At 44.0% G+C, this 60,948-nt stretch overlaps 1 protein-coding gene across 1 annotated transcript; it reads right to left on the bottom strand.

Moving 5' to 3' along the window:
- Positions 1-7,809: 7,809 nt before the first annotated feature.
- Positions 7,810-42,374, bottom strand: LOC125451157 (fructose-1,6-bisphosphatase 1-like). Its single transcript, XM_048527948.2, has 7 exons — positions 42,091-42,374; positions 23,079-23,244; positions 15,495-15,587; positions 11,708-11,848; positions 10,105-10,242; positions 9,898-10,017; positions 7,810-8,254 (listed from the first exon to the last, which is right to left on the bottom strand). Exons 1-7 carry the CDS (start codon positions 42,258-42,260, stop codon positions 8,063-8,065), a joined length of 1,020 nt encoding a protein of 339 aa, XP_048383905.1. The 5' UTR covers positions 42,261-42,374; the 3' UTR covers positions 7,810-8,062.
- Positions 42,375-60,948: the final 18,574 nt, after the last annotated feature.

Raw genomic sequence — 60,948 nt, 5'->3', positions numbered from 1 at the left:
GTTGGTTTATATGCAGAAACAGGGGTGGGAGCAGGGGTAAGGTGGAAACAATAGGCGGGGATAGAGCCCAAAGAGAGGGAAGAGCAGTTGGATAGACAAAGGAGTTGAAAATGATCTGGTAAAAGAGTGAATAGCTGTTAATAGAGACTGTTAGTGATAACAATAGGTAATGTGTAACAGCAGACAATGTGATAACAAGGCCTGGCGTGGGGCAGGGGACCAGGACATGGGAGAATTCAGGCTTCAAAATTATTCTACTCAATACTGAGCCCAGAGGGCTGTAGGGTCCCCAAACAGTATATGAGCTGTTGTTCTTCCAGCTGGCACTGAGTTTTGCTGGAGCACAGCAACAAGCCTGAGACAGAGATGTTGGCCAGGGAACAGGGTTTTGTGTTAAAGTGGCAGGCAACTAGATGCTCAGGGTGTTTTTTTCAGGCAGAATGTAGATATTCTGTGAAGTGGTCACCCAGTATATGCTTTGTTTCCCCAATGTAGAGGAGACCACATTGTGAGCAGCGACTGCAGTAGTCTAGATTCTGAGAAGAGCAGGTGAAGTGCTGTTTCACCTGGAAGATAGGTTTGGGCCCTTGGGTACTGAGGAGGGGGGAGATGAATGGGCAGGTGTTACACCTTCAGCGGTTGCAGGAGAAGGTGCCGTAGGGCTGTGGGGGTGAAGGAAGAGTGGATTAGGGTGTCCCAGCAGAAATAGTCCCTGCAGAAGGCAGAGAAGGGAGGAGAGGGGAATATGTGTCTGGTGGTAGCATCTCGCTGGGGGTGGCAGAAATGGCGTCTGATAATCTTCTGGATGTAGTTGCTGGTGTGATGTTAGGTGAGGATAAGGGGAATCCTATTGCTGTTGTGGGAGGAAAGAGAAGGGGTGAGGCCAGAAGTGGAGGAGATGGGCCAGACCCGGCTGAGGGCCCTGTCAACAACAGCGCTGGGGAATCCTTGGTTGAGGAAGAAAATGGGCATTTCGGAGGTTCCCTTGTTTAAGATGGCCTCATCTGAGATGAAGGAACCGAGAAAAAGGACTGGAGTTGTTACAGGGGGCAGGATGCGAGGATGTATAGCCTCAGTAGCTATTAGCAGGCAAAGCAGCATTTTTACCAAGGTTTTTGAATTTAGACAATTAATTTAAAGCAGGACCTAGATACCAAAGCCCAATTAAATTTGAATCTGATGGCTTTGGCAATCTGGGACTAATTCTATTGTAAGAAATTAATAGGTCATCAAGGGTATAAAAAGGAGGCCGTCTGAAAATTGTTGGGAGAGCAAACTCCCACCTATTAAGAGAACAGGTCTCAACAGCCATCAGCTCTAAAGAAAGAGAAAATCTCTGGCTCCCACAGATATCTCTAAAATCTCAGAGTAAGCACTACCTAAGTAAAGGTACTACGGCACTCTACGTTAATATTCCTATACAAGAACTTGACAGTGGAAGATGTTCCTGACTGGTGGACAATGGAGAAGTCATAGAACATTCCGGAAGATTTATATTGGCTTTAATTTTGAGAGATTAAGCTTTAATTTTTAAAATTAGTTTTGCTTATATTGGTGCGCCTTTTATTTCTTGGAACAGTATACATTAGAATTTTCGGGAATAGTAGTAGTTAAGGGGGAATTGTTTGGTTTGTTAGTAGTTCTGTTAATTTGTTAACTGTTAGAGTTAGATAAATAAATTGTTACTTGATTATTGTAAAGTGAGCATCAGGGATTTCTTTCACTTAAACACCCCTTTATAACAGATTGGGAAGTGAGATGCAGGTATATTACTTTTCACATTTCCTTTAACAGATTACGAGGTGAAGTGAGCTTCTCTGGATGGTTTGGTTTTACTTATCAGTGGGTGGGAAGGTGGTTGGATCGACCTTCCTTTGTAGCATTCACGGATGCTGGTCGGCCTACTGAGTTTTTCCAGTAATTTCTGTTTTATTTTCTAATTTACAACATCCACAGTGCTTTCAGTTTTTAATAAAGTGATCCAGACACTTTGTTTCAGAGGGCAATCACACCCATCAGACTAAAATCAGATATCAAAATGGGCAGGAGATTGTGACTTCAAGTGAAGCAGGGATAGGGACCTGAGAAGCTTTGAGAAGTATTAGACCTTGTACTTGACCAACATTTATGAGGCTCTTGCAGGTTGTACGCATGAGACTGAAAACCATACCATGATGAGTGAACTAACCATGGCGCCTTGGTAGAGGGAACCATTCATGTGGGAGAATGAAATGAGAATGTGGGTGTGGTAGGGGACTGTACAATTAGGGGTTAGATACTGTTCTTTGCAGCTGTGAGCAGGTGTTCCAAAGGCTGGGCTGCCTGCCTGGCTCCAGAGTTAAGGGTATCTCCTTGGAGCTAGATAAGAACTTGGAGTGGAAGGGGAGGGATCCAGTAGACATCCATAATGGTACCACAACATTGATAGGACTAAAATGGAGGTTCTGCCGAAAGAATTGGAATGGTTAAGAATTAAATTAAAAAGCACAACCTCAAAGCTAAAATCTCTGGATTAATAGCTGAGCCGTGGGCAAACTGACATCAGGTAAATAAAATCAAGGAGTTAAAAGTTCAAAGATTGGTGTCAGAATGGATTTCAGTTCATGAAGCACTGGCACCAGTACTTGGAGAGAAGCCAACTGTTCTGTTGGGATAGAATGAGCTAAAGACCGTAAAGTCCTCTGGACCTGATGTGATTTGTATATTAGTACGTTAATAGAGCAAGCTACTGAGATAGTGTATGCACAAGTAATACTCTTTCAAATATTGCTGGATTCTGGAAAGGTGCTAGAGGATTAGAAAACTGATGATATAACACATTTATTCAAAAAAGGAGACCAAAAGCAAGTAACTACAGGCCAGTTAATTTAAGATCTGCTTCTGGAAAATGTCAAAATTTATTATCGAGGATATAATAGCAGAGCATTTAGGGATATATAACATAATAAAATTGACTTGAATTAGCCTTGAATGAGTGCAATGAAAAATTTGTAATGTCGCCACTTATGGCGCCATCTTAGGTACAGGCGATATAGAACATAGAACATAGAAAATAGAACATAGAACAATACAGTGCAGAACAGGCCCTTCGGCCCTCGATGTTGCGCCGACCTGTGAACTAATCTAAGCCCATCCCCCTACACAATCCCATCATCATCCATATGCTTCCAAGGACTGTTTAAATGCCCCTAATGTGCCTGAATGAACTACATTGGCAGGCAGGGTGTTCCACGCCCTTACCACTCTCTGAGTAAAGAACCTGCCTCTGACATTTGTCTTAAACCTATCACCTCTCAATTTGTAGCTATGCCCCCTCGTACAAGCTGCTGTCATCCTGCTTTCCCAGAAACCTCTGCTGTCCGAGGTGCTGCTGAAAACAGAAATGGAGGGCTCTAACGCTCGAGGTAAGCTTTTAAAGATTTAAAATCACTGACTCACCCGCTGAAAACAGAAAGGTATTTCTGCTGCTGTAAACAGAATACTGAAGTATATGTTACAAATTTAAAAGTATCATAAAAGTTGAGTGTAAGAATTTTGAAAAAAGATTTGTAGGTGGGGCACCAAGTGGGAGTAGAATGTTCCACGGATGCCACAAAGAGACAGGCAAAACTGAGGCCCATTCAGGTGCCCATGGGGAGTTTTCTTTTTAAAAAGTATGCAAATTTTAGTCTTTTCATGAAGTCTGTGCCAGCACCAAGACTTCAGACCACCCCCACTAAGTGTCTAGACAGCACTGGCCTTCAAACTTCAAGGCCTTACTTCCAGATCCCAAGGGCCTCGCCTCCATTCCGGGACTTGTCCACTCAGGGTCTCCCGTCCACTCCAGTCCTCATCTCCACTCAGGGTCTCCCCTCCACTCTGAGCCGAGACTTCACTCTGGGACTCGCCGCCCTAGTGCTGGCCTCTGTTTTGGGACTCGCTAACCTCCTCTCCAGGACTCCCCTCCAGGTCTTGCTGCCCCTGTGCTGTTCTGGCCTGACCTGGGACTCATTCCTGCCATGCTGGCCTGGCCTGGGAATTGCCTTCCTGACTTCTGCTCCAACACTCACCTTTCGGACTCACTGCCCCTGTGCCAGCCTGGTCTGGGGCTCACCTCAAGGGGCTCAAAGGCCTAGCCTGGGACTCGTTTCTGGGCTCACTGCCCCCATGCCAGCCTGGGACCCACCTCCAGGACTTGCCAGTGACAACCTTCAATCTCCTCCATTCGCGTCTGGGTAAGATTAATTTTGAAAAATGAAGCAGAGTCAGCATGGCTTCATGAAGGGAAAATCATGCCTAACACACTTAGAGTTCTTTGAAGACATAATAAATAGTTTGGATAGGAGGAAAGCAATTGGTATAATACATCTGAATTTCCAAAAGCTATTTGATGAAGTACCTCATGTTATGCTATTTTAATAAGAGCCCATGATATTGGGGATAGTATATTGGCGTGGATAGAGGATTGGCCAACGAAGACAAGATGGAGAGTGGATATGAAGGGGACTTTTTCAGGATGGCAACCTGTAGCTGTGAAGTGAAACAGGGATTGGTCTGGGGACAAAATTCTGCACCATATACATTGACTCCAAGGTCAGTGAATGCACTACTGCAAATTTTGCAGGTTATGCAAAATATAGGGTTGAGCTGTACAAAAGTTCTGATGGGCAACAACAGGGTAGATCAAAAGCAAGATTTCCCCTTAGTAGAGAGGTCAATAACCAGGGGATACTGTTTTAAGGTATGGTGTAAGATGTTCAGAGGGGATTTGAGAATGACATTTTTCATCCAGAGTTTCTGGAATTCACTGCGTAAAAGGATGGTAATGTCAGGAATCATCAAGGCATTTAAGAACTATTTAGATGAATATTTAAAATGCCATCATATACAAGATTACAGGTCAATGCTGAAAAATGGAGATTAGCTTAGATGGATTTTTGATGATTAGCACAGGCATCTGGGACCCTGATCCCACAAGGAAGGATATATTTCCCTCCCCACCTTTATCTGCCTTCCAGAGGGACTGCTGTCTCCATAGCTCCCTCTTCCCTCCACACTCCCCACTAGCCCCACCACCCTTGGCATCTTTCCCTGCAACCGCAGGAGGTCCTTCACCTGCCCCTACTCCTCCCCCCTCACCTCCATCCAAAGCCCCAAAAAAACCTTCCACATCCAACAGATGTTCACCTGCATGTACACTAATGTGGTCTATTGCATCCATTGTTCTTGATGTGGCTTCCTCTACATGGGTGAGACCAAGCAGAGGCTTGGAGACCGCTTTGTAGAGCACCTATGCTTGGTTCGCAACAAACGACAACACCTCCCAGTCGCGAACCACTTTAATTCTCCCTCCCACTCCCTGGATGACATGTCCATCCTGGGCCTCCTCCAGTGTCACAACGATGCCACCCCGAAACTAGAGGAAGCGCACCTCATATTCCGCCTTCGAAGCCTACAACCTAATGGTCTCAATGTGGACTTTACTAGCTTCAAAATCTCCCCACCCCCAACCTCACCAAGACCAGCACCCCCTCTCATCCCCGCCTCATTGGCCTGTTCATCTTCTCTCCCACCTATCCAGTCCTCCGACCTCACTGATCAATTCCCACCACCACCTAGCTACACTCACCTTTACTGGCTTCAACCCTGCCTCCTTGACTGGTCTGTCTTCTCTTCCACCTATCCGCTCCACTATCTACCAGCTGTCACCTGACTCCCCCACCCATCTATTTCAGAGCCCTCTTCCCTCCCCCATTTCTGAAGAAGGGTCCCAACCCGAAACATCAGCTTTCCTGTTCATCTGAAGTTGTGTGGCCTGCTGTGTTCCTCCAGGTCCACAATGTGTTATCTTGAGCTGAATGCCCTCTTTCCTTGCTGCAAAAACTGACTCTAATATTCACTAGGTTGATTCCAGGAATGGAAGCATTATCATATGAGGAGAGCTTCAGTAGTTTGCTTCTGAGAAGCAACGTACTGAATCACGCATTATTGTTCAGGGACTTGACAGAGCGGATGCGGAACAGTTGTTTCCCTTTGCATGAGTCCAGCTGAGTGGGCATAATTTCAGAATAAGGGGTCTTAATATAAGTCAGAGATGAGGTGGAATTTCTTCTTTGAGGGGACTGAATCTGTGGACTTCATTACCACAAAGGACTGTTGAGGCTGGGTTGTGAAGTACAGTCAAGGTTGAGAAAGACATTATTATTCAATAAGGGAATCAAGGATTTTCCGGATAAAGCAGGAAGGTGGAGTTGAGGAATATCAGATCAGCCAAGACCTCATTGAATGGTGGAGCAGTTTCAATGGGCTGAATAGCCAACTTTTGTTCCTATGTCTTATGGTCTTTTGATGCAACCATTCTACCAACTGAAGGTCCAATATTAATACCGCAACTCCACATAGTGGTGCAAGTTCCTTGATAGTCTATCAAACTTGTACTGCTGCTGAAGGGTATTCTTCAAATTCGTTCTCCTAGTAAGAGAAGTGGTGAGAAATACTTAGTATACATAAGAGTGGGATCCTGAAGCCAAATTCCAGATCATCAGGTTACATGCAAATTCCCACCAAATATAAGAAGTGGTTCATCCGCCAGGTGTGGCACTAATTAAATAATTAAATCTAATAATTAAAAATCTAATTTTGTTCTGCAACATCCTCGAATTCATTTTTTTCCCACTTCTCCCTCCTCTTAAGTAATTCATTCCTGCTGGGACAGAACTGCAGGAGCTCTTTTTGTTATCTTTTCCCAAAACATCTGTTCATCATGAGAAGGAGTAATTCATGCAATAGTAGGTCACAGTGCCATCCCTATCTTCCATCTGGGTGGCTATACTTTCTAATACTCTCCCAAATGGTGTCATTGCATATTTGAATGTTAAACCACAATCCATGGGAACAGCCTGCTTTCATGTATCTTAGCCAAGTTGATATTATTTATTTATTTATAGGCCTGAAGTATGTGGCTAGTTATTCAAGCATACAAACATCATAGCCAAGCTTATTTCTGTCCACCCTAAGCAGCACAAACTTAGTAGGAGTTGTGATCTTTACTAAGGAAACAGCCGCAACTGCATCAGTCCCAGCAGTACAAAAGTGATCTAGACAGTTTCTTTTTCTTTTTGTTTCTTTTTCTTCAATTTCAGCTCTTGGTTTAAATTCTAACTATTGTACTCTAAGATGGTGCCAGAGAGTGGTGACTTTGTACACTTTTCACTGTACTCCTGTACCTCGGCACACATGATAATAAATCCAACCTAAACATTGGCTTTGGGAAATGCTACTGCCATGGCAGACCTCTAACCCTGGAAGACAGTACCTTTGCCATTTCCTTCTTTGCTGATGAATATTCAGATTTCTTCAAAAACGACTGAGGCTCCTGCGTCCTGTTGTGCAGCTGCCTTCTGCAAATCGCCAGGATGTCGACCCAGCCAGGGCCCCAAGTAACACACAGAAGATTGCATTGAGTCACTAAATACCTTAACTGGATTACTACTGCTGCTGGGTAGGTTGTCATTACTACTGCAAAACCATTTTTAGGAAAAGTGTGAGATGATGGGAAATTGTTTGAGCAGCCAGCTGATGCTGCTGTTTCTGATTTTGCTGGCAAACCACCTCTAAAAGCTATCTTGACAGGTTGGGAAAATTCTGCATGTTATCTTTTAGGAGATACAAACAACAGGCAATGTTCTACTCTATCACTGCTGCTAAATCCAGTTACTAACTTTTATTATTTTATTACAAATAATATCACTTTAAAAATATCAAAGTAAGGAATTTCATCTAAACTACACAAAGGTAGAACAAAAGTTCAAAATAACATGGACTAGAAGATTAACTGATCTAAGTATTTATTCATATTCCTTCAAGAACATATAACTGTGAATGGGTTGTTACATAACGACAACCAAAAATTAATGCTGATCTCAGACACACTTCATCAAGAACTTTAGTAACTAAATTACATTACGATTGATATGATTTGCATTGTCAAGTTGGAATGTTACTTTTCACTGAAAAAACACAATGTTTGGTCCAAATCCCAGTTTACAGTTTACTATTGAGATTCATCATTGCAGAGTTCTAGTTACTTGCAATTGTACTGATTTACAATGTCAAGGTACTCTTGAACATCATCTTTGGATCCCATTACAATTGGTGCCCGCTGGTGAATGGACTCTGGTTTAATGTCCAGCACTGCCTGTTTTCCTGTTGTGGCCATGCCTCCCGCTTGTTCTATAATATAAGCCATGGGGTTGCATTCATACAAAAGCCGAAGCTATAAGAGAACATCAGGAGGTTAGTTTGATGTGGTAATGTGGTAGAATGTGGTAAACATTACAATATATGTTTTCTCAGCTTATCAGCTATTTTCAATGTCAGCTATTTTCCACTGATGACCTCAGAAGTCATCACTGGTCACCAGTGAGCATGCAAACTTATTTCTAATCAATGCCATTATTCAATGATGACCCAAAATCTATAGCCCATGTCCCATCAATGCTAGATTTTTGATCAGTTATTACAGCAGACCTGATAAATGAAGAAGACTGGGCTTGACTGTTTGCTTAACACTATGAGAAAAATTAATGCTAAATACACAGGGAAAAAAAAACTTAGGAAAAAACAAATAGTAATACAAAACCAACTTTTTTTTTGGAATCTTCAAAATTTGCAAGTTGACGAAATGAAAACCATACTGCAGATGCTAATTTTCAGGACCAGGCAAGCTGTCTGGCAATAATTAAGGGTTTTCATTGTGTTAAAATGACTGAATTAGATAAGCACTAGTATCAAGATGACCTTACTTTGTACCTCCCACTCAAGTTCAAGAACTTCATGTAGCTCAATGTTTTTGTGAGGCAGACAGTAAGAGGTCAATCTGCAAAGCTAAGTGCTGAGTGGCAAAACTCAGACAGCAGCTGCTTAATTTATTCAGTTAATTTTGCATCAGCTTTCACCTGAAATTGCTGTGCAATTACTGTGTAAATAATGCTGATCAATGTCAGCCTTACTGCTATTTTGACAGTAAATTCTGATTCCAAATAAATGTCACTAAAATGAAGGTATTGAAATACACCTTCTATTCTTCAAATACATTTTTTTGGCTGAAACTGCAAAAATGTAGGCACTGCTGTCAAGATCAACATTTATTGCTCATCACAAATCGCTGGCGAGATGATTGGGGTGAGCCATGTATTTAATTACTTGGTAGCTTGATTTCGAGGTCAGTGAAAAGTCAACCACAATACTAAGCTTCTGAAATCACATACCAGCTAGACTTGGTAAGGCCAACAGTTTTTCTGAAGAACATCAGTGAATCAAAATCTAGTAGTTACATCATCACCAATACTTATTCCAAATTTTTATTCTAAATTTATCTAATCTTAAATTCGGTAGTTGCCAGGGTGGGATTTGAACCATGTCTTCAATTCATTTGTCCTTTATCCAATAATGTAACCATTCTGGTGCTGACCTAAGTGAAACATTTTAGAATATCAAGCACAGATTCTTCACACATTTGTTCCTCTGCATCTATGTTTGTAATGCATTTAATCTCATTCAATTTTAGCTCAGTAATGAGACTCCATGAAGCTTAACTGTCGTTGTTCATCCACACCATCAGGTATTTGAAGACATTTGTCCCATAATAAAATTGATGCTTAGTTTCTGAAGAAAAAATGATGCTAAATCACCAGGAATTGACACTCAATTGTGGTTATAAAGTTTTGTGCCAGTGAATATTTATCAGCACATTGAGGTCCCATTGATAACTGAATTACAGAGATATAGCCGCCAAACATGCCTCTAGATATTCACAATTAAGTACTTAGCTAACACTGATTCTATGTTTGAAAGTAGGTCTTCAGCATTCTGTAAGATAATTCTGGACAGCTAAAGTTAGGTTGGTTTCTTTCATACCTTTCCTTTTGGACTTTTTAAGTTTGCCGGGTATAAGAAAATCCCTCCATACATCAGTGTTCTATGCACATCTGCAACCATGGATCCAATATATCTCGCACCATACGGAGAGCTACCATCCTGTGGGTTAAGGATTAGTAAAGTGACTTTCAGGAGCAATGAAGTCATGCAATTTCTACAGAAAAAAGTTGATGTTCGTTACCACACCTCTGGGTATTTCTTCTTTGTAATGTACTGTGCGACTGGTGTATCAAAGTACTTTGCATAGCCTTCATTAATACTGTAAATATTCCCTTTATTCTTCATGGTCACATTCCTGTTCACCAAAACAAATTCCCCAATGGCCTAACGACAAAAATTAAAGTCAGTGTAAGTGATAAATACATTGTTCAAAGCCAAGAATGAAATAACAACTGAAAACTTAGTAACAATTGCAAAGCATTTAATCTACATATTACTAGCATAATAAAATTGCAGTTCCAAGTTGACATTTACATTGTCTGTGTTTTAAGTCAAATAGCTGACATTGACAGATTGTAAATTTTATTCAAGAGATTTGTGTAGTCATTCCTGTTGTTTTCAAGGTCAGCTGAACCTAAACAATTAAATTGCACGTCAGAAAATGCAACATCTAGGTCTGGATTTCTGTTCCCAAGGAATTTTTCCTTCTTTTCACTACTGCCTCATGAAAATATCTCCCAGTGGCAGGATCTTGGTGCAAAGATGCACAGCTATGGGATAGATTTGGGCTGGCCATGGACACAGAAGCAGCCATAGGAACTGCCAGGTGCTAAGGCAGGATATCTACAAGGTATTCTGATTCTCCAGGATTACATTTGTTTTAGTGAACATTCGACCCTCTGGCCCTTACACCCACTTGCTATCACACTCATTTCCCAGGTCTACATATGTAAACTTATGCAATCCATGTTCTTCATTCCCATGATCCATCGTAGCCCCTATGCCAACTCTTCACACAGAGAGTGGTGGGCCTGTGGAATGCACTGCAGGCAGTGATAGTGGAGTCAGATACCTTTTAAGTGACTCTTGGATAGGCACATAGTGGATAGTAAAACGTAGGGTATGCAGGGAAGATTGATCTTAGTAGGATAATAGGTCGGAACAACATCTGGGCCAAAGAGCCAGTGCTGTGTTGTACTGTTCTATGTTCTATATTCATGCTAACCCACCCCCCAACATCTGCCCTCTATCAACTCACACTGCATCCAATAGGCAGACCACTGGAGTCATGCTAAGATTAAACAAAGGTTTAAATATTTATTACCTTTAGTACACTAAAAAGAAACTCTGAACCATGAAAGCCTATGCTACTGGAAACCAGTATTATAATATGAATATGGTACAAAGAGCCATGAAGTGGTTTTTCCTATTCTTTGCCACTAGAGACTCCTATGATGCCATTAAATACTTCTCAATGGCTGCCTCCAACAACAGCAAGATTGGATGGAGATTTTCTGGTTGGAGTTAAACCGTGGGCTCGGCAATTAATGATCCTTGTGGATCTTCCCCACTGTTAATAGCCTAGAAATCTGTGTTTGTATTAATTGTTGATTCTGTTAAACCTCAAAGAATTGCCAATTGTTCAGTGATTTATGGATCAATCTTTCCTTGAACTTGTTGGTCCATGAAAACCAAATGTGGTTGAATGAATTAGAGGAAAATGCTATTGAACATAAAATTGGCTAGCTTTGAAATCTCAAGCAGGTTTCACTGAAATTAATTGCCACAATTAAATTGTACACACAACACCGTGGTTTTTGAAAAACAAAAGCACAGGACAAGATCTTACCGGATCCAACATGAAGCAGTTCACTCCATTTCCTGAAGATAATACCAACATTGTGGCACTGCCATACAAAGCATAACCAGCTGCTACAATGTTATGACCTGGTTGCAAGGCATCCTTTTCACTTGGGGGGCCATCAGTAGTCTTAGTACATATAAAAAACAGGCGGTCACCAGACAGTAATTATTAGAAAGGTGTACAAAGATCTTACAAGTTAAAGGGTGAAAATCTTGATTTGGAACTGGAGAGATTTTTGCCGCATATTATCAGTGGAAATATGGAAGTTGTGACTTAGCATGCACTGGTCTACATAAAAACTGTGAACCTTTAGTACTTATGATTTTATAATTTTTCTAAAATATATACTGTTTTTGGGTATTCTTTGAGCTCCTGGAAAGTGGAGGTTTAAATGTATATTATCTAGATGAATTGAGTGAATTGAAACCACAATGTGACACATGGGTCAGTGGTCCAATGAATGTTTACACAGGAAAGAGTTAATAGTGTTTATCAGAGAATCCCCACAGTGGGGAAACAGGCCAGACCCATTCCCCTACCCCTGCATTTCCCATGTCTAACCCACCTAAACCTAAACATCCCTGAACACTACGGGCAATTTAGCATGGCCAATTCACCTAGGCTGTGCATCTTTGGTCTGCGGGAGGAAACCAGAGCACCTGGAGGAAACCCACACAGACCTGGGTAGAATGTGCAAACTACACACAGAAAGTCATATTAAAGACATATTGTTTGAGTTATCACTATGGACCATAGATGGCGACCAAGATTTATGAATTAACAAGATTGAGCATGACAACACAGGAAGAGACCATGGGATAACAAGAGAAAAAGGACAGACGTGAAAGTCAGTTTGCACATTTTAAAAAGGTGCAGATTTCAAGAAGCACAAGTTGTTTGTGCCACTAGCAAAAGTGGAAAACAAGAGCCTTCCACACTAGGATATGAACTGCCTTTAACTGTTAGGTATAACTTTTGTTGTTTAATAAGTTGATCTGATACCACTGTATCAGGTATCTCCTCGCCTAGTCTCAAAACTAATTACATCTGCAATACATGGTATTGTGGCCTCATTATCCAGAATCAGCAATCTGTAATCCTGATTGATTGGGATACAACTCCTTTTCTGCACTGATAATACAACGAATTCGAAGGGCCAAAAAGTGATCATGAAAAGTTGTTAGAAAAACAAAATGAAGAAGAATCCCAAGGCTTTTTATACACATATAGAAAGCAAGAGGATGGCCATGGAATGGGTTAGCCCATTCAAAGACAAAGGAGGGAAACTGTGTGGATCCAGAAGAGGTAGGAGAGGTCCTAAATGAATATTTTGTGTCAGTAATCAGAGAAGGCAGTGTTGAATTTCTAAGCCAAGTTGCCATTAAAATGGAAGAGGTGTTGTGCGTCTTTAAGAAGTATTAGGGTAGATAACTTGAATATTACAGCAAGGATCTGTTTTGGGGCCACTGCTGTTTGTCATTTTTATAAAAGACCTGGATGAGGGTGTAGAAGCATGGGTCAGTAAATTTGTGGATGACACTAAACTCAGTGGAGATGTAGACAGTGCGGAAGAATGTTGCAGGTTACAGAGGAACATAGATAAGCTGCAGTGCTGGGCTGAGAGGTGGCAAATGGAGTTTAATGCAGAGAAGTGTGAGGGGATTCACTTTGGAAGGAGTAAAAGGAATAGAGAGTTTTGGGCTAATGGTAAGATTCTTGGTAGTGTGGACGAGCAGAGGGATCTCTATGTCCATGTGCATAGATCCCTGAAAGTTGCCACCCAGGTTGATTGAGTTGTTAAGAAGGCGTACAGTGTGTTAGGTTTTACTGGTAGAGGGATTGAGTTTTGAAGCCATGACATCATGTTGCAGCTGTACAAAACTCTGGTGCAGCCGCACTTGGAATATTGCGTACAGTTCTGGTTGCCACATTATAGGAAGGATGTGAAAGCATTGGAAAAGGTGCAGAGGAGATTTACCAGGATGTTGCCTAGTATGGAGGGAAAGTCTTATGAGGAAAGGCTGAGGGACTTGAGGCTGTTTTCGTTAGAGAGAAGAAGGTCAAGAAGGTGACTCAATAGAGACATACAAGATGATTAGAGGATTAGATAGAGTGGACAGTGAGAGCCTTTTTCCTCGGATGGTGATGGCTAGCATGAGGGGAAATAGCTTTTTTTAAATTGAGGGGTGATAGATAAAGGGCAGATGTCAGAGGTAGGTTCTTTACTCAGAGGATAGTAAGGGCATGGAATGCCCTGCCTGCAACAGTGGTAGACTCGCCAACTTTAAGGGCATTTAAATGTCACTGGATAAACATATGGATGATAACGGAATAGTGTAGGTTAGATGGGCTTAAGAATGGTTTCAGAGATCAGCGCAACATCGAGGGCTGAAGGGCCTGTGCTGCGTTGTATGTTCTACGTTCTGTGTTCTATGTTCGAAGGTAGATTTCTGAAGAAGGGTCCAGATCCAAAACGTCAGCTTTCCTGCACCTCTGATTATGGTTGGCCTGCTGTGTTCATCCAGCTATACACCTTGTTATCTAAGGTAGATAAGTCCCTAGGTCCTGCTGGGATCTATCCCAGAATATTGAGGGAGGGAAGAGAACAAATAGCTGGAACAGTGACAGACATTTTCGTATCCTCTTTGGCCACAAGTGAGGTCTCAGACGACTGGAGAATCGCCAATGTGGTCCCTTTGTTTAAGAAGAGAAGCAAGGATAATCCAGGAAATTACAGGCCTGTGAGCCTTGTGTCAATGGGTGGGAAATTATTGGAAAAGATTTTCAGTGTCAAGATCTATATGCATTTGGAAGAAAAGGGACATATTACTCATAGACAGCATGGTTTTGTGCAGGGGAGGTCCTGTTGCACTAACTTGATTTTTTTTTGATGAGGGAAAAGCAGTTCATGTTCTCTAAATGGACTTCAGTAAAGCCTTTGACAAGATTCCTCATGGCAGACTGATACAAAAGTTGAAGTCACATGGTGTCAGGGTCAAGCTGGCAAGACGGATACAGAACTGGCGTAGTCATAGGAGACAGAGCATAGTGGTGAAAGGATGCTTTTCGGAAAGGAGGGTTATGACTAGTGATGTTCCACAGGGATCAGTGCTAGGACCTCTAATGTTCACGGTCTACACAAATTATTTGGAGGAAAATGTGGCTGGTCTAATTAGAAAGTTTGTGGATGATACAAAAATTGGCAGAGTTGCAGACAGTGAGGAGGATTTTCTAAGGATACAGCAAGATATAGATCAGTTGGAGACGTGGGCAGAAAAAAAAGCAAATGGAGTTTAATCTGGACAAAGTGAGGTGATGCATTTTGGAAGGTCAACTGCAGGTGGAATGTGCTCTTAGGAGTATTGAAATAATGAAGAATCTGGGTGTGCAGGTCCACCGATCACTGAAGGTGGCAAGGAGTATAGGGATATGCAAATTATGCTGTAGCTTGATAGAACTTTAGTTTGGCCATACTTGGAATATTGCGAAAATTTCTGGTCACCACATTACTAAAAGGATGCGAATGCTTTGGAGAGGATGTAGATAATTGCAGTTGATGTTGTGTACCCAGCTGATCATGTATTTTCTTGGGGCAGCTACTACTCTGGGATAGCGATCTGAAGGAGTGGATGCCCCACCATTACACCCCCTGCAATAAGTGAAGTCACTCTAGATAAAAGTAAGTTTAACTTTGAAACAAAAAGCAGAATTCCCATTTAAACTTTTCTCACTTGATTTTGCTTTTTTAAAATTTCAATGGTAAAGATGTTACCTTTCTATAAATGGAAAAAATTGTTCCGATGGAAACAAGACAGTCTATGTTAGAAGAGCCATCTAGTGGATCAAAGCAGACAATGTACTTCCCCTGAAATTTTAATAACAAGATAGTCAGTACAGCAGTGATAATGAGGACTGCAGATGCTGGAGAATCCAAGATAATAAAATGTGAGGCTGGATGAACACAGTAGGCCCAGCAGCATCTCAGGAGCACAAAAGCTGACGTTTCGAGCCTAGACCCTTCATCAGAGAGGGGAATGGGGTGAGGGTTCTGGAATAAATAGGGAGAGAGGGGGAGGCAGACCGAAGATGGAGAGAAAAGAAGATAGGTGGAGAGGAGAGTATAGGTGGGGAGGTAGGGAGGGGATAGGTCAGTCCAGGGAAGACGGACAGGTCAAGGAGGTGGGATGAGGTTAGTAGGTAGGAGATGGAGGTGCGGCTTGGGGTGGGAGGAAGGGATGGGTGAGAGGAAGAACAGGTTAGGGAAGCAGAGACAGGTTGGACTGGTTTTGGGATGCGGTGGGGGAAGGGGAGATTTTGAAGCTGGTGAAGTCCACATTGATACCATTGGGCTGAAGGGTTACCAAGCGGAATATGAGTTGCTGTTCCTGCAACCTTCCGGTGGCATCATTATGGCACTGCAGGAGGCCCATGATGGACATGTCATCTAAAGAATGGGAGTGGGAGTGGAAATGGTTTGCGACTGGGAGGTGCAGTTGTTTATTGCGAACCGAGCGGAGGTGTTCTGCAAAGCGGTCCCCAAGCCTCCGCTTGGTTTCCCCAATGTAGAGGAAGACACACCGGGTACAATGGATGCAGTATACCACATTGGCAGATATGCAGGTGAACCACTGCTTAATATGGAGAGTCATCTTGGGGCCTGGGATAGGGGTGAGGGAGGAGGTGTGGGGGCAAGTGTAGCATTTCCTGCGGTTGCAGGGGAAGGTGCCGGGTGTGGTGGGGTTGAAGAGCAAACAAGGGAGTCACGGAGAGAGTGGTCTCTCCAGAAAGCAGACAAGGGTGGGGATGGAAAAATGTCTTGGGTGGTGGGGTCGGATTGTAGATGGCGGAAGTGTCAGAGGATGATGCGTTGTATCCAGAGGTTTGTGGGGTGGTGTGTGAGAACGAGGGGGATCCTCTTTGGGCAGTTGTGGCGGGGGCGGGGTGTGAGGGATGTGTTGCGGGAAGTGCAGGAGACGCGGTCAAGGGCGTTCTCGACCACTGTGGGGAGAAAGTTGCGGTCCTCAAAGAACTTGGACATCGGGGACGTGCAGGAATGGATTGCCTCATCATGGGAGCAGATGCGGCAGAGGAATTGGGAATAGGGGATGGAATTTTTGCAGGAGGATGGGTGGGAGGAGGTGTATTCGAGGTAGCTGTGGGAGTCGGTGGGCTTGAAATGGACATCAGTTACAAGCTGGTTGCTTGAGATGGAGACTGAGAGGTCCAGGAAGGTGAGGGATGTGCTGGAGATGGCCCAGGTGAACTGAAGGTTGGGGTGGAAGGTGTTGGTGAAGTGGATGAACTGTTCGAGCTCCTCTGGGGAGTAAGAGGCGGCGCCGATACAGTCATCAATGTAACGGAGGAAGAGGTGGGTTTTGGGGTCTGTGTAGGTGAGGAAGGGGGACTGTTCCACGTAACCTACAAAGAAGCAGGCATAGCTGGGACCCATGCGGGTGCCCATGGCCACCCCCTTTGTCTGTAGGAAGTGGGAGGAATTGAAAGAGAAGGTGTTGAGGGTGAGGACAAGAAAGGGGGTGGCCATGGGCACCCGCTTGGGCCCCAGCTATGCCTGCCTCTTTGTAGGTTACGTGGAACAGTCCCTCTTCCACATCTACACAGGCCCCAAACCCCACCTCTTCCTCCGTTACATTGATGACTGTATCGGCGCCGCCTCTTACTCCCCAGAGGAACTCGAACAGTTCATCCTCCTTCCGACACTTCCTCCGACACTTCTGCCATCTACAATCCGACCCCACCACCCAAGACATTTTTCCATCCCCACCCTTGTCTGCTTTCCGGAGAGACCACTCTCTCCGTGACTCCCTTGTTTGCTCTCCAACCCCACCACACCCTGCACCTTCCCCTGCAACCGCAGGAAATGCTACACTTGCCCCCACACCTCCTCCCTCACCCTTATCCCAGGCCCCACGATGGCTTTCCATATTAAGCAGAGGTTCACCTGCACATCTGCCAATGTGGTATACTGCATCCATTGTACCCAGTGTGGCTTCCTCTACATTGGGGAAACCAAGCGGAGGCTTGGGGACCGCTTTGCAGAACACCTCCGCTCGGTTCGCAATAAACAACTGCACCTCCCAGTCGCAAACCATTTCCACTCCCCTCCCATTCTTTAGATGGCATGTCCATCATGGGCCTCCTGCAGTGCCACAATGATGCCACCGGAAGGTTGCAGGAACAGCAACTCATATTCCGCTTGGGAACCCTTCAGCCCAATGGTATCAATGTGGACTTCACCAGCTTCAAAATCTCCCCTTCCCCTACTGCATCCCAAAACCAGCCCAGTTCGTCCCCTCCCCCCACTGCACCACACAACCAGCCCAGCTCTTCTCCTCCACCCACTACATCCCAAAACCAGTCCAACCTGTCTCTGCTTCCCTAACCCGTTCTTCCTCTCACCCATCCCTTCCTCCCACCCCAAGCCGCATCTCCATCTCCTACCTACTAACCTCATCCCACCTCCTTGACCTGTCCGTCTTCCCTGGACTGACCTATCCCCTCCCTACCTCCCCACCTACACTCTCCTCTCCACCTATCTTCTTTTCTCTCCATCTTCGGTCTGCCTCCCCCTCTCTCCCTATTTATTCCAGAACCCTCACCCCATCCCCCTCTCTGATGAAGGGTCTCGTCCCAAAACGTCAGCTTTTGTGCTCCTGAGATGCTGCTGGGCCTGCTGTGTTCATCCAGCCTCACATTTTATTAGTCAGTATAGCAGTTGATTCCTTTTCCACACAACTTTGCCTACATTGTAAGAAAACACGATACTACAAGAGTGATGCAACATTTGAAATTTTTGTTTCTGATAAACTTTTTCTTTTGTTTTTCACTTTCTTTTCCACTTCATTATCCATCCTGCCCACAGACACACACACACACACACTCACACTCGGGTGAAGTAAGAAAAATGGCTGGCATTTTGCTTCTGTACTTTTCATTAGATTCTGACATACGTTCAACAAGCTGAGAATTTATGGAGTCTAGAGATCATGTCAATAGGCAAAGAGGTCAAGGGGTCAAAGGAAATGGGGTAGCTTATCCCATCACATTCCCACTACCACTGGTAATTTACCAGCAGTAAGAAAGGTGTGACCCTCCTGCCTGAAGCCTGTTGATGGGCCATCACCTGTGCCACAATGGGGAGGTGGCCAGGAAATCTTTGGTGGCTTTGCTGCAGACCCGGGGCCAGGGTGGGGGTGGGGGTGGGGGCGCGGGGGTTGGCCATCCAGCTTTGACCCCTTGCAGCAAAAGGCCACCCCTACAGAACCATCAATCCATGCTCTTAGAAATCTCATCCCTTCCCTCATCACACCCCTGCTCCCAAATCAACAGACTGACTGGCCAGCCCCAGGGAACCCTACTCCACTCCCGAGTTCTGGGCATTGCCCTATGTGGCTAACCTTGCTTGGTTGCGGACCCAGTGTTGACCAGGACTCCCAGTGATTCTGTCAGGACTGAAGAGGTGATAGAGAATTACCAGCTGTCTGATTCACAGGTAGCTCTGGGGTGGGGTGAGCAGACCTGCCCCTTTGTGATGTTCAGAACTCCAGTCACAGGCCAATAATTGACTGCTGTTCAAAAACCTGGATTGGTCAATCTAATAACTGGCCATGAGGGAGGTTGCGCCAGCGCTCTAATTAAATTCTAGTTGTTAATACTGTGTACCCATTCACAGATGCTGCCAGACTTACTGAGTGGTTTCTGTTTGTATTTGAGACCTCCAACATTTACAGTATTTTAATTTTGCACAAAACAGAAGTTATTGAAAAACATGAGGTATTGCTGGCTTTCCTTACGGCTTGCTAAGATAAACCAATTCAACAGAATAAAGAGGACTGATGCAAATTCTCCTGATCCATGTGGTCCAATACCATAATTACTGAAATTTCCCACTGTTTTTTACCCAGCTGTATTTAAAGATAAAAGCAACTTACACAAAATTGTTCCTATAGGATCTGGACGATGTTTAAAAGATAATGTTGGAACATCAAACACAGAGAAGCTGGTGAAGTGGCAGGCTAATAGCATATGAAATTCAATGAGAGAAGTATGATCTGATTAATTTTGATTACACTAGTAGAACACTGAGACAAAGTAAAAACACAAGGTACCATTAGAATGGGTAAAGGAGGCAGAAGGACCTGGGTGCGCATGTGAATAATTCATTGAAAGGGGGAGAAAAGGTTAGTTATGGTTAATAAACTATACAGCATCCTAGGCTTTACCAATAAAGCTTTGGAGTACAAAGGCAAGGAGGTTGTGTTAAATTTGGCTAAAAGTTGAGTTTAGCCTCAACCGGTGCATTGTGTCTACTTCTGGGCACCACATTTTTGGAAAGATGAAGGCATTAGAGGGAGTGCAGTAAAGGCTTCATTGCATGGGCCCAGGAATGAAGGAATTCAGTTATATAGATAAAATTTGCAACTACTTTTCTTGGAAGACAGAAAGTCCAGGTCAGACTTGGCAAGTGAATAATGAGGGGTCTGACAGATTGGACAGGAACAAACTGTTTCCACTGTAGGAAGAATTGGGAATGAGTACAGATTTGTGGAAATTAGCAAGAGAAGCAATGGGGGCTTGAGGAGAATCTTTTGCAGACAGGAAGGAGTTAAGATCTGGAACTCTCTGCCTGAGATCGAATCCACCTCATCTCAAAGAATTCAAGAAGGTTTTGGATCATGAACTGAAAAGGAAGAATGTGTATGATTACATAGAGAAGGCAGAGAAATGACTAAGGACATTTCTCATTTAGGCAGTTGGTGCAGATATAATGGGCTGAATGGCCTCCTTCGGTGCTGTAACAATTTTATGGTCTGAACTTACAGTTTTAGACTAAGACCAAATTGCATCTTCTGTTTTTGCCAGGAGGCCTAGCTAGGTTTCTTGTGGTATCTTACCAAACTTTCTGCAGTGACTACATACCAAGTCCTATGGTGTCCCTCAATTCCAATTCCAGTCTTATCTTAACAAACATCATTCTTGGAACAACTTGCTCCTCAGCAGATATTTTGAAATTCAACAGTGTCCCTTGCAGGTATGGTGCATCCAGACAAGCATTGTCAGTGCTGAGGTGCCCTGTACAGTTCCTGAAATCAGTGCTTCACTTTACTGACAGGGTCCTACGGACAGTGTCATGCAGTGGATAGGACTTACTCTTCCGCCAGGAACAACAGTGGAGACCACAACACCAGACCATGCCAGCCTGGTCCGAGGTTACCACTCAGGTCAGCGTAGTCTCAACCTTCTAGAAGAATGCCAAGCAATGTATTTAAAAGGTCAATGATCTTCTCAACTCTGCTAGCATAAGTGCTACCATCTTCTTTCAGACATCACACACTATCTCTGCTGTACCCACTTCATACGAAGCCTCTTGCTCTACTACTCTGTTTAAGGCCCATATCACCTTCCCTCATTTGCTATCACCTACTCCAATCACAGACCAAACTAACTGTGCCAAAATCAGTCTCTCAGGGCACCTCCCAGATGACAAGAAATTAGTAGCTCTGCCACTTTCATTTCCTATAATAGCTGCCTCGCTCTCATTCCAGGAGGAAGGCAGCACAATAAAGACAGAAATATTCAAAGTCAGGTAATCATCTGCCCGATATTCAGTCCCTCACACCTTATTTGGACAGCATCCTGATTCTGACCAGCTTAAATGCGTGATGAACCATTTGAAGCCCCTGAACTGATAACAATGGCTGCCCCTGACTTAGAGTGCTAGGATTCCCTGAGCAAAGGCTACCTTCCTTGACTTGACTGAAGTCGGCTATCATGACAAGTTTCCATCCTTTATATTTGCACTTGGCAGCAAGGAAGATTGAAGTAGAAGAGCATGTTATATCAGGCTGAGGAGGAAAAGCACAAAAAAGGTAAGGCAATGCAAAGCAGAGATGTGGTGAGCATCCAGATACGCTCAGAGTGAATGAGCACTATGAATGAGTGAGCGCAGAGCCCAGAAAGTCCAGTCCGTGAGCTGGCTGTGACTTCCTAAATACACAATGTCTATGCTTCAGCATTACAGTGATAGTTGCTGGTGCAGTTGGAGGCGCAGTACTGAAATGCTGAAGCATCCTTCAAGTGGATCAGAGATGTGCCATGAGGGTTGTTAGAGGCTGGCACACTTCAAATGCCAAAATCTGTGGATAAGGAGTGCATGTGGCCAGTGCTCTTGGACTGTGCCCAGGGATGTCAGTGCCCAGTGTCCAACATGGGGTCCTCTGAACAAACGATGAGCTAAATCTGCAAGGTACCAGACAGAAAGCTGAAGATTGAGGTAAATTGGGCTGTCAACTAGGCATTTTGCAGATTATTTGCCAACTTGCCATTGCCTAGTGAGAAACTTGCCACTTCTGAACAAGAATAAGCCAGCTCAGCGAGCAAATCAACAACCTCACCCACAACCTGAGCTGCAGATCTTTGCCAAAACTTTAAACTTGCTACTCCACTTGTGAAAAGCAGAAGAGATGGCAAGAGATGCCCCCAACTTGGAGATGCTGCTGCACATTTCACCATAGCTCACTTCACTCAACCCCTATAAGATAATGCCTGATGATGCTATGCTCCTTTAAAGAATGTTAACAAACAAAGCTGCTGCCAACATAATGTGCTGCTGGCTGCAAGATGTTAACAGCATTGTGTTGCTGAGCAGGTTTAAATTCACAGATTCACAGTAAATCCATATCTGAAATTTGAGGCTATTCCTAGATTGGACAAACTGAGGAGTATTTAATGCATAAGGTCATACAATCAAACACGGAAACAGACCCTTCTGTTCAATCATTTATGACGACCAGGCTTCCCAAACTAAACTAGTCCCATTTGTCTGTTTGCCCATATCCCTCTAAACCCTTTCCTAATCATGTACATGTCCAAATGTCTTTTAAACACTGCAACTGTACCTATATCTACCACCTTCTCTGGCAATTCATTCCATATACACACCACTCGCTGTGTGACAAATTTGCCCTGGGTCCCTTTTAAATCTTTTCCCTCTCTCCTTAAAATTATGCCCTCTAGTTTTGAACTCCCCTACCCTAGAGAAAAGAACTTTGTTATTCACCTTATCAATATCCAACATGATTTTATAAACTTTTATAGGTCCCCGAGCCCTCCTATGTTCTCAGGAAAATAGACCTCTCCTTACAACTCAAGCCCTCCAATCCCGGTAACGTCCTTGTAAATCTTTTCCGCACCCTTTCCAATTTAAAAATATCCTTCCTACATAGTATATATGCTTAATCATATACAACATACTGTGGTACTTATCCAAAAACCAAATGTTCTCTAATTTTGAAGAAATTGTTGTCTTTACAGCAAAAACAAAATCCCAGGAACTAACCTGTTGATCTGGGTCCACAATGATGGCATCTTTTTCTTCTTCAGACACAAGAACACATGTGCTGAATGAAGATTTTAACATATTCATTACCACGTCATTGGCAAGTACATCAAGCTTCTTCACCTCATCCCCTGTCACATTGACTGTGCTTCCAGAAAGCCCATAACTAGAAAATGAATTGGATGTCAGCATTATTATTCATGAGTACATACAAACCAGAATTCATGTTGAATGCATCAAGTTAACAGAAATTACATGTTTTATCTGTGAATATTGTTCAAGTTAATATTTTACTGAAATTCAGCCACTTCCATTCCTGATATTTGCCCTCTTTTAACATTAATAATGATTTATTTATCTGAGGGTCCCAGCGTGATTTATAGTATTGCTTTAAAAATATCCCTAAGAATTGAACAGGCCAAGTTGTTAATGAATAAAAGCAGAGGGAGCCGTCTTTGTAACTGGAGATCATTTTGTTAAGGCCATATTGTGCATTAATGGGTGTTATTTGATAACTCATTTTCACAGTTTCTTATTGTCTGCCTCTGCAAACAGACAAAAAATGTCATTAAGATGTGGTCATTAGTGCATCTCAAAAGAATTGCTTTTGGCAGGAAGGTGTCATACTACAATTTGTCTTATTATTTAGTATAGTCCATCATTTTAACTGTAAAAGGAGAATGCTGAATGCAGATCATTAAAGACAATTTGTTCTCATTGCCCTATTATGTGGATACAAAAGTTCCATAACTGAATGAAAGGGATAAATCTGTCATGAGATCAGAGGGAAACAAACTAGGCTATACTATATCTCTATTGAACTAGCCATAAGTGCAGTGAGTGCTTTATGGTGAAAGTCACATCACAATGACAAGCCAGGAGGCACATTAGTATGATATTGCATTTGTATCATAAACATCCCCATTTTCCTCCATGGTTTTATTATTAACACTGAGTTAAGTTTTCCCCAATGCTCACAACCATTCTCATACATTAGCAGTTATTCTCATCAGTCTCCGCATGTGCATTGTACACATAAATCATACAGATCTCTTAATGGTACACTTATACATTACTCAGATGAAAGAACAATGACAATGTTTACTTATTCGGGCACATTGATCCCATGTCAGTTGTGTGGTAACTGCTGCTGTTCCATTTCCCATTTTTGGGGCGCTGCAGACCTCTGCAACTAGTAGTTTATTGGCAGCTGGGGCAAATGATGAGTTTGTATCTTCCCAAATGGCTGTTTTAGTGAAGGAACAGCTTCTCCTGTTGCATGTATGTATGTATATGTGGTTACAATTATATATTTGTTAATTCACAATTGAGGTGACAATTGCTCTACATGGGTCCTAAGTTATTTGACATGACTGAATGAGAGTGTTGAAAGTTTGTTGTGTGACTGGCTTTCCAGTGTTCAAAACTGGTGATGAAATTTGGCTTTCCACCATTTTACCTTGATTTTATCACTTATGCATGTTACTACTTCTGCCTTCGCCAGCATTTTTGAAGAGTAATTTGTGTGAGGTACGAATTAAATCTTGTACCAAACTCCTTTCCACTCAAAGATTGCTTTGTATACATCTGTGTTACATTTGCTCAATTCATCTATGATTCCTTTGGCAACTTTCACTGCCACTTCAGTCTTTCCAATTGACTGAACATAATACGGTGAGAATATATGGTCTTATATTTGTTAATCCTTTATGAGGTGGCTAACTTCTTCACTTGTGAACTTGTCACTCATTACAATGTCTGGAATACTGTAACAATTACAGTGTGTTTTTGGGTATTTCACAATCTCAGTGTTCGTCATTGACGCCGGCTGATCTACATCTTAGTAGTCAGAATAGTTATTTATGGTGACAAAATAATCAGATCCTGTGTGAAGAAGGCCAAGATAATAAAGTGTGAAGCTGGATGAACACAGCAGGCCAAGCAGCATCTCAGGAGCACAAAAGCTGACGTTTCGGGCCTCGACCCTTCATCAGAGAGGGGGACGGGGTGAGGGTTCTGGAATAAATAGGGAGAGGGGGGGAGGCGGACCGAAGATGGAGAGAAAAGAAGATAGGTGGAGAGGAGAGTATAGGTGGGGCGGTAGGGATGGGGATAGGTCAGTCCAGAGAAGACGGACAGGTCAAGGAGGTGGGATGAGGTTAGTAGGTAGGAAATGGAGGTGCGGCTTGGGGTGGGAGGAAGGGATGGGTGAGAGGAAGAACAGGTTAAGGAGGCAGAGACAGGCTGGGCTGGTTTTGGGATGCAGTGGGGGAAAAGGGGAGATTTCGAAGCTGGTTGCAGTGGGGGAAGGGGACAAACCCAAAACCAGCCCAGCCTGTCTCTGCCTCCCTAACCTGTTCTTCCTCTCACCCATCCCTTCCTCCCACCTCAAGCCACACCTCCATATCCTACCTACTACCTCATCCCGCCTCCTTGACCTGTCCGTCTTGCCTGGGCTGCCCTATCCCCTCCCTACCTATACTCTCCTCCCCACCTATCTTCTTTTCTCTCCATCTTCAGTCCGCCTCCCCCTCTCTCCCTATTTATTCCAGAACCCTCACCCCATCCCCCTCTCTGATGAAGGGTCTAGGCCCGAAACGTCAGCTTTTGTGCTCCTGAGATGCTGCTGGGCCTGCTGTGTTCATCCAGCTTCACACTTTATTATCTTGGATTCTCCAGCATCTGCAGTTCCCATTATCACTAAAGAAGGCCAATCCCAAGTTTCATTATGTGGGCTGACTGAGATGTCAGGTGTCATCTGCAGTCCTCCAGTTTGCTTAGGTTGGTCGTCATTAAAAGAAGCACTGCAATGCCTGATGTAATTATTGATTTCATTTCTCATATTTGGCCAGTAGAGATATTCTCTATTCAATTGAGTTAGTAATTTTCATAATGCGTTTTAGCATTGCTCCTCTTTGAAAAACAATTCTATTTCTTTTGTATAAATATGTTACCTTCCACAGTCATTTCATCTTTGTGTGCCCAAGACACTCTTATAAATACAAGAATGACTGATGCTTTAAGAACAACCTTTCATCGCTACTTCTTGCAACACTTAGAAAGTCGCAACTTGTTTGGTATTTCACTTGATTTGAGCCAGGTGCTTGTTGTTAGATTCAGTACCTGTCCCGGGTCAGATCATAACAAACTGCTGCTTCACTTTGAAACAGGAAGATTTCACACTGCAGCAGCATCCTACATAGGAAGTGCTCCTCTTCACAGCATGTCAACCATGTACATATGTTTTCCTCCCTCGTATGTCACATCCAGGTTATCACACTCCAGATTAGGGCGGCACGGTGGCTCAGTGGTTAGCACTGCAGCCTCACAGCACCAGGGACCCGGGTTTGATTCCAGCCTCGGGTGACTGTCTGTGTGGAGTTTGCACATTCTCCCGTGTCTGCGTGGGTTTCCTCCAGTTTCCTCCCAAAGTCCAAAGATGTGCAGGCTGGGTGGATCGGCCATGCTAAATTACCCAGTGTTCAGGTGTGTGGGGGTTCTAGGGGGATTTTTCTGGGTGGGATGCTCCAAGCTCAGTGTGGACTTATCGGGCCAAAGGGCCTATTTCCACACTGTAGGTAATCAAAAAAAATCTAAAATATTTCTGTATTTGGAGTGACATTCTTTCAGATACTCTGGAGCAGATAGTAGCAGCTCGAGGAAAATGCTCTGAAGTAGCTTGTGGTCAGGCCTGATTTTCACGTTGCCTTATACAAGTAGGTACTGATGAAAAGCAAAGATAATGTCCAGGCACTCCTTGATCCAGGTGTAACATCATTCTCTTTGTGTTAATGCCCTGGATGCAAATGAATGGTAATTCTTGCTGCATTAGGTTTGCTCCAATTTCAATGTCACAGTCTTTAACATTGCATGGAATCTCATCATTTATGTCTGTATTGCTGTTACCAACACAAGTAGTTTGATTTTGGTAAAAGCCACTTGTTTTGAGCACCAATACCACTGCATATCGTTGGCAATGGGATGACATAATTCACACAAGTTACAAACCGGACAAGAAATTTGCTGAAAAAGTTGACCAATCAAACAAATCATTCACTTATTTTACATAAGTTGGTCACCGCATTGCTGCTACAGTTCTCATCTTTTCAGGATTTGAGTGAAGATGCTTTGCTGTCAGTACATGGCCTATGCATTTGACTTTGGGCATCCCTAATTACAATGTTTTCTTGTCAGTTTCAGGTTTGTTTGGCAAACTGCAGCAATGGCTTCTTCCATAAGGTCTTCCTATCCATAAATTAGCCAGTCATCCACTATTGTTTCCATTCCAGGAAAGTGAAGCTGATTATTTCAGACCACCCTCATTATATTCTTTGGAGCTCTGGAAATGCCAACAGCATGAACAGCCACCTGTGTATTGTGAACAGCATTCAAAAGGTAGTTAGAAAGCTGTTGCAAATCTCTTTTGGCATGTTGAAGTCCAAGCTTTAGACTTGCTCCAACTGAAAGGAGTAGCTTTTGTTTGCTGTCTATGGAGGTGTAACTCCAGATCTTCATTCTCATCATTGCACTGGGATTCTTGTGCTTAGGGGGCAAATTACACCAGGTATAAATCCATCATGTAGTCACAAACTTGCTTTCAAGGGATTCATTTTCAGATCACAATTTTGAGCCACTTCACACAGGTCCACGAAGGTCATGATGCACTGGTGTCTATCTGCCCCTTCTGCAGTGTCATTCTAAAAATCAAAGCTATCAACTACTAGACAGGAAAAACATGTTGTAATGTGTAGTGATTTGTTAGAATATTCACCTAACATCTACCCAGTGGCCATCTGTAATTGCTTGTCATGTTTCTTTTAAATCAAATGCTTCAGTACAAAATAATTTGGGTTCTGGCAGTGAAAACACGGTTTTCCCATTGTGTGGTGTCCTTTGTATATTTGCATTCTGCTGTTTATCCACAATCATTCTGCCTTGTCAGTTTAGAATATCTGTCAGCATAATTCAAAGCCTGGTCTGTCTGTCATATATACTCTAGCTGCTTTATAATCACAGCACTTGTCAACAAGATTAAGGAAAATCTCAAGGTTTTTTTTGAATATATAAAGAGCAAGAGGGTAGCCAGGCAGAGAGTTGGCCCACTAAAGGACAAGGAAGGGAATTTATGTGTGGCGCCAGAGGAAATGGCGAGGTATTAAATGAGTGCTTTGCATCGGTATTCACCATAGAGGACGACTTGGTGGAAGGGTGTGTTGATAGTTTGGGCCATGTTGAGATCCAAAGGGAGGAGGTATTGGGGGTCTTGAAAAACATTAAAGTAGACAAGTCCCCAGGGCCTGATAGGATATACCCCAGAATACTGAGACAGGCAAGGTAGGAAATTGCTGGGGTCTTGAGGGAAATCTTTGTATCCTCACTGGCTACAGGGGAGGTCCCAGAGGATTGGAGAATAGCCAATATTGTTCCTTTAAGAAAGTGGCAAGGATAATCCAGCTAATTACAGGACGGTGAGCCTTACATCAGTGGTAGGGAAATTATTGAGAGGATTCTTCGAGACAGGATTTACTCCCACCTGGAAATCAACTAGCATATTAACGAGAGGCAGTTGGTTTTGTGAAGGGGAGGTCATGTCTCACTAACTTGGTTGAGTTTTTTTGAGGAAGTGGCAAAGATGATCAATGAGGGTAGGGCAGTGGATGTTGTCTACATGGACTTCAGTAAGCTCTTTGACAAGGTCTCTCATAGCAGGCTGATACAAAAGCTAAAGTCACAGAGTCAGAGGTGAGCTTGCAAGATGGATAAAAAACTGGCTTGGTCATCGAAGACAGAGGGTAGCAGTGGAAGGGTGCATTTCTGAATGGAGGGCTGTGACGAGTGGTGTTTCTTAGAGATCAGTGTTGGGACCTTTGCTGTTTGTCATATCTATATATAAATGATATGGAAGAGAATGTAACCGGTCTGATTAGTAAGTTTGCCAAAAAACGCAAAGATTGGTGGAATTGCAGACAGTGATAAGGACCGACAAAGGATACAGCTAGATATAGACCGGTTAGTGACTTGGAGAGAAATGGCAAATGAAGCTTAATTTGGAAAAATGTGAGGTAATGCTTTTTGGAAGGCCTAATCCAGATGGAAAATATACAGTAAATGGCAGAACCCTTAAGAGTACTGATAGGCAGAGGATCTGGATATACAGATCACTGAAAGTGGCAACACAGGTGGAAAATGCAGTCAACAAGGCAGGTGACATGTTTGCCTTGGCAGGTAATGTTGTAGCTGTATAGAACCTTAATTAGGCCGCATTTGGAATATTGTATTCAGTTCTGGCCCCCACACTACCAGAAAGTTGTGGTGGCTTTGGAGAGGGTACAGAAAAGATTTACCAGGGTGTTGCCTGGTATGGAGGGTACTGTCTATTAGGAAAATTTGGAGAAACATGGGTTGTTCTCACTGGAACAATGGAGGCTGACGGGTGAACTGATAAAGGTCTATAAGATTATGAAGGGTATGGACAGAGTGGACAGTCAGAAGCTTTTTCCCCTCCAGAGTCGAACAGTCAGTTACCAGGGGCCATGGGTTTCAGGTGCGAGGGGAAAGGTTTAAACGCGATGTACGAGGCAAGTTTTTTTTTCACAAAGGGTGGTGGGTGCCTGGAACTCTTGCTGAGGGAGTTAGTGGAAGCAGGCACTATAGTGACTTTTAAAGTGCATCTTGACAAATTTATGAATAGGTTGGGAATAGAGGGATATGGTCCCCAGAACATTAGTTGCTTTCTTGAGAATAGGATTCTGCTTGGTAGACGTACCTTCACTTTGGCACTCAGGCTTATTCTAATCCTGTTTTCAGTTCAATTGTCTTTTAGTTGCCAACTTCACAGGATTCTAGAAGCTATTTTAAAGCAGAGACATGCTGATTATTTGATTTTTTCCCCCCATTTAATAGGGAACACATACCATTCATAGCCTATATTCACTTGGGATTTAAAGTGTGCCATCAAGGCTTCAAAAATGTTGCCTTACATTTTTTCTGATCTTGAGATTGATTTAGGATGGAATCTCCTTTGAAATTCTCTCCTCATCAATAAAAGGAGTGTGGCTATTCTTAGCTGCTCAGACTTGTTAATTGTATTTTTCTCAATTTCATAACATTGTCACTGCAACCGAAAAGCCTACAAGTTCTGCCACATATCACCTTCCATTTCAAGATAACAAAGTGTGGAGCTGGATGAACACAGCAGGCCAAGCAGCATCTCAGGAGCACAAAAGCTGACGTTTCGGGCCTAGACCCTTCAGAGCTCTGATGAAGGGTCTAGGCCCGAAACGTCAGCTTTTGTGCTCCTGAGATGCTGCTTGGCCTGCTGTGTTCATCCAGCTCCACACTTTGTTATCTTGGATTCTCCAGCATCTGCAGTTCCCATTATCACCTTCCATTTCAACCTGTGTTAGGAGAGAAATATTTGCAGATATTGAGCCTTACCCAGCACTTTCAGCTCTAATGAGTTTCTCTGTTCCTTTTCTGTGGCTTCTTGTGGTTTTAGCAGCTTCCACCAACTTTGAAAATTCCTGTGTTTCTCTTTTATTAGCTGTGTCCCCATACAGCTGAATCCTAGCTCCACTTCAACACTATGTAATAAGCTCACAGAACAACACAGCAATTTATGGTTCGTGCAGCGCTGTCAAAAGTGCTGTCTTTCAGAAAAGCTAGTTAAACTGGAGCCACTTCTGGGTGTTCTGGTGATTACAAAAGGTGCTTTGGCACTATGTCAAAGAAGTTTGGCAAGCTGCCCAGTTTCCTAGCCAATATTTATCCCTCATCCAATTAATGACTCAATAAATAGATTACCTGGTCATCATTAGGATACTGAGATAACACAGTGTGAAGCTGGATGAACACAGTGGGCCAAGCAGCATCAGAGGAGCAGGAAAGCTTGACATTTCGGGTCGGGACCCTTCTTCAGAAACAGGGAGATGGGGGAGGCAGATAGAAGACGGATAAAGGAGAAGATCATGTGAGAGGAGACAGACAGGTCAAAGAGGCGGGGTTAGAGCCAGTGAAGGTTAATGTAGGTGGGGAGTTAGGCAGGGATAGGTCAGTCCAGGGAGGACGAACAGGTTGGGGGGTTGGCGGGATGAGGTTAGAGGGTAGGGGATGGGGGTGGGGGCTTGAGGTGGGAAGAGTGGTTAGGGAGGCAGGGACTAGCTGGGCTGGTTTTGGCATGTGGTCGGGGAGGGGAGATTTCAAAACTTCCCCAACCCCGCACCGCCCGCTTCTATCTCCTTCCCAAAATCCACAAACCTGACTGCCCCGGTCAGCCCAATGTCTCCGTCTGCTCCTGCCCCACCAAACTCATCTCCACCTATCTGGATTCCATTTTCTCCCGGAACTCCCTACCTACGTCCATGACACCACCCACGCTCGCCACCTCCTCCAGAACTTCCAATTCTCTGGTCCCCAACACCTCATTTTCACTCTGGACATCCAATCCCAAGACACCTGCATTCCCCATGCCGATGGCCTAAAAGCTCTCCGCTTCTTCCTGTCCCACAAACCCAACCAGTTCCCCTCCACTCACACCCTCATCCGCTTATCCGAACCCATCCTCACCCTCAACAACTTCCCTTTTAATTCCTCCCACAAAGGGGACAAAGGGGGTGGCCATGGGTACCTGCATGGGCCCCAAGCTATGCCTGCCTCTTTTTAGGGTACGCGGAACAATCCCTCTTCCAAAGCTACACTTGCCCTATCCCCCATCTCTTCCTCCATTACATTGATGACTGTTTCGGTGCCACCTCGTGTTCCCACAAGGAGCTCGGACAGTTCATCCACTTCACTAACACCTTCCACCCCAACCTTAAGTTTACCTGGACCACCTCTGACACCTCTCTCTCCTTCCTGGACGCCTGTCTCCATCTCTGGCATCCACCTGGAAACCGATATCCATTTTAAACCTACCAACTCCCACAACTACCTGGAATATTCCTCCTTTCAACCACCTTCCTGTAAAAATGCCTTCCCCTATTCCAAATTCCTTCGCCTCTGCTGCATCTGCTCCTGGAGATGAGGCATTCCACTCCCGAACATCCCAGATGTCCCCTTTTTTTCAAAAAAAAACCACAACTTCCCCTCCACAGTGATCGAAAATGCCCTTGACCGTGTCTCCCGCATTTCCTGCAACTCATCCCTCACACCCCCTACCCACAATAATAACCAAAACAGTATCCCCCTCGTCCTCACATACCACCCCACCGACCTCCAAATCCAACACAACATCCTGACATTTCTGCCATCTGCAATCTGACTCCACCAGCAAAGACATTGCCCCCCCCACAACTTATCTGTTTTCCAGAGGGACCACTTTCTCCATGACTCCTTTGTCTGCTCCACACTCCCCTCCAGCCCCACCACACCCGGCACTTTTCCCTGCAACTGAAGCAAGTGCTACACCTCCCCCTCACCCCGATCCCAGGCCCTAAGACAACTTTTCACATCAAACAGATGTTCACCTGCACATCTGTCAATGTTATATGCTGTATCTGCTGTTCCTGTTGTGGCCTCCTGTACATTGGGGAAACCAAATGGAGGCTTGGGAACTGCTTTGCAGAACATCTATGCTCTGTTCGCAACAAACAACTGCACCTCCCAGTCAGGACCCATTCTAATTCACCACCCCACTCCTCAGACAACATGTCCATCCTGGCCTCCTGCATTGCCACAATGACACCACCCGAAAAATGCAGGAACAGCATCTCATTTTGCTTGGGAATCCTGCAGCCCAAGGGTATCAATGTGGATTTCACAAGCTTCAAAATCTCCCCTCCCCCGAACACATTCCTAAACCAGCCCAGATAGTCCCCGCTTCCCTAACCATTCCCCCCACCTCAAGCCCCACCCACATCACCTACCCACTAACCTCATCCCACCCCCCTGACCTGTCTGTCTTCCCTGGACTGACCTATCCCCCGCTAACTCCCCACCTACATTCATCTTCACTGGTTCTAACCCCGCCTCTTTGACTTGTCTGTCTCCTCTAACCCTATCTTCTCCTTTTTCTATCTTCTATCCGCCTCCACTGTCTCCCTATTTATTTCAGGATCCCCTTCCCCTTCCCCATTTCTGAAGAAGGGTCCCGACCCAAAACGTTAAGCTTTCCTACTCCTCTGATGCTGCTTGGCCCACTGTGTTCATCGAGCTTCCCACCGTGTTATCTCAGATTCGCCAGCATCGGCAGTTCCTACTTTCTCTGTGACATTGTTAGGGTACTGTTAGTGGAAGCTTGATCTGTGCAAAGTTAGTTGCTGCATTCCTTCATAAGTCTTCAAAAGCTATATCATGCTTTGGGATGTCTAATCCTTGTAAAAAAAAAGTGCTGTACAAATTAAACTTTTCTTTATTTTAGAAATCCTAATACCTACATTGGTAACCCTACGGTGAGCTCCCAGTTACAGATGGATATCTGACTAGAAGCTCATTAAAAGTAATTAAAATTAGCCTGGCCTGTTGAAATCAGAGGTTTGGAGCTCAGCAATAGTTGGACAAAAGACTTTACTGAAACTACATTGGTGCAAGACTGAAAATGAGCCCATGATCCTTGTAATGAAGTTTGACATTTAATTAATTAGAACATGGTGTCAACATGACTAGAGAATTAAAAAGATTATTAACCTCAGCAAAACAGTACAAGTTGTGCAACACTCAGACCAACACTGACTTTTAAACAGATACCAGAAGTTATGTGGCTAATAGCAAAAGTATTCTATTTAAAGAGTCATTACATTAATAGGAATTAATCTAAAGAAGTTCAAAAAGCATAAACCCAAGAAATGTTTTAAACAACCAGATCATCCCCAAGGGACTACAGTCCACATTTCAGCCTTCCCAATTTGGCCCCAACCGTGACCACCTCTACACCCAGAATATTCAGACCCTTCAGAAGCGGTTCTCCCTGCGAGTCCTGAAACAGACACTTGCAGCCATGCGCCGGCACCTCCAGGCACTGCAATCCAGCCTGCCCCAGCTCAGAGCCTCCCTCTCCCAGACCTGCAAGGGACCCCTGCTGTTTTTTATCCTCCGCAGGATCCACAGACTGAACACCCAGTTCCACTCAGCTTTACTGGACACCAAAAATCGTAAGTACAACCAACTCACTGGCCCCTGCCACCCACAAGAGGATTCCTGCGCCTCCCAAATCCCGACTCTGTCCCTGCCCCTCCCCCACCATGCACCCGCCGCCATTGACCATGAGGACACGGCCGGAGACCCCACCGATGACGTCACATCCGCCTCCGCCGGCCACAGAACTTCCGGAACCGCTGCTGCAGTCACCACCTCCACGTCCAGGTACTACAGCCCACACACCATCCTCACCTCAGCTGCTGCCGCCCACCCCGATCCTCCCACCGCCGACGGAACCCCGCCCACGGCCGACGCCGACGAAACCCCGCCCACGGCCGACGCCACCCCGCCCACGGCCGACGCCGACGGAACCCCGCCCACGGCCGACGCCGACGGAACCCCGCCCACGGCCGACGCCGACGGAACCCCGCCCACGGCCGACGCCGACGGAACCCCGCCCACGGCCGACGCCGACGGAACCCCGCCCACGGCCGACGCCGACGGAACCCCGCCCACGGCCGACGCCGACGGAACCCCGCCCACGGCCGACGCCGACGGAACCCCGCCCACGGCCGACGGAACCCCGCCCACGGCCGACGACATCATCGCTCCGCCCACAACCTCCACAGCCTGCAACCCCAGAGGAGACAGCCACCCTGAGCCCTGCCGAATCTTCACCATCCCCCCAGACCTCCCAATGACTGAGGACGAACGGTCAGTCCTGAGCAAGGGGCTCACCTTTGTCCCCCTACAACCACACATCAACGAATACCAGTCACGGTCGGACATAGAGCAGTTTTTCCGCCGTCTTCGCCTGCATGCCTACTTCTTCAACCGGGAACCCAACCCTCCTTCCACTGACCCCTTCACCCGCTTCCAACACAAGTCCTCCTCCTGGACACCACCCCCAGGCCTCCTACCCTCCCTCGACCTCTTCATCTCCAACTGCCGTCGAGACATTAACCGCCTCAACCTCTCCACCCCTCTCACCCACTCCAACCTCTCCCCCGCAGAACGGGCAGCCCTCCGCTCCCTCCGCTCCAACCCCAACCTCACCATCAAACCCGCAGACAAGGGTGGCGCAGTGGTAGTATGGCGTACTGACCTCTACATCGCCGAGGCCAGACGCCAACTCTCCGACACCACCTCCTACCGCCTCCTCGATCATGACCCCACACCCGAGCACCAAACCATCATCTCCAACACCATTCATGACCTCATCACCTCAGGGGACCTCCCACCCACAGCCTCCAACCTCATTGTTCCCCAACCCCGCACAGCCCGTTTCTATCTCCTTCCCAAAATCCACAAACCTGCCTGCCCTGGTCGACCCATCGTCTCAGCCTGCTCCTGCCCCACCGAACTCATCTCCACCTATCTGGACTCCATTTTCTCCCCTTTGGTCCAGGAACTCCCCACCTATGTCCGTGACACCACCCACGCCCTCCACCTCCTCCAGGACTTCCAATTCCCTGGCCCCCAACACCTCATATTCACCATGGACGTCCAGTCCCTGTACACCTGCATTCCGCATGGAGATGGCCTCAAGGCCCTCCGCTTCTTCCTGTCCCGCAGGCCCGACCAGGCCCCCTCCACCGACACTCTCATCCGCCTAGCGGAACTCGTCCTCACACTCAACAACTTCTCTTTTGACTCCTCCCACTTCCTACAGACTAAGGGGGTGGCCATGGGCACCCGCATGGGCCCCAGCTATGCCTGCCTCTTTGTAGGTTACGTGGAACAGTCCATCTTCCGCACCTACACAGGCCCCAAACCCCACCTCTTCCTCCGGTACATTGATGACTGTATCGGCGCCGCCTCTTGCTCCCCAGAGGAGCTCGAACAGTTCATCCACTTCACCAACACCTTCCACCCCAACCTTCAGTTCACCTGGGCCATCTCCAGCACATCCCTCACCTTCCTGGACCTCTCAGTCTCCATCTCAGGCAACCAGCTTGTAACTGATGTCCATTTCAAGCCCACCGACTCCCACAGCTACCTAGAATACACCTCCTCCCACCCACCCTCCTGCAAAAACTCCATCCCCTATTCCCAATTCCTCCGCCTCCGCCGCATCTGCTCCCACGATAAGACATTCCACTCCCGCACATCCCAGATGTCCAAGTTCTTTAAGGACCGCAACTTCCCCCCCACGGTGATTGAGAACGCCCTTGACCGCGTCTCCCGCATTTCCCGCGACACATCCCTCACACCCCGCCCCCGCCACAACCGCCCCAAGAGGATCCCCCTCGTTCTCACACACCACCCTACCAACCTCCGGATACAACGCATTATCCTCCGACACTTCCGCCATTTACAATCCGACCCCACCACCCAAGACATTTTTCCATCCCCACCCCGTCTGCTTTCCGGAGAGACCACTCTCTCCGTGACTCCCTTGTTCGCTCCACACTGCCCTCCAACCCCACCACACCCGGCACCTTCCCCTGCAACCGCAGGAAATGCTACACTTGTCCCCACACCTCCTCCCTCACCCCCATCCCAGGCCCCAAGATGACATTCCACATTAAGCAGAGGTTCACCTGCACATCTGCCAATGTGGTATACTGCATCCACTGTACCCGGTGCGGCTTTCTCTACATTGGGGAAACCAAGCGGAGGCTTGGGGACCGCTTTGCAGAACACCTCCGCTCAGTTCGCAACAAACAACTGCACCTCCCAGTCGCAAACCATTTCCACTCCCCCTCCCATTCTCTTGATGACATGTCCATCATGGGCCTCCTGCACTGCCACAATGATGCCACCCGAAGGTTGCAGGAACAGCAACTCATATTCCGCCTGGGAACCCTGCAGCCATATGGTATCAATGTGGACTTCACCAGTTTCAAAATCTCCCCTTCCCCCACTGCATCCCTAAACCAGCCCAGTTCATCCCCTCCCCCCACTGCACCACACAACCAGCCCAGCTCTTCCCCCCCACCCACTGCATCCCAAAACCAGTCCAACCTGTCTCTGCCTCCCTAACCGGTTCTTCCTCTCACCCATCCCTTCCTCCCACCCCCAGCCGCACCCCCAGCTACCTACTAACCTCATCCCACCTCCTTGACCTGTCCGTCTTCCCTGGACTGACCTATCCCCTCCCTACCTCCCCACCTACACCCTCTCCACCTATCTTCTTTGCTCTCCATCTTCGGTCCGCCTCCCCCTCTCTCCCTATTTATTCCAGTTCCCTCCCCCCATCCCCCTCTCTGATGAAGGGTCTAGGCCCGAAACGTCAGCTTTTGTGCTCCTGAGATGCTGCTTGGCCTGCTGTGTTCATCCAGCCTCACATTTTATTATCTTGGAATCTCCAGCATCTGCAGTTCCCATTATCTCAAATGTTTTAAATCTACTGCTTTTGCTGCTAGTATGACACAGTCTGTCAACTCCAATGCATTTTGCAATTAAGAAGATAATCCTGCGCATTAGCAAGGAGTTGATTTTCTGGTTCTTGCTCTGGTTTGTTCTGTATTACATCACTACCAAGAAATATGACTTTAGTTCAGGAATGCCAGTCTTTCAAAAAATTTCACAAATAAACACTCCTTTGTCATCATAATGAATTTTAAAAAGGTACCAGAAGAAAGTATTAGATCAATAAAGAACATGGCCTTTCACAGGAGACATTTCACAGCATATTCTACTGGGTATGATTTTACTTCAGAAAAAAACTTACATTTTAATATTCTTGTATTTTTTATGCACCTGTACTACATGGCCTGGTGATGTAGGAAAGGATTTGGGTGGGGGTTCATGAGGAAAGATAGGGGATAGAGAATTATTAAAATAAGCTATGTTCGGTTTCTTTATTTTGTGCTGTTCTCTGACAGTCAGGGGAATAATTCATCTTAAGAACATGAATTTCTTGCAAATATCCAAAATGGTACTGCATGCATTGCATAATTGAAATCTGGAGCAATCAATTCCTTTGTTTAAAATATTTAAACTATGTTTATTTATATCATCCAAAAGATGTAGTTTCCAGAGGAGTAATCTGTTGGGACTTTGAAACAAGCTAACAATTAATGCTGTGCAAATATTTTCTATCTTCATTGCAACAGTTTAAAACCCTTGCTGATACAGTACACAACTTTTGAGCAAGCTAAGTGAAAAGCACTCCAAGATGAAGCATGATTTCACAAAGAAAAATGTGTTGTGACTTTGTAAGTAATTAGAATGCTGCCACACCTACATACACAGTTTATGGCACAACAGCCTAAATTAAATCAACTTAAATATAATGCTTCCAAAGAAGGGCTAGCTGCAAACCAATCACAGTCAGATCTGTACTGCTGCCCTTTTGAATAAATATAGTTCAAAAGTCTACCACTAATACATGTTTTGACATTTGAAGTCAATAGATCTTAATTTGCAAAACAAAATCTGACTTCCTTTAGTGAATGATCTATTACTTTGATTAACAATGATGCAATTAACCCACCGAGCATTACCAGAAACATGACTGAATTTTACAGTATAAAGACAATTTTATTTTGAAAAATAACACTTTTTAAAGTATGAATTCCTAATCAGAGGTAAAATCAGTAGGAAATCTAATGTGTATTCTACCATTTGCACAACGATCTTCTGCTTTTATTTGACAGTTGGATAAATTATGCACAATGAGCTTCTTGAGCACTACGAACCTAGCTAAGCAAAGTTTAAAGAACTCAAAATCTACCTTATCAACCTTACTAGTGTCAAGGCAACAAGAGGAGGGTTAAACTCTCAAATTCTTGGAATAAGGAGAGACCCATCCATTTCACTCTTCACTTTTAAAGACGCTCATTATAGATGTTTGCCCTGGAATAAAAGTATAGTGATTATTGTCTGGTACATAGGCATTAAGATCACAATGGATTGCTGGGAGTCACTGAACTTATTGCAGAAAAAAAGCTTTATTTTGGTCAGGTAGGTCATGATATCATGTATAGGCCCTCAAGTCCAAAGATAGAAATTACCTTTGAAAGTTCTGCAATGCTATCTTGCACATAGTGCTGACCAGTCGGTTAGGGGTGGGGGAGGGGAAAGCCTTCATCCTTTTTAATAAACTGTTAGTTATCCATTTTGTTCATGCACAGGCAGCTAATTTCTAGATACAGCAAGTATACAGTAACTGGTAGTTTAGCTTCAGAACTCCTAGATGCAGATAGCAAAGCACTTCCAAGGCTAACATGAACCTATGTTCTGTGTGTATCTTTGGTGGTGCAGGGCAGGTGTAACTGGTCCAACTTTAGTATTTAATAACTTCGCTTATTCTCATGATTTTTGTTAAGTGTAATATGAAGTCACAGACATTCCTTAGCATGAATATTTACGGATGAAAAATGATCATCATTTTTCAGGATCTGTTCTAAAAGGGCAGGAACCTGACTAACTCTCATTCTGCCATTTGTAATGGCTAAAATGCAGCCAAAGTTACTTATACTTCACATGTAATTTGCAGTGAATTAAATTTCCAAATGAAGATTCCACACACCAAGTGTAATGAAGGATACATAGCTACCGACTAGGTCAGGAAATGTATACAAAACAAAGAAGCAGAAGGGTTCCAACTGGAAACGTCAGCTTTCCTGCTCCTCTGCTGCTGCCTGGCTTGCTGTGTTCCTCCAGCTTCGCACTGTTATCCATCATAACCTTCCTGCTCTTTCATTCAATGTCTTGACTAATAAAGGCAACCAGAGTCAACAAGATTTTTTTTCTGGATAGAATCAAAAAAGTGTTTCGATAAAACTTGAAATTCAGCAGGTCTGGAGGCATCTGTGGGCAGATAGCAGAGTTAATGTTTTGAGTCCAGTGACTCTTCATCAGAATTGATTTTAAGTGGTATTTATGCATAGAATAGGGAGGGAGGGAGTTGGGTTTGGAGAAATGAGTGGACAGGTGGAGACGGAGCCCAGAGAAAGAGCTACATGAAAGGATTATTGATAGTAAGCAAGGACAGAAAAGAAACTGAAAAGGTGACAATAGGACTATGAGCGGGTGAGGATGGGTAGGCTGTGCTGAAAGCAACCGATGTCAAGACAGAACCAGGGTGTGGGTGTGCAAAAAAAAAGGATTTAAATCAGACTTTAACGTAAATGAACTCAACATTGAGTCCTAAAGGGTTGAAGGCTACCCAAATGAAAGAAGAGGAGCTGTTCTTTGAGCTTGGACTGAGGCTCGTTGGAGCACTGCAATATGTCTGTGACAGAAATGTTAGCATGGGAAACGGTGATGTGTTGAAATGGCAAAGGAGGGGAGGAGAACATGTGGATGGTCATGGCATCCACTTGGACAGAAATGGCAGCTTACAAGGGATGATAAGTAGGACTGAGGGAAAAAAAGACAAGGGATGAGGGCAGAAGTGCAGGTAAGAACCTGTCAGTCACAATGACGGGGAATACTCAGCTGGGGAAAAAGATGGACATTTGAGGTCCTCTGCAAAAGATGGCATCATCAGAACAGATGCAATGGAGATGGAGAAACTGGGATGGATGTCAGGAGCCAACTCATCCCCAGAAATGGGAACAGATTTTTGAGGAAAGTAACAGGGGAATTAGAGATAGATCAGGTGAGGGTGAGAGCCAGAAGCAAAATTGGTAAATTTTTCCTACTCCAAATGAGAGAAGCAAAATCAGTGGTGTGCTGAAGACAGAGTTGTTGCCAGGAGCCCGAGTAGAATTGGAATAAGGAATGTTCGACATACCACACAAAGCCAACAGGTATAATTGAAGCCTATGTGATTAGCCATGGCCACATCATTGATCTGAAGAAAGAGAGAGGAGTTAAAGGAAAAGTTGTTCAAAATGAAGACAAGCTCAGCCAGGTGGAGGGTGGTGATGGATAGCTCAGGTCTTTATTCCAGAAAGAAGTGGAGAGTCCTAGGACATCCTGATGGCGGATGGATGTGTAAAGGGATTGCATGTCCATGGTGAAACTGGAAATTTTGTAGCTGATGCAAGACACAAGAATCACAAATGTAAGTGGGGAGGAACTGCCCAAGGACAGAAAAAAAAAGTCTTGAGGTGGGAAGAAATAAGTATTGTGGGGCAGGAGCAGGCAGAAACAATGTATCCACCTGTCTGGGGATTTTGGAGACAAAGTAGAAGCGGCAAACTTGGTGTTCACCATCAAAAAAACTTGATAAGGTCATATTAAAAAGAAGCGCACTTTTCTTAATCGATGGTGGAAATTCAATATCAAATGCACGATAGGACCAAGATTGGCACAGGAAATGTAATTTCAGAAAGGGAGGTCTGTTGTATACAGTAACCGGATCACTTGCCAGATTTGAAATCGCAACATCTTTAAACTAATGAGGGGGTGATATCGAACAGAGAGCGACGAAGTATCGTTTGGAATGAATTAACAGGAACACAATATTCAGTATAACACTGCTGTGTGAGCATGAGGCAGCACTTCCTGCTGTACAAAGCAGCACCCTCCTATTGGGAGATTGGCGGTACACACCTCCTAACTTTTAGAAACACAAAAAGGACTAAATGTAACGCCGAAACAAATTGTTTTTCCTCCTTTCTTTGCATGTATCAATCAAAATAATTAAGAGGTGCATGAAAATGTTTCCACCGGGCACAACAAAACTATGACAATACTGAGATTTAATCACGCACAGTATCTAACAGTGGTTTGAAAGAGCTGTGGTGCGTGTTTAGTTTAGTTTACGTTTTGCGAAATTCTTTAAACATTGTATGGCAGATTTATTTCCTCCAAACAGCAGCTACTACAAATCTATTCCAAAATCAGACTGCAACTGATCAGAAACCGGAGGAACTTGTTTAATTTGTGAGTGAGTGACGTCCCTAACAACGTGAAAATACTAAGCTTTCTAAAAACTACAATACTGGTCCGGCAAGATAGCAACTTGAACCGACATGTTTCATAAGGCACCCTTGGGGTTAAGGTCTGCAGTTTGGGATTCCAGAGAGGGGATACGTACAGATTGGCGATACCAGCTTTCCTGACGGCCGAGGAGATGGCTTTGATAGCAGTGTAAAGGGCGCTGAGAAGCTGATTCAGTTCGCCGGTGCCTTTCGCCTTTCTGCCCTCTTCAAGCATGAAACGAGTAACCGTGACAAGGTTGGTATCGAAAGCAGAGCGGTCTGACATGCTGCTTCCCGGCTGCTCGCTTAAACCCTCCAAGGAAGAATGTGCAGTCAGGGTTACACTGAGCTGCTGAATGAAGCAACTTAAAAAACCACACCACAAACGTCAAGAGGGAGGCACTTTCCAGGTCAACAATTTGAACCAATCTAAGATCCAGCCCAGGAAAGAGGAGGGTCTCCTTCAGAGAGCAATCAAGTCAAAGCTGAATGGTTAACCTTTCACTGAATCTGGGTAAAGTTCATGTAGAAATGGGAATAAACAAGTGGGAGGGCATCTAATTCATTTACGATGCTTTTAGAAGCACATTTCTGTCGGTGTGCTCAGTTGTATTTTTAAAACACGTCTACCCCAATGATGTATAATGATGACATAAAGTTCTTGTTATAAAGTCTGATATAGTGATAAACACGGAATATATCTGAGATTATATTTAAATTATAAAGTTATCACAGTGATTTTACCGAACGTGAAATAATGTGGAACTGCTGTCAGTTTATTTTAAAGTTCGGCGATCGCTCACAGGACGCGTGCCCGCATCCCCCGCCCCCACAAACCTAGTGAGGTGATCAGATCAGATCAGATAGTGAGATTTTACTGCTCATGAATCTCCTTTATCAAAAATTAACAGGCACTTCCACTCTTTTGTTCCCTCCTTCCAAGGACAAAAGTAAATTTCTTGAAATGAAATTTGAATGTGTTCATGTGATGTGAGAAGCGTTGAACTGTAACTTTGACAGTTATAATTTATTGAAATTGTCTCTGAAACATAGAAGGAACTTCAACCCTCCATACTCTCTCAATCCCAGTTGATATTGTACAACTTTTGCAGAGTTTTGAAAGCAGTTGTTGGAACTTGAACCTGCTTTCTTGTGCAGGAGTCAAACAGCAGAAAAAAAGGTGAACCAGTACGTTGGGGACACACTGACGTCCATATTTAACACAAGTGTATTTGCTGCTGTGAGAAACTCCTGCAGACCTGATATCTGAATATGTTAAAGGCAATGACATGGTGTTTTAACCCTCCATTCTGTCTTTTACACTCAGTGCTTGGGGTTTTTGGAACTGGTCAAGTAAATGAAGGTGAGAGGAGTGTAGGATTGACTGCCTAGAAGACACCAAGACCTTGCAGTTGCTTCCCTGCCTGGGGGAAAGGCTTTTGCTCCAAGATAGGGAGTGTGCTTTCTAAGACTTTAGAGGGTTATTTCTGCAACCATGAAATTGTATGCCTTTGATCTGAAATTCCCAGCTCTCAATCAACAGCTTTGGGGAAGCTCACAGAGCTCTAATTTGAACCTCTGATGAGGGACAAGAGGAACAAAAATTGAAGTAACTGCAACTGCCTTATCCGAAACCTAATTTCACAGGGGTCTTGTCTGCTAGATACAGACTAGTTAGGCTGTACAGACAGAAGATAAAGTTTCTGGTCATGACTGAGCATCTGTGGTTAAGAAGGCTCAGACTTGCCATCAGATGAATGTTAGAAATGAATTTCTCCTGAAAGAAGACAACCTGCCAAGTTGACTGGGTTGGCAAACATTGTCAGTGGCATACAAGCTCACAACAGCCTCGGGCCCGATTTCTTCAAGGATCTGCTAGTGGAATCAATGGAATCTCACGATCTGCTGTGTAGGTCAGTGAGGTGATTTTTAAAAGTTATTGTTCATTCAGAAGATGTGGGCTTCACCGGCAGCATCAGCATTTAGTTCTCATTCCTAATTTCTCTTGAGAAAGTGCTGATGAAGTGTCTCCTTGAATCACCACAGTCCATTTGTATAGGTAGACCTAGATTAGACTAGTTTTCCCACTGTGTGGAAACAGGCCCTTTGGCCCAACAAGTTCACACTGCCCTTTGAAGCTTCCCACCCAGACCCATTCCCCTACAACCCACACACCCCTGAACACTATGGGCAATTTAGCATGGCCAGTCCACCTGGCCTGCACGTCTTTGGACTGTGGGAGGAGACCGGAGCACCCGGAGGAAACCCGCGCAGACATGGGCAGAATGTGCAAACACCACACAGACAGTCACCTGAGGCTGGAATTGAACCCAGATCCCTGGTGCTGTGAGGCTGCAGTGCTAACCACTGAGCCACCGTGCCGCCCTCAATGCTGTTAGGAAGGTAGTTCCTGACCCAGACACAATCATGCCACATTTTTTAGAGCTGCCACTTATGTCCAGCAAGGATTAACTGCAGTCAATGACAGGGCCTTCAGATTTGCTGCACTCACTGGATTCCCACATGTCGAGCAAACCATCAACTGAATACTTAGCAAACAAGGTGCTTAAGACCACTCAGGAGAATTTTAAAAAAACTAAAAGGTACACTGCTCCATTCATGGGTCATGGCTTGGGATTCTACTTAATCCTGTTTGCCACTGAAGAAAAATCAGAATTAACATTTCAGATCTGGTGGCAACCAGACCTGATATGTTAACTCTGACTTTTCTTCACAAATACTGCTAGACTTTCTGAACTTTTCCAGCAACTTCTGTTTTTGGTCCTGATTTACCACATCTGCAGTTCTTTCAGTTTTTACCATTCCATTAATGTTCAACTGACATATGGTCACTGAAAAATCATCATATAGATCTATGCAAGATGCCCAGTAAGCTGTCATGATTTCTTCATCCTGCACCACTCATGTCTCCCACAGACCTTCATGCCTTCAAATATAATCAGTTGATCACTGTGAGGAGTCCTAACACTCATGCGCATACAATCAAAGAGAAGTTTAGTCATTAGACAAACCATTGGAATGCAGAAGCGGTCAAATGTGGGAGCACTCTTCAGTATGCAATAGCAAGGATATGCAAAAGTTTGGTTATCTGCTCACAGTGCAGCAGACAGGACTGGAACTGCAAGAAAAGAAAGATGATAATCATTCTTCATCTTCAGAGGAGGTTTATGGGCAGGGAGAGGAGGAAGAGACTTGTGGCAAGGGTACATATAGTCACTCAATTGCCTAGGATAGACTCATTTAGGTACAGTTCAACTGATTTGAGGCAGTGCAGTCAATTGGCAGACTAACTCTGAAGTTGTAAAGTGCTACATCCTCGATGATATGTTCACTTAAAAATAAGTCATTATAGACATGGAACCAAAATTATTATCAAAGGCTGCATATATTTGAGAAGTACTTTAGACCCTATCTAAAGCGATATGGGGATAAGAATTGGCTGGCAAAAAATCAAGGGAATGCATAACTATTGTGGAAGTATGAAATAGAGTCTGGGAAAAGTTTAAATGTAGTATCAACATGGTTAAGGCAAGCGTGGAAGTCTGGGGTATGATACCTGTTCCTCTAGTGTGGGTGTTCTGCAGTGTGCAGCAATTTCACCTCCTTCAAACCAAAGGAAGTTACTTCCTCATAACAGCAGTGATGTATAAAATGGCTCAGTGATAATGGGAACTGCAGATGCTGGAGAATCCAAGATAACAAAATGTGAAGCTGGATGAACACAGCAGGCCAGGCAGCATCTTAGGAGCACAAAAGCTGACATTTCGGGCCTAGACCCTTCATCAGAGAGGGGGATGGGGAGAGGGTTCTGGAATAAATAGGGAGAGAGGGGGAGGCGGGCCGAAAATGGAGAGAAAAGAAGATAGGTGGAGAGGAGAGTATAGGTGGGGAGGTAGGGAGGGGATAGGGCAGCCCAGGCAAGACGGACAGGTCAAGGAGGCGGGATGAGGTAGTAGGTAGGATATGGAGGTGTGGCTTGAGGTGGGAGGAAGGGATGGGTGAGAGGAAGAACAGGTTAAGGAGGCGGAGACAGGCTGGGCTGGTTTTGGGATGCCGCACTTCAAGTCGCACCTCCATTTCCTACCTACTACGTCATCCCACCTCCTTGACCTGCCCGTCTTCCCTGGACTGACCTATCCCTTCCCTACCTCCCACCTATACTCTCCTCTCCACCTATCTTCTTTTCTCTCCATTTTCGGTCCACCTCCCCCTCTCTCCCTATTTATTCCAGAACCCTCTCCCCATCCCCCTCTCTGATGAAAGGTCTAGGCCCGAAATGTCAGCTTTTGTGCTCCTGAGATGCTGCTTGGCCTGCTGTGTTCATCCAGCTTCACACTTTGTTATATAAAATGGCTCTGCTCTGCTTAATAAATAGATAACTCTCTAACTTAAAACAGAGAGCTTTGACTACCTTCCAGAAGCTCCTACTGCTCCTGGCAACAACAAGGCCTGTCATCCTAAATGATGGATCTGACAGGGCCAATAGCAAACTAGCATCATGTTCAAACTCCTAATAGGAATTGGAATTGAATTAGCTCTATTGTCACATGCAGAATACAGAACAATAAAGCACAGGAACAGGCCTTTCAGCCTATCAAGTCTGTACCAACACATTTTGCCTCTCCATATCAAAACTGGCTTCACTTACAGGATCTGTATCTCTCTATTCCATTCCTATTCATGTATTTGTCCAGGCGCTTCTTGAATGCTGTTACTGTGTCTGCTTCCACCACCTCCTCTGGCAGTGTGTTCCAGGCACTGACCACCCTTTGGTGAAGAACTTGCCTCGCACATCTCTCCTAAACTTCCCTCCTGCACCCTACACCCCCACACATTAAACATGTGCCCTCCCTATTAATTGGTCCCTGCATCCTGTCCGTGCGGTCCGTGTCATCCACAATCTTACAAACTTCTATCGGGTTACCGCTCAACCTTCTGCATTCCAGTGAAAACAAGCCCAATCTATCCAATTGTTCTTCACAGCGAAAATCCCCCACACCAGGCAACAATCTAATAACCCATTTCTTTCGCCTTTCCAAAGCATCCACATCTTTCTGGTAGTGTGGTGAACAGAATTGTATGCAATATTCTAAGTGTGGTTTAACTAAAGTTTTACAAAGCTGTAGCATAACTTGCCTATCCTTATTCTCAATGCCCATTCCAAAGAAGGCAAGCATGCCATCAGCCTTTCTTTACTACCTTATCTATCTGTGCTGCCACCTTCAGTGATCTGTGGACCTGCACACCCAGATCTCTCTGCATATCAATATTCCTACTGGTTCTGCCATTCACTGTATAATTTTCAACTGTACCTGACCTTCCAAAAATGTATCACCTCATATTGTCCAGATTAAACTCCATCTGCCATTTTTCTTCCCATGTCTCCAACTGATCTATATCCAGCTGTATCCTCTAACAATTCTCCTCATTATCTGCAACTCAACCAATCTTTGTATCATCTGCAAACTTACTAATTAGACCAGTTATATTTTCCTCCAAATCATTTATGTTGACTATGAACAGCAGAGATCCCAGCAGTGATCGCTGTGGAGTACCACTGGTCACATCCCTCCATTCTAAAAAGCATACTTCCACGCTACCATCTGTCTCCTATGATTAAGCCAGGTTTTTTTCCATCTTGCCAGCTCATCCCAATATCATGTGACTTTACCTTGTGCGCCAGCCTGCCATGAGGGACCTTGTCAAAAGCTTTACTGAAGTCCATGTAGACCACATTAACTGCTTTCCCCTCATCAATCATCTTTGTCACCTGCTCAAAAAACTCAACCAAGTTAGTGAGGCATGACTTCCCCTACACAAAACCATTCTGTCTATTTCTAAAAAGCCCATTTGCTTCTAAATGTGTATAGATATTGTCCCTGAGAATCTTTTCCAATAATTTCCCTATACTGACATGAAGCGTACAGGCCTTTAATTTCCTGGATTATCCCTGCTACCCCTCTTAAACAAAGAGACAACATTGGCTACTCTTGAGTCCTCTGGGGCCTCACCTGTGGCCAAAGAGGATACAAAGATATCTGTCACTGCCCCATCAATTTATTCTCTTGTTTCCCAATACTTTGTGATAGATCCCATCAGGACTTGGGGACTTACCTACTTCAATACTTTTAAAGACATACAACACCTCTTCTTTGTAAATAGCAACGTGGCTTAGAAATTCAATACTCCCTTCTCTGAGATCATCTTCCACCAGTTCCTTCTCTTTGCTGAATACCAGCACAAAGTATTCCTTTAGGACCTCACATACCTCTTCTGGTTCCACATGTAGATTCCCTCCTTTGTCCTTGAGTGAGCCAACCCTTTCACTGGTTACCCTTTTGCTTTTTATATATGAATGAAAAGGCTTGGGATTCTACTTAATCCTGTTTGCCAAAGACTTTTCATGATCCCTTTCAATCCTTCTAATTCTTTTTAAGTTGTTTCCTAGTCTGCTGATATACTTCAAGGTCTTCGTTATTTCCCATCCTTCTAGATCTTAAGTATGTACAAAGAGTGCAGTGAAAAGTTTATAAGTCACCACGTACAACATCTTCTTAAGTAGAAAGGAGCCTACGTACAGCTTCTTCAGTTACAAGATTAGCTATGGCGTAACAATGTCAGCCACACACAGTGCCATCTTAGGTATGGAGTACGTAGATACAACCTTTAGTTACAAAATAGAGAAATGAAGAAAATAAATTACATTACAGCTATACACAGGATAACCACAGGTCTGAAAAACAATAAGCAATATCAAAAAGACAAACATCACAGTCTTTCTCCAAGGGCTCTACACAGAAGACTAGCACAGCAGGCCAGCATGGGGCCTCCATGTGATCTGACTTCTGGTTGTCCTCCCGCTCCGCACTGGGCTGCTGCCCTCCCACTCTGCACTGGGCCACTGCTATCACGCTCTGCACTGGGCTGTTGCCCCCCACCCCACACTGACTGCTGCCCCCCACTCTACACTGGGCTGCTGGCCCCTGCTCCACACTGGGCTGCAGTTATCACCCACTCTGCACGGGGCCGCAGCCATCATGCTCTGCACTGGGCTCCTCCTATCACCCACTCCACACTGGGCCACTGCCTCCCACTCCATACTGGGCCACTGCTATCACGCTCTGCACTGGGTCGTTGCCCCCACTCCGCACTGGGCTGCTGCCGCCCACTGCATACTGGGCTGCTGCCCCTCGCTCTGCACTGGGCTGCTGCCCCTGACACCGCACTGGGCTGTCTTCATCCACTCCGCACTGAGTCACTGCTCCCCAACGCCACACTGGGCTGCTCCCCGCAACGCCACACTGGGCCCTTGCCCCCCACTCCACACTGGGCCGTTGCCCTCCTCTCTGTGCTGGACCGCTGCTCCCCACTCCACACTGGGCCTCTGCCCCCTGATCCGCACTGGGCTGCTGATGACTGGCGTTCCCACTTTAGGTAACTGATTGCCAACCCCACGTGAGTCAGAGGCAGGGGGTGGGTGTCCAATGCCAAGAGTCTGAGAAGACAGAAGAAGAGAAGTAAACCACAGCGGGATGGAAAGAGAGAGGAAAAAGAACCAAAAAGAATGGGTGGAGCAAATGAGGTCCAGCTGGAGAGTTCTACTCCACCGCCATCTTACCGTAGGACGACAAACCATATGATATCATTAACAACCCTGCAGATACAGTGCCATACAGATAGCTCTGTTCTTTCCAGGATGGACATATTGTTTGTGTCCTGGGTGTTCAAAGTCAGATCCACCAATGTCAAGTTGGTGTTCATTTTTAAGCACTTCCTTCTGCTGGCCAAATCTTATGAGCAGAAAGTTCAGGTGATTGACAGTAATACATGGAAGCTGAATGTGAAATTGTTGGTCACAGAAACATCCAGGAACTCATGACAGAATTCAACCATTGGAGGTTCATAAAGTGCCTCTTGGAGTCATGATGCACTAGTATGAAATGATCAAGGCAATCGCAAAGCATTTCTTAGAGGTGTTCAAAATGTGTGAGTGAGACAGTGGGAAATCGCCTGAGTTCAGAAAAATAAGCAGAGTCTGCACCTGGTTAAATCTTTATGAGTTGTGACAAGGAGGTCCTACAACAGGTAAACAGCCAGAAGGCCTTGTACTTTGTCTCACTAGCCTCTAAGAAAACCTTCTGGTCCTGACTCCCATCCATGGAGGATGACATATGCTTGCATTTCTTCTTCCAAAATGTGCACTGAAAGAGTTCTGCAAGGAGCATCCTGAAGAAGATTGCTCAGCAATATCATTGTAGCCTGATATACTGTGGATCAGCAAATTATTTTATGCCAGGATATATGACATGAACTCTGCAGACAGCATTGTCTCCAAGCCCTTATTGGCACCTGTCATTGAGATCTTAATGATGCTTTAAAGAAAGGCATTATTGACTCAATGTCATGACAGTACTGTGCCTATAAGAGAGGTTTGTTCTGAGTTGTTTCTCTTGCAGAGAGTTGTAATAGTGGCATGGGAATGTCTGCTTCAGAAGCAGCGGGTTTTCTCAAAAAGTAGACAAGATAAGCATGAGTGGATGGAGTCAGGGTGATCATAGACCCAGGGTTTTCATTTCGCTTTCAGTTGGTGTTTGGAGTTGCCTGTTGACATTGATAGATATAGCTCTCCCGCTGTTGCAGCAAAAAATTTGACCTCTCTCTGCTGCTAGATTGTTTCTTTCTTGTGTTCCTTTCTCCTTGACTGGAAAGGAGGTCGACATGAGGAAAATCTGTTTTGCTAAATTTGCCTTTGTGAAGACTGTGGTTAGGGGATGCTGTTCAGGGAATTAGAACAATTGATGATTAGTAGTTAAATAATATTTTATTAAGTATTTCAATAGAGTTAAAATTTTGCCAAATTTTTTTGTCTGTATTTTAACTGTGTTGTAAGAATAAAGTATGTTTTGCTTAAAGCCTAGTAGTGGACCATTTGAATCAAATCTGGAGCATAGTGCCTTGCATTTGCCTTTAAATAAAATTAAAAACATGCGGGTCTATGCTGTCTCCTTGATATATTTTGATGGGGTTTGTTCTGGTCCGTAACAATAAACAACTGGGAGGTGGAGAGGAAAGAAATCTGAAATTGGCAGTATATCTCCCTTCTTAACATGGGCTGAGAAAATTGAACCATGGTTGTTGCCAAGTGAATCATGCCCGATCCCTCCTGCACACTTGGAATTACATCACCTCCAAATGCTGGGCTTGAGGTGTTGTGATGGGAAAGAGACCTCATCCACCCTCTTCTGGAATGTGCTTTTTGCAAAGCATGTTTGGAAAGAGGTACAGTCATTTTTTGTCAAGGTTCACCCCAAGCAGCTATATTTCAGAAGATTCAGTGCTCTACAAGCTGTTATTAGGGTTGCACAATGAGATAAAAGTAGCTGCTGCTGGAAGTCTATCAATTCAGTGAAACATGCTGTTTAGTCTGTCTGAAAATAGCATTCATGGAGAGTATGAGGGGCTATTGTGGGAGGAGGTGAAGTTATGGGTGAGCATGGATTGGGCTGGGGAATGAGTAGGGGAAGGGTGAGAGCTGGATGGTCTAATATTTATCAAAACAGCTTGGATAAAATCCCAGTAGACTGAAGTGGGCCTTTTAAGCAGCCTGCCATGGCACTCAGCAGCTCTTGAGTGTTGAGTACGAGGCCTGCAAAATGCATGTGGAAATGAGGGTCTTGACGTGATGCATCTAGAATTGACAATCATGACTTGATCCTGTGCCTGTCCTTCAGAATAAAGGTTGTCCATTTGGAGCACATTTTTCAGAGATAGTTAAGCTGAGCTGGGAAAGTTCCTGACTCAAGCTACCTAGCCACTAGGATGACAATCTAGTCCCCGATCGGTGGCCTATGTTCCCAATAAATGGCACAATCTACACTGAGAGTATTGAATTTAATAATAGCAATTCTCTCTAGATCCTTTGAGTATCTAGACCACGCCATGAAAGGTTTGTTGATGAATAATTAATGAGTAAAAGATAACATTTATGTTCAATTTCACTTGCAAATTTTCAAGCTGAATATATGTCAGAACTTTTTCTAGTCCTAATGCCAAACACAGTTTCAAATAACAAACAAAAGCAGAAGTTGTGGGAAAAGCTCAGCTGGTCTGGCAGCATCTGTGAAGAAAGATAATCATAGTTAATGTTTCAGGTCTGGTGACTGTTCCCCAGATATCTTCAAATATCTTTGTTTTTCATTATTGTTTGATAAATAATTTTTAGAGTCATAGAGTCATAGAGCTATACAGCATGGAAACAGACTCTTTAGCCCAACTTTTCTGTGCTGACCAGATATCTTGAATAAATCTGTTCCCATATGCCAGCATTTGGCCCATTTCCCACTAAACCCTTCCAACTCATGTACCCATTCAGATGCCTTTTAAATATTGTAATTGTACCAGCCTCCACCACTACCTGTGGCAGCTCATTCCATACATGCACCACCCTCTGTGTGAAAAAATTGCCCCTTTTAAATCTTTCCTCTCTCACTTTAAAACTATTCCCTCTAGTTTTGGACTCCCATACCCTGGGAAAAGACCTTGGCTACTCACTCTATCCATGTCCTTCATGATTTTATAAACTTCTAAAAGGTCACCCCTCAGCCTCTGACTCTCCAGGGAAAATAGCTCCAGCGTATTCAACTTCTCCATACAGCTCAAACCCTCCAATCCTGGCAACGTTCTTGTAAATCTTTTCTGAAACTTTTGAAGTTTCATAACATCCATGCTATGATTAGTTTGTGTCAAATAGCACTGTCCACCTAATAATGGTCACTCCACTTCAGACACAGATTGTTGTAGAAAGGATCCTAATAAATCTGTGTTGCATGTTAATGCAGATATTGTACTAATTTTGCAAACTGTGTTTATGTTGGATCAATATTTATTTTGAAAAAAGCAGTACTTTCGATAACAAGAGTTACAAGATAAGTAGAATTATCCAATCATTTGATTTCTGACAGTTGGCAGTTGAGTACATGTAGGAGGTAAGTGCATGTACCTTCTTGGAATTAGAAATATTTAAATAATTTAGCTGCACTTTTACTTATTTTCTCTTTCTATAGTGCCTTATGTAATGTGATTATTTTATGAATTTCAACAAACAATTGTACTAGCAATGTGTCAGCCTTGATTTAATAGTTACAGTCTCACCTCAGAGTGTTAGCTGAGAGTCAAGAGGTTGTGGGTTCTAGTTCTACTCCAGAAAAATGATTACGTATTCTAAGTTGACTCCTCAGTGCAGCATGGAAGGGATAGGGAAATATCGTCATAAATCTGCAGTTTGGCCTGGCCAGGAACAACTTGATGTTAAATACCATGCCAGGTAGAGAGATTGAAATGAAGACACATGTATCATCTCTTTGTGGAGTAAGTTTGGCTTCCTCAGTCTCAAGTCTTTCATTCAGAGTCAGTGATGCTTCCTATATACATTGATAATTTCCTAATCAACCTGTTCAGAGGTGTTACTAAACACCACTGGAGTAAGTGGGACTTGAACCCAGGCCTCCTGGCTCAGAGGTAGAGACATTATTATAGTGCCACAAGTGTCATCCCACTGTATGTTTGGATATTTTCTGATAAACCTGTTCAGAAATGTTATGACAAACCTCTGCAGCAGATGGGACTGGAACTCCCTGCTCCACAAGGGTATATATATTTTCAAAACTTGTTCAGAGATGCTAATATACATCACTGAAGCAGGTGAGACTTGAACCTGGGTCTCCTGGCTAAGAGGTAGGGTTTGTACCACTCTACCACAGGAGCCCTTCATTATATACATCACCTTTATAGATCATTTTTCTAATCGACCTGTTCAGTGATGCTGATAAACCCAACTGGAGCAGTAGAACTTGAACCTGGACCTCTTATCTCAGATGCCGGGTCTCTACCACTGCGCCACAAGACACCCTTCGCAGTATTATCTGGATCAGGTGAGACTTGAACCTAAGCCTCCTCGTTCAAAGGCAGGGACCATTAGTTGCCTCATTTCACTCAATTATGACAGTGAATACATTTCAAAAGTGCTTAATTGTTATGTAAAACAATTGAGATGTTACAAGGTCTTAAAAGATGTTGTATAATTTCAACAGACCCTGCTTTGCTTGTCCAGCATTTTCTGTATTTGTATAATTTCAAATTCTTCTCGTCTTTCCATTTCCAGTTGTACCTTGAAATTGTCTAGTCTTTGTTTACATTTTTATCTGAAAATTGTTCTGTTCCATTCACAATGATGAAAGCAGCCAGAATTGACCTGTCCCTCTGCACAGGATGGGTTCTGTTGCATTATTATAGCCTTTGCATTGCTCTATTCAATTGCATGTCTAACAGAATATAAAAAAGAAATAATTGTATGCATTCATAATAAATTTGACATTTCTTTCTGTTTATATACTCATTGCATAACTCAAGTTAAGTAATTTGAGCCCAATAAATTAGCTTATCACTGAGTCTTGCATCTAATACATTTCAAATAGTTTGTAGTTTCTTTCTCTTTTAGGGATACTTATTGAGGATATTTTGGACTCTCTGTCAGATTGAATTTCATTAGGAGTGGAATGGGTGAGGTGAGGAAACATAGTAAAAGATCCTCTGGAAAGATTGATCATACAATGCTAAAACATCAATTTCAGTTGGAAGGTAAGAAACTAGAGTCCCTCATTAGCATTCTGTGTTAAACAAAGGTAATTACATAGACCTGAGCACAGATCTTGTTTTAGTGATTGGATAGGAAGACTAGGAGGTAGGAGAGCTGATGAGCAGTGGCACATGTTTAAAGGAGATATACACACTTGCTCCTAGCTAAAATATATTCCAGAAAGAAAAAAAGTTTGTAAGAGGGGTAAAATAGGCTAAAATGTCTATAGCTAAGCAAGGAAGTTAAACATAATATAAAATCAAAAACCAAAACATATCATATTGCAAATGCAAGTGGCAGGCTAGATCAACTTAAAGATCAACAAAAGGCTACTATAAAGCCATAAAAAGAGGAAAATTGGATAATGAAAACAAAACTAGTGGAAAACATAAAAAGAGATAGCAAACGCTTCTGTAAGTATATAAAAGAGAAGAGAGCAGCTAAAGTGAATGTTTGTCCCTTGGACAGTGAAACTGTGGGAGTTAATAGTGGGAAACACAAATGGTGGAGTCACTAAATCAATACTTTGCTTCAGTGTTCATGATGGGAGAGTACCATCTCAATAGTAACAGGCAATGCAGAAGTTATAGAAAGGGAGGAACTTTCATCATCACTGGGGAAAAAGTACTAAGCAAACTATTGGAATTGTAGGTAGACAGATTACCGAAGGCCTGGTGGTCCAAACCCCACAGTCTTAATGGAAGGGGCACTATTCATTGTAATATTCTAAAATTTCCTGGATGCAGGAAAGGTTCCAGCAGTTTGGAAAAATTCCAATATAACACACTTATTCAAAAAGGGAAGGAGGCAGAAAGTAGGAAACTACCAACCAGTTAGCTTAACATGTATCATTGGGAAATTCTTAGAATCCGTTATTAAGGAAGTAATTGCAGGATAATTGGAAAATCAAAATACAACCCAACAGAGTCCACATGCTTTATGAATATGAAGGGTAAATCATATTTGTCTAATTGCTGGAATTCTTTGAAGATGTAACAAGCAATGTGGATAATGAGCAATTAGTAGATACATAGTATATCTGAACTTGCAGAAAGCATTTGATAAGGTGCTATATGAAAGGTTAATACACAAGATAGGATCCCATAGGGTTAGGGGTAATTTATTAGTTTGGATAGAGGATTGGCTAACAGAAAACAGAGAGAGACACAGTAAATGGGCAGTTTTTAGGTTGGCAAGTTGTAACTAGTGAGGAGTCATAGGGTTCAGTCATATAGCACAGAAACAAACCCTTCGTCCAACAAGTCCATGTCAAATATAATACCAAACTAAACTATTCCCACCTGCTTCTTCCTGGCCCATATCCCTCCAAAACTTTCCTAGTCAAGTACTTATCAAAGTGCTTGTTAAACATTGTAGTTGTACCAACATCCAGCACTTCCTTAGGAAGTCTATTCCACAAGTGAATCACATACGAACCACGTTCTGTGTTAAAAATTAGCCTGTCAGGTCTTTTTTAAGTCTGTCTCATCTCACCTTAAAAACATGCCCTCTAGTCATGAAAACCCCATTCTAAGGTAATGACATCTATGATTAACTCTATCTGTATCCCTCATGATTTTATAAACCTCTATAAGGTCACCCCTCAACCTCTTATGCTCCAGTGCAAAAGGTCCCAGCCTATCCAGCCTTTTTTTGTAACTCATACTTCCATATCTGGCCACATCCTGGTAATCCTGAACACTCTCTCGCTTAATAATAAGCTTCTTGTAACTAGGGGACCAGAACTGGACACAATACTCCAGAAGGGGCCTCACCAATTTCCTGTACAACCTCAACATGACTTCCCAGCTCCTATACTCAAAGGACTGAGCAATGAAAGCAAGTGTGCTAGATGCCTTTTTAACCACCCTGTCTATACGTGACATGAAGCTCACAGAATTACATACTTGAACGCCTGGGTTCCTCGGTTCTAGATTTCCACGCAATGTCCTACCATTAATTGTATAAGTCTTGCCCCTGTTTGTTGTACCAAAATGCAATACCTTCCTCAGGACCCAATTATTTAATCTGTATTAATGACTTAGATGCAGTGACAAAAAGTACTATAGCCACATTTGCACATGACACTAAATGGGGCTGTGGAGGGGGCGGGGGGAGTAAGTTGCAGAGAAAACGTAGGAATTGTCAAATGGATATGGATAGGTTAGGTGAATAGGCCAAAATTTGGCAGATGAAGTGTGATATTATCAATTTTGGTTGGAGGGGTGGAAAAGGCAATTTATTATCTAAACGCAGAGAAACTAGAGAGTGCTTGAGTACAGAGGCATCTGGGTGTCCTCCTGGATGAATGCATTAATAAGGAAGGCAAATGGAATTTTAGATCAAAGATTGGTGGACAAACTCAGCAAATCTGGCAGCATCTATGTACAGAAAACAGAGTTAATGATTTGGGTCTGGTGACCCTTCTTCTGAACTTTAACTGTGCTTTGTCTCCACAGATGCTGTCAGGCCTGCTGAGTTTGTCCAAAAATTTCTGTTTGTTTCAGTTTTCCAGCATCCACACTTCTTTGTTTTAATTAAATGGAATTCTAGCATTTATTGCTAAAGGAGTAGAGTATAAAAGTAGCAAAGTGTTGCTGCAACTGTACAATGCATTAGTGAGGCTGCATCTGGGGTATAGAGTACAATTTTGGACTTGTTACCTTCAGAGGCATGGAATTGTATTGGAGGCAGTTCAGAAGAGGTTCACCAGATTGATTTCAGAGATGAGAGGCTTGTCTTATGAAGAGTTATGGAACAGTTTAAGCCTATACTCTCTGGAGTTTAGAAGAATGCGAGGAGATGTAACTGAGGTATATAATATTGCTAAAGGGGATTGACAAACTAGATATAGAGAGGATGTTTCCTCATGTGGGGCAATTTATCGCGAGCAGTCATAGTTTTGGGACAAGAAATAGAACTAAAACAGAAATGAGGAGAAATCATTTCTCTCAAAGGCTTCTTATCTGTAGAATTCACAAATCAGACATTTAATAAATTTAAGGAGGAGAGAGACAGATTTTTAATTAGTAATTGTTTGAAGGGTTATGGAGAGTGGGCAGGAAAATGGAATTGAGGCTGAAATGAGATCAGCCATGATCGTGTCTAATAGTGGAGCAGGCTCGAAGTATTGAACTGTCAACTCATGCTCCTAAGGAGGAGTAAGGGTAAAAATCAAAGCAAGGGCCCATTTTCTACTTTATTAAGGTATATCTGAGGAGGTCAGGCCCAAGATTTGTACATTCTGGACAATGTTGGAAATATTAATTGCCCCTGATGATCTGTATGACCATATATGCAGGAGGTACCTTTGGCTGTACCAACACAAGCTTTGGATTTTGGAGCTTGACTGGTGCTTAGGGCATTCACAACATTAAGCAGTTTGTGGATGGCACATTTCAGGATGTAGTCAACTGCAGTTTAAAGAAGGGCAGGCCGGGGGAAATGTGTGACTGCCAGACAGAAGAAGGGGACCAGGAAGCTACTGAGGGAATCTCCCAAGTGCATATTGCTTGCAAACCAGTTTCTGTCCTTGGGAAAAAGGTGAGAGTGACAGTTTCTTTACGGAGCTGGAGCCATGGTACTGTTGGTGGTTCAGCTGTTCTGACAGGGCAGGGAAAGAAGAAATGTGGAAGGGCAATAATGGTAGAGGTTTTGATAGCAAAGTGAGTAAGCAGGCTTTTGCAGCTGGGTGTGATTGCAGGATGTGTATTGCCTCCAGGACCAAGGATGTCATGGAATGGCTGCAGGATATTCTGAATGGGGAGTTAGAGGTCATGGTCCATGAGGGGACCGATGAGATAAGAAGAAAAAGAAATGGGGTCCTGCAAGCAAATTTTAGGGAGATAGAAAGGAAGTTTACTTCAAAGGTAGTTATTTCTGGATTACTCCCAGTGCTATGCTTTGGTGAATATAGGAATAGAAGGACAGGGCAAATGAATGCTCAGGTGGAGAATTGATGCAGGACAAGGGGGCTTAGTTTCTTGAGGTATTGGAACCATTTCACGGAGGTAGGACCTGCACTGGTTGTCTGGATTACATTTGAACAGAATCAGAATGAACATCCTCATAGGGGAGTTTGCTAATGCCAGATTCAAATTAAATTTGCACCGGTTGGGACTCTTACATGTAGTTCAGAGAGGAGAAAATGGGACAAGAAGTTAGAAGATGAATTATATGGAATATAAAGTAAATGGAATATAATAGCAAAAAATGACATTGATCATTGTTTAAAACCATCTTGTTCATTCATCTCCTTTACAGAAGGAAATTGCCATCCTTGTTTGGTCTGCTGTACATGTGACTCCATACCACAGCAGTGCGGTTGGGGTTGGTTCTTAACTACCTTATGAAATAACCTGGCAAGCCACCTATTTCAAGGGCAATAGGGGATGCAACAGATCCAGGTTTTGCTATTGACACCCACATCCCATGAAAGAATAAAGGAAAAATGAGGTTCCATCAGAAAATATTAGAAGTTATCTGTTAAAATGTTACATCTGTCAAATGTTTTGACTTCTTTCAGAAGTTAATTTGGCCCGCAATCAAAACACAAGGCCGTGGTTTTGAAATGTTGCTCGTTATTTGTTTCTGCTGAATTTGATAACATTTTTGCACTATTTATACCAGGTACCAATGAATACACTCTACAACTATTTATTCAGCGGCGTGAGTCGGGAGGGAGCGCAAGGGGATTGCTGGGAAGGTAAAATCATATATTCTGGCATTGGCTAAACCCGAAACACTATATGTGTAGTGTCTCCCACCCACCGTCCACCTCTAACCAAAAAAAGAGATTCTGTGTGGAGGGTCAATAAGCACAATGATTTCCTCTGAGCTGGGAGACAGTGCGAGGGGACTGTTGGAAAGGTAAACAGTGAGTATAATAACCTACAGTTAGTGCTTCGGGGCCTTCATTTTTGGTGGCATAGAAGGAGGAAACCGGGAGCGAGAGGACCCCTGGGATATATAGTTTGGGTAGAATCTAAACCTGAGATACCACAAGAGTGGTATCTCCCACCCTTCCACCTCCTCTAACCTAAGAATAGAAGGGTAAGTAAGTTGTTCTCTACTTACTACAAATCTTTTGGGAAAGTTTAAATTTAGAGGGGATGGCAGTCAGGGCAGTGCAATGTTCCTTCTGCAGGATGTGGGGGGTTAAGAGTTAACATCAGTGACTCTGCTAACTTCACCTGTGGGAAGTGCACCCAGCTCCAGCTCCTCAAAGACCGTGTTAGGGAACTGGAGCTGGAGCTGGATGAACACAGGATCATTCAGGAGGTTGAGGTGGTGATAGAAACAAGCTACAGGGACATAGTTACCCCTAAGAACGAAGGCAGTTGGGTGACATTAAGGAAAGGGAAGGGAACGAAACAGTCAGTGCAGGGATCCCCCATGGTTGTTCCCCTCAGCAATAAGTATATTGTTTTGGATACTGTTGTGGGTGACGACCCACCAGGAGTAAGCCACAGGGACCGGGTCTCAGAAGGGAAGAGGGGAGAATAAGAGAGCAATTGTAGTGGTGGATTCAATAGTAAGAGGCACAGACAGATGGTTCTGTGCATGCAAATGAGACGAAAGGATGGTATGTTGCCTCCCAGGTGCCAGGGTCCATGATGTCTTGGATCGTGTTTTCAAGATCCTTAAGGGGAAGGGTGACCAACCAGCAGTCATAGTACACATCAATACCAATGACACCGGTAGAAAAAGGACTGAGAATGTGAAAAACGAGTACAGGGAGTTAGATTAGAAGCTGAAGTCCAGGACAAACAGGATAGTTATCTCTGGATTATTACCAGTGCCACGTGATACTGAGGTAAGAAACAGGGAGAGAGTGCAGCTAAACACTTAGCTACAGAGCTGGTATAGGAGGGAGGGCTTCCTTACATGGATAACTGGAGCACATTCTGGGGAAGGTGAGACCTGTACAGTAAGGATGGGTTGCACCTGAACTGGAAGGGCACAAATATCCTGGGAGGGAAGTTTGCTCAAGCTATACGGGATGGTTTAAAGTAGATTGGTAGGGGGTGGGGAACCGGATTTGTAATTCAGAGAATGAGGTATTCAGCATACAACAGGGAGTAACATTGTTAATAAAGAAATGTGGTCGATGGAGCATAATAGTGGACACAGGGATGGTTTGAAGTCTGTATACTTCAAGGCTAGAAGTATCAGAAATAGGGCAGAAGAACTTAGAGCATTACTTGGAACCACGATGTTGTGGCCATTACAGAAATTTGGGTAACTTAGAGACAGGAATGGTTGTTGAAAGTTCCAGGATTTGGATGCTTTAAAAGAAATAGGGAGGGTGGTAAAAGAG

Source organism: Stegostoma tigrinum, chromosome 3 (assembly GCF_030684315.1).
Source record: "Stegostoma tigrinum isolate sSteTig4 chromosome 3, sSteTig4.hap1, whole genome shotgun sequence".
Lineage (NCBI taxonomy): Eukaryota > Metazoa > Chordata > Chondrichthyes > Orectolobiformes > Stegostomatidae > Stegostoma > Stegostoma tigrinum.
This window is presented reverse-complemented; position numbering and strand designations above follow the sequence as displayed.

Bases quoted from the DNA above. Each gene is read 5' to 3' on its own strand.
- LOC125451157 (XM_048527948.2), bottom strand. From the start codon at position 42,260: ATGTCAGACCGCTCTGCTTTCGATACCAACCTTGTCACGGTTACTCGT. The intron at 15,588-23,078 runs GTTAGTTCCTGG...TTAAAATTTCAG, and splicing joins TTGTGGACCCAGATCAACAG to GGGAAGTACATTGTCTGCTT. The intron at 11,849-15,494 runs GTAACATCTTTA...ATATGTACTAAG, and splicing joins TTTTTTCCATTTATAGAAAG to ACTACTGATGGCCCCCCAAG.